General features: G+C 48.2%; 4 protein-coding genes across 9 annotated transcripts in view; 2 read left to right on the plus strand and 2 right to left on the minus strand.

The window, feature by feature from the left end:
- Positions 1 to 5,777: 5,777 nt before the first annotated feature.
- Positions 5,778 to 18,028, plus strand: LOC108942056 (tropomodulin-2-like). Of its 2 annotated transcripts, none has more exons than XM_018765109.2 (10): positions 5,778 to 5,940; positions 10,012 to 10,198; positions 10,474 to 10,630; positions 14,953 to 15,075; positions 15,987 to 16,061; positions 16,156 to 16,286; positions 16,377 to 16,484; positions 16,602 to 16,745; positions 16,902 to 17,046; positions 17,633 to 18,028. In XM_018765109.2, exons 2-10 carry the CDS (start codon positions 10,082 to 10,084, stop codon positions 17,662 to 17,664), a joined length of 1,032 nt encoding a protein of 343 aa, XP_018620625.1. In that variant the 5' UTR covers positions 5,778 to 5,940; positions 10,012 to 10,081; the 3' UTR covers positions 17,665 to 18,028. The 2 variants fall into 2 exon arrangements, with proteins under 2 accessions (XP_018620625.1, XP_018620626.1); XM_018765110.2 differs by having other exon boundaries at positions 10,033 to 10,198.
- A 12,468-nt stretch (positions 18,029 to 30,496) lies between these two features.
- On the minus strand, positions 30,497 to 41,223 carry LOC108941991 (secretogranin-3-like). Of its 2 annotated transcripts, none has more exons than XM_018764985.2 (12): positions 40,805 to 41,223; positions 40,042 to 40,100; positions 39,064 to 39,103; positions 38,743 to 38,970; positions 36,533 to 36,675; positions 36,048 to 36,215; positions 35,551 to 35,749; positions 35,202 to 35,318; positions 33,870 to 33,953; positions 33,613 to 33,723; positions 32,816 to 32,905; positions 30,497 to 30,714 (listed from the first exon to the last, which is right to left on the minus strand). In XM_018764985.2, exons 1-12 carry the CDS (start codon positions 40,914 to 40,916, stop codon positions 30,596 to 30,598), a joined length of 1,470 nt encoding a protein of 489 aa, XP_018620501.2. In that variant the 5' UTR covers positions 40,917 to 41,223; the 3' UTR covers positions 30,497 to 30,595. The 2 variants fall into 2 exon arrangements, with proteins under 2 accessions (XP_018620501.2, XP_018620500.2); XM_018764984.2 differs by having other exon boundaries at positions 36,024 to 36,215.
- A 2,793-nt stretch (positions 41,224 to 44,016) lies between these two features.
- ap4e1 (adaptor related protein complex 4 subunit epsilon 1) lies at positions 44,017 to 56,584 on the plus strand. Of its 4 annotated transcripts, none has more exons than XR_001966678.2 (22): positions 44,017 to 44,283; positions 44,512 to 44,583; positions 44,839 to 44,962; positions 45,105 to 45,178; positions 45,275 to 45,396; positions 46,694 to 46,853; positions 47,152 to 47,318; positions 47,536 to 47,609; positions 47,708 to 47,830; positions 47,932 to 48,041; positions 48,291 to 48,430; positions 48,823 to 48,935; positions 49,211 to 49,329; positions 49,604 to 49,906; positions 50,292 to 50,403; positions 50,711 to 50,849; positions 50,997 to 51,243; positions 51,950 to 52,486; positions 52,606 to 52,784; positions 53,127 to 53,290; positions 54,574 to 55,164; positions 55,244 to 56,584. XR_001966678.2 is itself a non-coding variant. In XM_018765130.2 (22 exons), the coding sequence occupies exons 1-21, from the start codon at positions 44,140 to 44,142 to the stop codon at positions 54,732 to 54,734; spliced, it is 3,384 nt and encodes a 1,127-aa protein (XP_018620646.1). In that variant the 5' UTR covers positions 44,017 to 44,139; the 3' UTR covers positions 54,735 to 54,749; positions 55,080 to 56,584. The 4 variants fall into 4 exon arrangements, 2 of the variants coding, with proteins under 2 accessions (XP_018620646.1, XP_018620645.1); XR_001966679.2 differs by having other exon boundaries at positions 56,363 to 56,584; XM_018765130.2 differs by having other exon boundaries at positions 54,574 to 54,749; positions 55,080 to 56,584.
- A 4,080-nt stretch (positions 56,585 to 60,664) lies between these two features.
- Positions 60,665 to 69,615, minus strand: part of LOC108942057 (tumor necrosis factor alpha-induced protein 8-like protein 3) — a 15,304-nt gene continuing 6,353 nt past the window's right edge. The window contains exon 2 of the mRNA XM_018765111.1: positions 60,665 to 61,929. Within this exon, the coding sequence (XP_018620627.1) occupies positions 61,367 to 61,929 (563 nt within the window). The 3' untranslated portion in view covers positions 60,665 to 61,366. The remainder of the gene's footprint in view (positions 61,930 to 69,615) is intronic.

A 69,615-nucleotide genomic window follows, 5' to 3' on the forward strand; every position in this document is an offset into this window, starting at 1 on the left:
GAAACTTTTACATTCACATTTAATCTTTGGGCAAATGCATTTTGTCCAGAGTGATATTTACATTTACTTATTTAGCAGATACTTTTCTCCAAAGCAACTTCCAATGAGCTCTATGTAGTGTTATCAGCCCACACACCTTATTCACCGCGGTGACTTACACTGCTAGATACACCACTTACAATGGGTCACTCATCCATGCATCAGTGGAACACACACTCTCTCTGTGTCACTCACACACTATGGGGGAACCTGACCAGCATGTCTTTGGAGTGTGGGCGGAAACCAGAGCACCCGGAGGAAACCCAAGCAGACACAAGGAGAACATGCAAACTCCACATAGCCTGAGAGGGGATCGAACCCATGTCCTCTCGCACCACAACTCCCTGTGCCACCGTGCCAAGAACCTTGATATACAGGTTGTGCTAATACACACACACACACACACACACACACACACACACACACACACACACACACACACACACACTGTCGGAACCGCTTGTCCCATATGGGGTTGCAGGGAACCGGAGCCTACCCAGCAACACAGGGCATAAGGCCAGAGGGGGAGGGGACACACCCAGGACGGGACGCCAGTTCATCATAAGGCACCCCAAGCGGGACTCGAACCCCAGACCCACCGGAGAGCAGGACCTGGTTCAACCCACTGCGCCATCGCACCCCCCCTACTTGTGATAATACAGATACAGTAAATGGATCAGAGTGGAATAACAGACATCATAAATCCAAAAGGCTGCATCTACATTTACTCATTTAGCTGACACTTCCTCTAAAGCAACTTACAATGTTGAGCTACTTACTTACAAATATTTTACATATATACAGCTGGGCAATTTTTACTAGGGGGCGCGGTGATGCAGCTGGCTTGGCAGGGTCCTGCTCTCTGGTGGGTCTGGGGTTTGAGTCTCACTTGGGGTGCCTTCTGATGGACTGGTGTCCCGTCCTGGGTGTGACCCCTCCCCCTCCAGCCCTCTGCCCTGGGTTCCCAGGTTAGGCTTCGGCTCACTGCAACCTTGCTTGGGACAAGCAGTTTCAGCCAGTGTGTGTGTGTGTGTGTGTGTGTGTGTGTGTGTGTGTGTGTGTGTGTGTGTATAAGTAATTTTTACTGGAGCAGTTTAGGGTCAGAACCTTGGGCAAGGGTACTACAGCTGGAGGAGTAAATGCAAATGTTAAAATTCAAACCTGGGAACTTTGGGTCCAAAGGCAGCAGCTCTAATTTCAGTCTTAAAATGGTACAAGCGCACAATTTTTAGATCCCTGGAACAGACCACATTTCTGCTCTGTGAGGGAACAGAAAATAACCCGGCATGTGAAACGTTTATGAAGAACATCATACATGAGTGTTGTGGGACGGTAACACTCGTTACTCTGGTGAGGTCAGCATCGTAAAGCAGTCTTCTGGGACAGGACACATATCTCACTCCGTTGGTTCATCGGTCTCCAAACTCAGATTTCACAATGTCTGGAACATGAGTCATTCCAGACTAAACTGGATGACAAACTGCGGTTCAACATGCTTTGGCATCAATGCGACAAGGAAGAGCATCTTTTTGATCGTTATTTAACGTCCAGTGTTTGCAAGGTTGTATTGATTAAGAGTTTTGAACTATGCTGAAGTTTGATCTAAATATCCTTCTGAACCTCTTAGAAGATGCAAAATTGCAAAGGCAGAGACAACCACAAGGTGGAGGTACGCAACTGCCATGTACACTGTGGAGGGACAGAAAATGCTGTTTACACTCTTAGTTACAGTATAGGTGTGCGCAGAGTGGTAACACACTTATAATGTCCTGTTAACAGCATTCGTTCTCACTAGAGCTCTTTGCTCCGTGCTCCAGTCAGGTGCCATCTGGGATATTACATTTATTCACTTAGCAGACGCTTTTCTCCAAAGTAACTTCCAATGAACTCTATGTAGTGTTATCAGCCCACACACCTTATTCACCGTGGTGACTTACACTGCTAGATACACTACTTACACTGGGTCACTCATCCATGCATCAATGGAACACACACACTCTCTCTCTGTCACTCACACACTATAGGGGAACCTGAACAGCATGTCTTTAGACTGTGGGAGGAAACCAGAGCACCCAAAGACTTACACTGCTAGATACACTACTTACACTGGGTCACTCATCCATGCATCAATGGAACACACACACTCTCTCTCTGTCACTCACACACTATAGGGGAACCTGAACAGCATGTCTTTAGACTGTGGGAGGAAACCAGAGCACCCAGAGGAAACCCAGAGAACATGCAAACTCCACACAGACTCAGCGGGGATAGAGCCCACGTCCTCTCACACCACCAGCGCTACTCACTGTGCCACCCTCTGTCCCATGTTATGTAGAAGTCTTTCTTTACTTTATTTATGTAAGCAAACATTTGTTTACTTATGTGGCAGCTGATAGTGTAGTAGTTCAAGCTGCTGCCTTTGGGTTAGAAGGCTGCTGGTTCAAAGTTCAACTACTGCTGTATTACTCTTGAGCAAGGAACTTACTCTAAATGGCTCTACTAAAAAAAAAAAAAAACATCACCAAGGTGTGTAAGCAGCATTAACATTGTAAGTTGCTTTGGAGAGTTGTCAGCTGTACTACAGCATACACACACTGACTGAAACTGCTTGCCCCAGTGAGCTGGAGCCTAACCTGGCAACACAGGGTGCAAGGCTGGAGGGGGAGGGGACACACCCAGAATGGGACACCAGTCCATCGCAAGGCACCCCAAGCAGGATTTGAACCCCAGACCCACCAGAGAGCAGTACCCAGTCCAACCCACTGCACCACTGTGCCACCACACCCCTCTTCCCTTATTTAGCTGATGCTTTTCTCCAAAGTGACTCACCCATTGGCACAGCTGGGTAGGTTTTACCGGTGCAATTTAGGGCAAGTACCTCGCTCTAAGGTATTACTGCAGGTGACAGGATTGAAACCCAGATCTTTCTGGAGTGCAACGAAGCAGTTCTAACCACTACGCCACCTGCCGTCCCTTCAAAGCTGTGCTGCCAGTTAAAATAGCCATTAGACATGATTTCTTGTAGATGCTGAAAGACACTGACACAGAGAGACACCGTGTCTCTGAGTGCCGTATATGTGGGTGTTATAACCATAGCAACCGGCTCAGATGCACTGAGGAAAATATATCTGAGGAACATGGTAAACCAGGACAGTGTTTCTAGATGGTGAAGCTGTGCGCTTTCAACTGATTTCACCTGGCCGAGGGAACGCGCACACGCACGCATCCTCTGCGATCTGCCGAGGGGCATCGCTTGTTTTTCTGTGGTCTCACCGCACCTTCAACTAATGATGCCGAACTGGCCTGGTAACATGTAATTGAGAAACACTCCACTCACTTTTTCACACACAGCCCACACACACAGCCCACACACACACTCCTGCCAGGGAGCTCATACTTGCCCTGATGAAAAGCGGTCTGGACCCAATCATTTCAGCCATTGGTTTACTGCTTTATTTCATAACATCTGTATAATATTTTGATTCCATTTACATTTACATTTATCCATTTAGCTGACGCTTTTCTCCAAAGCGGCTTACAATGTAAAGAATATTATAACCAATGGCTTTAAATATATACGGGGCAGCAATTGTTTCTTTTTTAAACCATTTTTTGACAATTTTGTTGGGATGATTGTTTTTCCCTGTGGGGGACTGAGATTTATTTTCTCACGAGTTAGTTTTTTTACACCTTTTCAGTCATTTCGAGCCCTAAATAACTTCACCCCAGGCTCTGTTGCTGATCACCACATACCAAGACAATCTCTGGGGAAACTGGGTGAGACGTGGGATTTTATGAGGCTCTCGGCAATCTGTACCATGGCCGTGGCCAGCAGTGTCGGGCACCAGCGCTCGCCTTCCGCTTGAACATGCAGCGCCTTGTAATGAGGAATTTCGTGTTCAGTGCTGGAAAGTTCATTTGATTATTTCTCCCAAAAAAGCATCTGGTTATTTACAGAGCAGCAGAATGAATATTTACGTGAATGTACAACCTGAACGGTGCTGGTTCGGCTGCCAAAAGGGACCATATCATTTTTCCTCTGAAAAAAATTTGGTAGAATTGAAAAGTGTCATTTAAATTATTAAAAATCCAGGTTATGATGTTTTGCTTCCTACGCATGTGCACGTGGTAGTATAATATAGATTATTATTGGGCACGTTCATCGGTAGAACACCCAGAATCAGTTTCTTGATTGTCCCATCATTCGAGTGTTACAGGTCTAGTCCCCCTTAACATCTGGTCATCATGATGTGCTGTTAAAGAATCAGCTTGCATTGTAACGCCTTGCACCCCTGCACTCCTACATCTATTTGATCCTGAGACACAGCGACACACAGCAGGTTCCTTACACTGCTGAACGATGATGACTGTGGCTCGACAGCTCAGAAGCACAGTGAGCCACTCGTGACCCATCAGAGATCAGAGGCACCGCTCCAACACAACAGTCCCATTTAGAGCATCACTCACTTTGGATGAAGAGCCCATCCAAGGGCCTCTCGTTCACCCCCAGAAGAGTTCAGCTGTCCAGACCTGTTGTGTCACTCTGAAAAATACTGAGGAATATTAAAGAGATGCTGGGCATTCTGGGAAAATGTATTACTGTACTTTGAATTTGATGGAAATGTGTGCAAATACTGTAGTCCAGATGCTCAGGTTGTTGATCCAGATCTCCAGGTGTTCCCCGAGCTTGGCACTCAGACTACAAACGTTTCATCGAAGGTCGAGGTGACATCATCAGTGCTGAGCAGACTGCAAACGTTTCATCACCAGTCGAGGTGACTGGTGATGAAACGTTTGCGGTCTGAATGCCAAGCTCGGCGAACACCTGGAGATCTGGATCAACAACCTGAGCGCTAACACCATCAATCTTCTCTACCATTTCTAAACACTGTAGTTTCACTTGGTGTAGAAACTGAAAGGGGAAGCAATTTATGAAAAAATGAAATTTGATACAGCTGTATCATGAAATTATGGGGGCTGAAATATCTGTGTAATTGGCATTTTGTGCAAATATTGAAATGAGCGGGTTTTCAACGAGGGCGGTACGATGGCAGCATTTGGGCCGCTCGGGCGTAAATTCTACTCTGGTGAAGTCTATGTGGAATTTTCATATACTCTCATGTCTGCATGAGTTTCCTCAGGGTGCTCTGGTTTCCTTCCACATTCCAAGGACACATGCAGTTGACGTGAGTTTACGACGCTAAATTGCTTATGATGTGTGAGTGAATTTTTGCGTGCATGATGTGTGTGGCTAACACCTCAGACCTTGCCTAGCGCTCACTAATTCCAGGATAGGCTCCGGACAGCAGCAACCCAGGCTGATCGGGAAGCTGTTGCAAACTTAAGACTGAGAGAGATCACGTCTAATCATGTTTTATACATAAATATATTGAAGGTTACACGAAGACTTTAAATTGTCGCTAATTTATTCCTGTACAATATACATTTCCATAGTAATTACCACTGAAAAAAAATCTATTTTACACTATACATCGCGGTTACGCCGTACCTTGAACACTGTGTAATAACATTCAACAGGTACTACAGTACTACAAGTCCCAGAAACCTCTCCTCGGTCAGCCCCCCCCCCCCCCCCCCCCCCCCCCCCCCCCCCCCCCCCCCCCCGCATGCTGTGCTACGCTCGCATTGGTGCTAAGACCGGAAGAGGCGGACACCTTGCGGTCTATTTGCTGACGGACATGCTAAATAGTTTTGACGTGTGTTCGCAGCCCCGCCCACTTCGTGCCTTCCTGTGTCACGACCCAGCGCTGGCGGACGGAGGGGAGAGGAGCTGAGTTAAGCGACTGGGATGGTGCCGCACTGAGACACGGCGAAGAAGGGAAGAGTCGTGCATTAAGGGCAGCAGATAGTCACTTATTGGCGGGGACGACGATTATATTGGTAAGCGCGAAGGCTCATGTGGACTTTCCTGGCTTGCGCTGCGCGTGCAGCCGCAGTTGTGTGGAGAAGGTTGAGTACAGCTGCGTTGCAGGAGCGCGCGCGCGTGCGTGGGCGGGGCGTGCGGTGAAGACGGACCGGTCCAGTGTGTCCGTGGGTGCGGGAACATCTTTTAATGTTTATACCTTGATCCTTTAAAAGGAATCAGATTGCTTCACTTATGATTGCGCAGTGCAGTTTCTCTCCTGCCTTTCTGCAGGTTCTCTCCTGAGCAGGGTGAATCGGGGTAAATCAGTGTAAATCTACTGTCTCGTTTGTAAGGTGAGCCATAGATTCGTGTTCCAGGGGTAACTTATGGATGCATGAAACCCTTAACTTAAGCCCGGTGTGGGCTCACCCCCTTTTGTTCCTAACCCTAGGGTAGTGGAGGAATTCCTGGTTCACCATGGTACCGGATCCTCTGCTGAAATATGACTGTTGTCATTGGTGGGGGGGTTGATGTTGTCCGTTGAGCTACTTGCACATGCAGTTTCAGGATTTGGCAAAGAGCTCCTTTCATCCCCAAGAGAAGGTAAGATGAGGAAAGGACTTGCAGGAATGGGCGCTCATCCCATGTCCTCCACAGCAAATGAGATCCCAAAGGGCTCCGGATGTGTGCCGTGAGATTCCTCGACGACGAGAGACACGGTCCATCGGGGTGAAGGTACCTCAGAGGAGGAGATGGCGGGCTCTGCGTGAGGCAGTCCTTCCTTTATCATCGTCTCCTTGTGGCTGCGAGTTCTCGGATCTGCCATTAAATGCTAAGTCTCAAAAAAAGGGGGAAATCACCGTTTTCCGAGCACATGCCGTTAGAGCGAACACGTTCACACGGGCACTCCTCGAATTCCACGGTGATGACACGAAGCGAGGGAAGCCGGTGCTCCGCAGTGCGACCGGACGCTTTTATTGCAGCGCTCTGGTCTTCTCGGGTTTCTGGACTGGCGAAATGAAAGGTAAAAAAACGCACAGATTCAGAGACACTCGATTTAAATCATCAGATTGCGCAATTGAACAGAGGGTGGAATGCGCTCGTGTGATTTGAGATGGATCCCTGCGTCATCTGCTGGTGGGGGTTCGGACGTCGAAATGCTTCAGCGGCGGAAGATGGGCTTCGTAATGTTCTCGGGAACCCTGCTTTGCATTCTGGGTGAAATGCTGGGTACCGTATAACAGTACACTCTGCACTTGATGTCATCTTTCGCAGGCAGAGGCTCTCGAACCTCACACTGTCACACATGTTGTGGATCTGCCTCCACTTGCCTTCCTCTGTCCTCCGATTCCAAAGTCCCCCACCCATTTCCTATTTACTACACCGTGTGTGTGCTGGAAGGTATGGTAAAAAGGGGGGGGGGCCTTGCTGAGTGGTTCTCAACTGACCGACTTGGTGAAATGAACCGGGCCGTTTTCCATCCTTTTGCCATCAGTCCACGGTGTTCCAGTTGTGCGTTTAAGGCTGATGTGTGAACCCCTGCGAGATGGTGTGTTGGTGTTCTGAAGTGCGTAAGGGTGTGCAGGTGGTGTGGTGGGTGCAGATGTCACCTGCCACTTGAGTGATCTGGGTTCAGATCCCACCTCCAGTGATGCCCGGATACTGTGCCCTTTCTTCTAATGCTGCCCTACCTGCTCCATGTATTTCCCAGAATCGCTCAATAAGAGCGGCAGGGGGCGTAGTGGTTAAAGCGGTTGCCTTGCAGCCTGATTGTCCTGGGTTCAAATCCCAGCTCCTGCTGTGTAGTACTCTCGATCAGGGGATTTACTCTAAAGTGAAATGGCGATTTACCCGTTTATACACCGGTGTAAGTAGCTTAGTGTAGAAATCTAACGTTATAATCCAATGGGGGGGTGCGGTGGCGCAGTGGGTTGGACCAGGTCCTGCTCTCTGGTCGGTCTGACGTTCGAGTCCCGCTTGGGGTGCCTTGCGATGGACTGGCGTCCCCCCCTGGGTGTTTCCCCTCCCCCTCCAGCCTTACGCCCTGAGTTGCCGGGTTAGGCTCCGGCTCCCGCGACCCCGTATGGAACAAGCGGTTCAGGAAGTGTGTGCGTGTAATCCAATGGCTGAGAAGAATATATAACTTTACGTGGAAATCCGAATGAGGAAGGCTGCGCGGGGCTTGACGGCAACAGGTTAGTGACCTGCGCTCACCCACCTGTCGTCACAGTTCTGTTTTTGCCTACTCGAACCCGTGTCTCCCTCACAGGGGGTGTGGCGCACTACTGATTTTCCCCACATCCCGTCAGATATGCGTGAGGAACCACATGTAAGTGGTGCATATATGGTGTTTTGAAAGCGTTTTGGTTATATTTTTGTTATTGTTGTTGAAACTACGCCGCGTAAACGTTGGCACAGACAAGGCACAAGAGTATTATGTGGGTTTAAAGAGATTAGGCTGATTAATTTGCAGCGATCTGGCTTGGCCCAAGTAGTCCTGCAGCGCGTCGGCCCAGATCCCGCCGCTGGACGGACGCTCTGGGAGCGTCGGCTCGCCGCAAAGAGGCCCCTTGGCCAGGGGTTTTAGAATGGGGGCAAAAAACCCAGTGGAAGTGGAAAATGCATCAGGTTGAGCCGTGAAGTCGGAGGCTATTTTTGGGTCTGTCGGCCCCATCCGGGCTGTCTCCTGGCTTTCGCTGGGGCAGAAAAGCAACTCCTGCTTAAATGTATATAAGCGTGAAGTGGACCGCTTGTTAAAGTGGTGCTAAAGCAAATCATTGATGTTATAAATAAAATACCTGCCCCCTTTCAGTTTTGGGTTTCTTATTTTGCTGCTCCTCTATAGAGTTGAACGTAACTGGAAACGTTGGATTTTAGCGTGACTGTTGGTCCGTCTACCGGCAAGTCCGTCGATTCGTGATCCGGTCGTCGCTCTGCGGTCGCGTTGAGACCAGAGAGAAGAGATCACGCGTCTTCTAGTGTCGCGCTTTCCCCTCTGTAATCGCGTAAAACTGCACTTTTACTCCATGATGCCCTGTTTACCCGACTGCATTGACGTCTCCTAAATGAGAGCCTTGAACTCTGGGGATGGTGAGCCACGCGATCACGGTTTAGACGGGTGACACCTTTGGTAGCGACTTGTGTGTTTCGTCCATTGAATTTCTTCATTTGCAGCTAATTTTTTTTTTTTTTTTTTTTTTTTTTTTTTTTTCTCCCCTGAAAAAAAACATCTCTTGAAGTTTATGAATGTTATTCGACATCCTTCCAGTTCCATCTCCGTGCGTTTTTCCTCCAGCTTGCATGTGGTTCATGGTTAGTTTTCACGCTGCGCGTTAGATCGTGGGTTGCAGTTTGGGTCGGTGCCTCTTGGCGACGTCGACCGCAAAGCTGAGAGGAGCGCGACAGATGCCGGAAAAGCTTGGAACGCTCGAGTGTCCTCTGCAGTCCAGCTTTGTGCGCTTCAGCTGTCAGGAAGCACTCTTCACAGCGGAAAACTGGCCTCGAAGCAGAAACTCTTGACAACCGGCCGAACTGGGTGCGGATCAGAAGTCGCAAAGAGTTTTTCTTTTCTCCCCAAGGAGGCCTTTTGAAAGGTAACTCCCGAAGGCCTATCGCAGCCGTGCGGTACGGAAATTGCCGGCTTGGGGATCTCTCGGTTTTCCGTTTCTTTTGGCCTTGGGCTCGTCCCTTGGAAGGATAAGCACCCCGTCCAGGGCTTGACTCCAGACTCGGCCCCGAGTCGGTCGGCCTCGTGCCTCTGGCTTCCCCGGACGCCACGGAGGCTCCGAAGGACGACGGCACGGCGCCTTTGATGGCGAATGCTCTTTAACTAGAGAGTGCCACTACGTTCGCGGTGGATGCGCCTCTTGTTTCTGTTGGAAACTCCAGCTCGTGTTTGTGTTCGTTCCCACCCCGCCGGAAAGCTCGGAGCGAACGCTTTTGTTTTTGTACCGTTTTGTATTTTGACCTCCGAAGTACAGACGGCAGAGTTTTTTGCCCCAGGTGGTTTATGGGTGTATTTCAGGCAGGTAGGGGGAGGGCTGTTGGGGGTGTTTGGTGTTCCTTAGCAGCTCCTCCGCTAACGTACGACTCTCCTCGGCTCACGGCGACTCCGCCGTGGTCTGCAGCGCCGGTCCCTACCGAGGAACACGTTCGAGACCCCTGGAGTCCGTTGCCATGGCGCTGCCGCTCAAGGACAAGCGTGAGGACGTCGTTGACCTCGAGATCCTCGGCAACCTGTCTGAGAAGGAGCTCAAGGACCTAGAGTGTGTCCTGGAGGAACTGGATCCAGAGGTGGGACGGGGTCGAGGGGTTGGGTCCACCAGAGAGGGCAGGAGGGTAGAGGTGTTGTTTCCCTCGAGCAAGGAACTTTCTGTAAAACGGAATAAAAAAAGATGGATAAATGAAGCTGTATCAGTGGCTAAATTTATTGCAAATAACATTGTGAGTCACTTTGGAGGAAGTGGCAGGTAAATAAATAGATAAATGTAACCGCATATATAGTCAGGCGGCGACAAACGAGTTACTCGGCCTGCGCACAATGGGTGTTCTTTTCTCTTATTTCCCAGAATGCACTGCTGCCTGCAGGAATGCGCCAGAAGGACCAGACAGCCAAAGCTCCCACTGGCCTCTTCGACAGAGAGCGCTTGTTGAACTTCCTGGAGAAGGAGGCGATGGAGTATCAGGACCGGGAAGACGTTGTGCCCTTCACTGGGGAAAAGAAAGGTTTGTGTGTGTGTGTGTCTATATGTTCTCTCTCTCTCTCTCTCTCTCTCTCTCTCTCTCTCTCTCTCTCTCTCTCTCTCTCTCTCTCTCTCTCTCTCTGTGTGTCCACTGTAAGCATGGTGTTTGGCGTGCAGTTGGGAGATGGATGTTGTGTTCATCCCCCCATGCGGAGGTGTCTGGGGCGTTATCTCATGTTTAGGGAGCGCAGAAGTGTGACATCGCTGTTTGTGGTCGGCTATGCAAAGTGCGACGATGAGCCTCCCTGCCGTGCCCACCGGTGACAGGCTCCGGGTACGAGATGCTCTTTGTTCACCGGCACCTTCACGATGTGTTGGGGACTTCATCCCAGGTCACACAGGTTGCAGTGGTAGTGTCAGAGCTGCCCTTCAGTCTCGTGTGTGTGTGTGTGTGTGTGTCCTCCTTCAGATGCACTTTCAGGTGGATGACGGTTACAGTACGTCTTCTGGACCTGGTTTATACGGTCGATAAGCTCAGTGTTTTACTAGGCGCCCAGAAGCACAGTACATCTTATAATAATAATAATAATTAGTACGTGTTTTCTTTGAATATTATTGTTTATTCACACCGCTGGGCCTCTTTACATTCATGAAGTGCTCCTTCTGATCATCCATTAACTGTACGCTTTGGTTATTTTAATTTAGGGGTTTGTGGGAGGTGGGGGGCGCAGTGGGTTAGACCAGGTCCTGCTCTCCAGTGGGTCTGGGGTTCGAGTCCCGCTTGGGGCGCCTTGCGACGGACTGGTGTCCCGTCCTGGGTGTGTCCCCTCCCCCTCCAGCCTTATGCCCTGTGTTGCCGGGTTAGGCTCCGGCTCCCGTGACCCCACTTGGGACAAGCGGTTTCAGATGGTTTGTGTAGGTTTGTGGGAGGTGGGAAATTTCCTGTTCTTATTATTAGCTGAATAATTCATATTTGTTATGTTGGTTTCACTCTGGTTTTTAGGGGCTGCATTAGGAAAAAGAGCATCAGTGAGGTGCAGAAGAAAGAATGGTGGTGAGCGAGGGCTGAGGAATGGTGTGAAAATGCTGAAACAAAGTCCTTGAGGAAACTGAGCTCTCAGTGCTGTGTCCAGATGGGGCGCTCTGGTTTCTACCCCACTGTTCAGGTCCTCAGTGCTCTTTTAGGTGAACGTGGAAGTGGAGGATGAGGGTGGCAGGGGGTCTAGTGGTTAGAGCTGCTGTCTTAGAACTTCCAAGGGGTTGGGTTCACATCGAATCCTGAGTAGTATTACCTCTGAGCATGGTACTTAGCCTGAATTACTCTGGTAAAAGTTACCCAGTTGTGTACATGAGTAAATAATTGTAAGTACCTTGGTGTGTAAACCAGTGCCTTGGAGAAAGTGCTAAAGCAACAAATGTGAGTGTGAGGAAAGTTACCGGAATGTGTGATTACAGCATTTTAACATTTAGTGAGACTGCTGCCATCGCTGGTTGTGTAGCATGGCGGGGCTCTCCGCTTTGCCTCCTGGGAGTGCAGCGAGCGCCGCGGAGCCCCTGCTGAGCAAGTCTTTGTGTTGGCCGAGCGCTCCGGGTGGAAGCGGGGGAGGCGTACGGGTCAGCAGGTCACGAGATGCTGGCTCGATGTGATGGAACCCAGCCATGTCCCTTGGCAGCTCATCGCACTGCCCTCTCCGTGGTCCTCTCCTCTTTGGCCGGTTCCCCCGGTCTGCTGGACCGAGCGGCTTCTTATCCGCTCTCTGCGGATCTTAACTATAGTTCTCATCACGCGGTCAGCAGATGCCCTGCTCTGCTTCGAGCTCTGATATCCTCAACTTAAATTCAGTTGGGACCAGGAATGTGTTCGTAACTCGTTTTGTTTGTAACTCCAAACTCTCCTTTACCACCGAGATGTCGCCCGATGTGTAAGTCCCTCGGTTTATTTACCCGTCGCGTTCTGTAAAATTCTTGCCTGTAAATGCTTAGGAGGAGAGGAGGATGTGCCCACTCCGCACAGCGGTGGCATCGCTACCCGCTGCGCCACCGTGCCCACCTGTCGTAGTTTTCGTATTGCTTTATTGACTGAACCAAGCATGCAACCTTTAGGAGGCCATTCGGCGATGGAGTCTAAGAGGTTTGTTCAAGGTCATCAATGCGTAATTCCGTGCAACTGATTAAGTATGCCAAGCGCCACCGTGGAATCGTAAACGTTTTATTTTTCAAACCGCTCCTCCAGGTCGGTCGATTAAGGCCGATCGGCTGAGTTTACTGGAAGCTGAGATTCGGGTGTGTTTCCGCTCCTGGGAAAACACTCCTCTGAGATGAACGCGGCCTCGCCGCGATTGCCGTCCAGCCGGGAAGTGTGGCGCTTGGCCATAATTTATTTGTGAGTCTCAAGTCACATTTTGACACTGGAATAACACTTACTCATTTAGCTCATTTAACTCATTCTCCAGAACAAGTCACGCTGTTGCAATTGCGTACCCATTTATACAGCTGGCAATGTTACTGGAGCAATTCTGGGTAAGTACCTTCCTCGAGGGTACTACAGCCGAAGGTGGGATTGGACCTGCGACCTTTGGGTCCAAAGGCACCAGCTGTCCACACGCTGCCGACGCTGACGGTTGAAAGGCAAAGCGACTCTTTACCGCGTCTTTGGCTCCAGTGCCGTGACGGTAAATCCCCGTTGTTCGGAACGGCTCGGCTCATCACGGGATCTCCCATGAGGAACTCGATTATATATAATTAATGGAATGACGGCATGGAGAAGCCAGGTACTTTTATTCTTCCGTTTTCACGGCGCGATTTGGATTTGAACCAGAGTCAGTCTGACGGCCCACGTTCCTGCTCGTTGTTCATCGCTTCACCGGGGGGGGGGGTGGAGCGATACCGCTTTGGAACCGTTACCCAGCTGGCGTCTCAGAATGGCAAGGTTTAAGCTCGCGGAGGAGACGGGCGTCCCGGAGTTGCGATTCCGGGTGCGCGATCCCCCGAACCCGCCGGCGACGTGTCGGCTCCAGAGGATCCTTGTTGTGGGGTCTGGCTCGACTCGCCGCCGTACGCGCGTGCTTTCTGCTCCCAGAACGTTCGGCGGAAACGCTCGTCGTTCCCACGCCGGCTGCAGCTTATGGGTCGTGTGCGGGACGCCGGCGGGGAAGCGAGCGTTGCCGTCAGACTCGACAATGCTGGAACCCTGGGGCAGGGGTGCGATCGGAGGGACGTGCCCTGGATAACCGCCTTGTGGAAAATGCAGCGGGGGAGGGTGGGTGTTTGCGCAACACTAATTGAATAACAGGATGTGGGTGGGTGGGTGGGATCTTTTCCGTGCGCTTGTTTTCAGCGTGCTGTAAAGCCATAGTTATTATACCACGGTTAATGTCATAACTTGGGTCTGCCCACATGGTATTATAATTACACTAACAGGAAGCTCTCATTTTAGTTTGGGGTAAACATTTTTTTTTTTTTTACAGTGAAGCACTGTAGTACAGGGGGTGCAGTGGTGCAGTGAGTTTGCCCAGTTCCTGCTCTCTGGTGGGTCTAGGGTTCAAGTCCTGCTTGAGGTGCCTTGCAATGGACTGGCGTCCCGTCCTGGGTGTTTCCCCTCCCCCTCCAGCCTTATGCCCTGCGTTGCCAAGTTAGGCTCCGGCTCGCTGGGGCAAGCGGTTTCAGTCAGTGTGTGTGTGTGTGTGTGTGTGTGTGTGTGTGTGTGTGTGTGCGCGTGCGTGCGTGCTGTAGTACAGCTGGTTATATTATTATTTGTTGCACTTTCCATCTTCTTCCCACCATGGTTTGTCCAGAGCTCGGCCCTCTCTCTACTGCTGCTCACCTGGTCCTATAGACCTGCGCCACGCTCCAACTGCAGTAAATTCAGAGTAAAGTGCTTCGTGCGGGAAGGAGCTCAGTGTCAAGTTTGCGTTCGGAGCCTGAGGGGTCCCAGCTGTGACAGGGAGGGGTTGGCGGGACACGGTCCGCAGCGCTGGCCGTCTCTGGGGATCGAGCCGTTTTGTTGGCAGGGAGCCCTGCTGTGGTCCCCAGACCCACACACACACGCACATTCTGGCAGAGACACAAGGCACACTTGTGTTTGTGTTTAACGTAATACCCTAGTAAATTGCATCTTAATGTGATTTGAGCAATTGCCTTTTAAAATCCGTTGATCCCGACCGCGCCAACGCACTACGGGTGCGTAGGGTTCCAAACTAGAGGCGTTTTTCCGGCAGTCCTTCGTGCCCAGTCTTGCCCGAATGTGACATCATTCATACGACATAATGTTTTATTAAAGCGGGTTCTTCTGTTCCAGATGCGATGTGGGTTAGGCGCCCGATCCGCTCCTTCGGCTCTGTGTTCAATGTTCCTTCTCCCTCATAGGAAAGGTGTGGGTGCCGAAGCAAAAGCCGGCGGAAACACGGCAGGAACAAGTGACCACCCTTGACCCTGAGCTGGAGGAAGCTCTCTCCAGTGCCACGGACACGGAGCTCAGTGACCTGGCAGGTAACGGGAATCCGGTGCTGGGGGGGGGTAGGGGACACTGCACCCAGGCAGTCCAGAGGTTGCTGGTGCTGGCGCTCACGTGCGGAGATGCAGCTGCCCCTAGTTAACGTGGAGCGGTGGATCTCGGCGATGTCCCGTAACGTTGCCCCACCGGCCCCATGCGTCCCTTTCCCAGAATCATCGCAGCTGAATAATACCAGCAGGTGGCGTAGTGGCGAAAGTCGTCACCTTGCCCTCTGAAGGTCCTGGGTTCGAATCCCTGTTCCTGCTCTCGTTCCCTCGCTCACGGCATCTACCTTGAGTTGATGCAGTAAGAATACCCTGCTGTTCCATGTAAACCCACTCACTTAAAATGGTGTGAAGTGAAGAAAACTACACTACCAGCTGCTCTCCGCTATATTGCAGTAATAATACGGGTAGCAATTCTAAATGTGTCCATCTGTTGCGAAATACTTTTGTTTCCTCTGAGATGTAGGTCTCTTTGGGGGGCCGTCTGCTATATAAATAAATGTCAGTGTAATATGATGATCGTCTTTCTCTGGAGTTACAGCAATGCTGCGATGCTTCTCGGAACACAGCCTCCTCTTACAATATATTCTTATGCACTCGTCTACAATGTTATTAGCTGTAAATTGACTTAAGTCTTGACGATGTGCCGGAGAGCGAAATTAACCAACCGTCCTCTTTCTTTGTGTTATGCTTTGTTCGGCGCTCCAAAAATAAATCGAATTATGTTTGGCTGTTTCTCTAACTGGACAGTAGGTGGCGTGCTGCTAAAATGCCGAGCTGTAAATTGCTGGAGTCGTTGTTCCGGTTGTTTCCTCCTGTCTCCCCTCCCCCGATGACTTTAGCTGTGACAATGACCAGCTTGTGTACCGAGAGGGACGGAACGTCTTTATTTGTGTGTCCAGCTATTCTGGGTGTTCACACGCTGGTGTCAAACCCGCTGAGCTGCCATGGAACCGCTGGTAAAGACGGCTATAGCAGTAAGTACGGGTCATTTGGCGCAACTCTCTACGTTTCTTCTCCTCCGGTTTGGTTCCGAAAGCAGCGGTGCAGCACTTTGCTGTGACTTTGCAGATGTTGTGAAGGGCGAGAGGGTGAAGCCCGTTTTCAACGAGCCGCCCAACCCCACCAACGCGGAAGAGACCCTCCGGAGGGTGAAGTCCAACGAGCCGACTCTGACCGAGGTCAACTTGAACAATATCAAGGTGCTCTTTCCCGCTTCCGTTTGCGGGCGACGCGGCTTCGTTTCGCGTCACGGGGCGCGGGCTCATGCTTTCCTGTTGCTCGTCCTTCAGAACATTCCCATCCCCACGCTGAAGGAGTTTGCAAAGGCCATGGAGAAGAACACGCGCGTGAAGAAGTTCAGCTTGGCTGCGACTCGCAGCAACGACCCCATCGCTGTGGTGAGCAACCAGAGCACGTTTCAGGAGATGGTGTCAGCGTTGTTATACTTCATCTCGTTTGGACAGCTGTGGTCCGCTGCGCATATGCTGTGATGGAGCTCTGGACTTTCTCTGCAGGCTTTTGCAGACATGCTGAAGGTGAACAAAAGCTTGAAGAGTCTGAACCTAGAGTCCAACTTCATCACCAGTGCAGGGATCCAAGCCCTGCTGGAGGCCCTGATGGACAACGACACGTTGTCGGAGCTCAAGATAGACAATCAGGTAGGTTTTCTTCAACCTGACCTCCATCGGAGCCCGTGAACGTCGTGCAGTTTGCTCCGCTGCGATCCTCGTTGCCAACCAAGCTTGTCATCGTGGACCGCCGTTGATTTTCCTGTACTTCCGGACTCTCGCTGTTCGCTCGGGGGTGCGTGACAGAGGCAGCAGCTTGGAACCAAGGTGGAGATGGAGATCGCCAAGATGCTGGAGCAGAACCACAGCATCATCAAGTTTGGATACCACTTCACTCAGCAGGGACCAAGAACCAGGGCAGCTGCTGCCATCACCAAGAACAACGACCTGGGTAAAGTGCCCCTTGTTGTGGAGCTTGTGGTTGTTCTTCTTCTCTGCTGCTTTTTCCATCTTCTCCTGCACGAACAACCTGCTATGAGCTCCGCGGTGCAGCGTTTACCGTAAGGGGTTCGCGACATGACCCCGTCGCTGTTGTGAGCAGGAGCTCCCTGGTGATGCTGTCGGTGTCACGACCACGTCCGGAGTTCCTGCCGGTATTATGAGGGTCACCACTGTATTACTCCAACTGCGGTGTAAAGTCGAAGGACCCAACTCATCATCACGAGTCCCTGTTGAGGAGATCTGTGATCTGCTCCCTTGTAATTATGTATCCAAACCTAGTGGTGATGTGACAAGCGCTCTTGTCAAAGGACTTAATAGTCCACACACATACACACTAATGTTTGGTGTCCTCCTGGTCTCCACTCTGCAGGAATGCAGTCTAAAAATGCATCTGTTGTGATGTCCAGATGTCACTTATGAGTAAGACATGAGTGATGAGCTCACGCACCTCACTTCGTTCCACTGCTAAGAGCGGAGGACGATGGTGGGGTGTGTGTGTGTGTGTGTGTGTCGTACTGACTCGGCTTTCTATGCAGTCCGCAGGAGGCGAGTGGAGGGCGATGCTTAGAGACGTGTCGAGCTCCTCCGTGCGCAGATGCCTCCCCGCTTCGCTCCACCGCTGTCTCGTGCCAGACTCCGGGGTCAGATCTTCTCACAAAGCACCTCGAGGGGAGAAGGGGACTCACTGGAACTGCCCCCCCCCCTCCCCCCCACCATTCCACTGAATTGCTGAATGTGTCATATGTGTCATTGTCCACATTTTACACCACTAATTTGCCCCCCCCCCCCCTTTCTAACATGTAAATGTTGCATCAGTCCTTTGTGTTGGGCTTTGGATGAGGTGGGAAACACATATTCCAACATCATTCTCATGCTCACCCGCAGTAGGGTGGTTGTTGTTATTATTATTATTATTATTATTATTATTATTTTTTATTTTAAAAACTCTTCTGAAAGTGCTTTTTTTTTTTTTTTAAAAAATTTTATTTAAAAACTGCAAAAGACGAGCCAAGAACTTGGAATTCCGCACAGGCCCTGTGTGCGTTTCCGGTATGTGTGAGGAAACCGATATCATTCCATGTCTTATTGTTCACTCCATTTGTGAAGGTGCTTGTTTGCTTGAAAAGGATGCATTCTTTTTTTTTTTTAGTTTTATAAAACTACTTGCTAATTATTTCTTCCTGTGTTTGAGAGTGTATCCCGGTATTGCAGTATTTTTTTCTCCAGTTCTGAGGGGTGGGATGTAGGTCTGAAGGTTTGATCCACAAGAAGGAACTGTCCTCTGTTCCAGTTACCCTGCTTCCCCCCAGTCCAGGTGGGAGCCCTCACTGATTTGTGTGTGTGTGAGAGTGAATAACCTTGATTGCAAGGGGTTCCTTTCCAAGGGTCCCACTATAGTTGGAATGGTGCATTGTGGTGACGTTCAGGTGCACGTGGTTTCCCACAGTCAGTGGTCGTCTTAACCCTTTAATGGAATGTAAACCGAGCTCAGCCTGCCCTTGTTTGTCTCGTCCGCCTCTACGCCGCACGCCATCATTCCAAGGGCAACTCTTCCCCTCTTCATAGTACTGTACCTCTCATGTGAAGCAGAAGCCTTGTGACCTTTTATTATAAGCTCTCGTTTGTTTTAAAGTCCTTGGAGGCACAGGCCCGGAGCCCCCGGTCCGGTCGGACAATTTCCTCTCCAAGATCCTGTCACTTGTTTAGAGCAACACCTTTAACTGGCAGCAAAACGCAGTAAACGCTGATGTGTTCTACTTTACTGGAGCTCTGCTTTGGAGCAGCAGGATCAGCTGGAATACACATGTGGGTGGCTGCGTGCCTCCAGTGTTTGTTGTTGTGTTTTTTTTTTTTTTTTTTTTTTTTTTTTTTAATGGCTTTTAAGTTTTTTGTAATAAAGATAATTGTTCTTTCATGTCTGACTTATTCCTTTATCTATACATGTATTTATTTAGCAGACAGTTTTCTCCAAAGTGGCTTCCAATGAGCTCTATGTAATGTTATGAACCCACACACCTTATTCACCGTGGTGACTTACACTGCTAGATACACTCCGTACACTGGGTCACTCATCCATATATCAGTGGAAAACACACACACTCTGTCACTCACACACTATGGGTGGACCTGCACAGCATGTCTTTGGAGTGTGGGAGGAAACCAGAGCACCCAGAGAAAACCACACGTACGAGGGGAGAACATGCAAACTCCACACAGACTGAGTGGGGATCGAACCCATATTCTCTCACACCGCCCAGGCATGTGAGACAGCAGCACTACTCATTGTGCCACTGTACCGCCATTAGTTGTGCTCCTGCGCATCAATTTACAGATTCTCTGGATTGTCAGCCTGTCTGAATAGCACAAATAGCCGATCATCTCAGATTGTGCGACTTTATATACAACAGACAAGCTTGGAGACATTGAACAATGTGACCGTTGCTCAGAAATAATTCAAGTGCATCCTTTTTTTTCTCCCTGAACAGCAGCTTTTATGTTGGTTTGCAGCAGATGAATACTACGGTATTGATGCAGTATTACAGCATGGCATACTAATGGCAACGGCAGAGCCAACTTGAGGGAGACTGGGGGGCGTTTAGATTCCCTGCTGCACCTCTTGTAAAGATGAGTCCGTCGTGGGCTGAAGACGCGGGAGTAAGGTCTCAGCGGTGGAACGGAGCTGTACGGCTCTGCAGAAGGGCCGCCCTCGGCAGCATGCACGTGCCTACTGGGTGACGAGATGGGGATGGTGTTTCTGAGGATCCGGTGCCCAGAGCTGGAGCGCGGTGTTGTGTTTTGTTGCCGAAGGCTTTGGGACGTCTCCATCGCCGCAGCTCTCGTTGAACAGCGGCGGGGAACACACTGCTTTGTTTTACCTTCCAAAGAGAAATCACTGCCTTTTCACTCTTTGGTAGGTGTGAGCTGCTGTGCTCCGCCAGTAATCCACACAGCACACGATGTGCGTTCAACCCCCAGCGGTTTAGAGAGGGGGAGCTGAACACAAATGTCACTCTTGAGGTTTGAAGCTCTTGTGCTTGAAACACCATTGGTCCATTAGGTGGTGACATCCACCCATCCATCCATCCATCTACCTGTTGTCAATGAGCACTTGTCAAATGCAGGGTTGCGGTGGGCTGGTGCCTATTCTGGAAATGGGGTAAGGCAGGGTGGGTACACCAAGGATGAGAGGCCAGTCCATTCCAGGGTAATTGGTGCATGGTGCACACACACACACACACAAAACTAAGGGCAAAATGATCAGATCATAGTATTATGGCTTTAAAAATAATGGTTGGGTTCTTCTGTCGTTTACTTTTTTAGTGAAAAAGGTTTGGTGCTGCCGGGGAGGTTGACGCTCAGGTTTGCGGTCACACTCGCGGTTCTTCCCAGCTGGCGGCTTTTATCGGGTCACGTTGGCAAAAGCAGCCGGAGGCTCTGCGTCGTATGAACGCACCGAGTTAAAGGGCCTTTAGTCTCCAGAATTCAAACGCTGGATTCAGGAGGCAGTTCTTGAGCAACCGCTGCTTTGGCTTTTTGAGGCGGTGTCTCCGTGACTTGAACCGACCACCAAGAGTGGAGCCTCACAGAACCAGCAGACACCCATGCAGCCCAAGGTTTGAATCCCACTCCTGTGGCTGTAACCTTGATCAATTAATTTACCATGATTTGGTGTAGTAGGAAGGTGGCGTGTTGGGTGTAGTGAGCAGCGCCACCGCCTCACAGCATCTGGGTAGTGTGAGAAAATGTGACTTCAACTCCCTGCTCAGGCTGTGGAGACTGCAGGTTCCCCCTTATTTGCAAGGGTTTCCTCTGGGTGCTCTGGTTTCCTCCCACACTCCAAAGACATGGTGTTCAGGTGAATTGGCAGCTCCAAATTGCCCTCACTGTTTGCAAGGCTCGACTGTAATGGCCTGGTGCCCCTTCCAGGCTGTAACCCCCCCCCCAATCCTATGCTTCCAGGATAGGCTCTGGATCACCATGACCCTCATCAGGTCCACTCCTTGAAGCTGGTTGGATGGAGCAGGAAGGAAACCATACTGTATAAATGGGTGAAGGAGGGCTAAGTTGTTGCTTAATATACTGATTTACTTGCTGCATGATTTTTTTTTTTTTTTTTTTTTTTTACTGGAGCACCTTAAGGTACTAAGTACTATGATAACAGCAGGTGAGGTTCAAACTGGCAACCTTCAGATCTAGAAGCAGCAGCTCAAACCACTACACTACCAGTTGCCTCTCCTTATAAGTTGTCTTGTATGAAGATGTCAGCGGAGGACAGAAGTGGAAAACCACATGATGTCACACACTGTGTGTTTTGTTCCCATCCAGGCGCTGTCACTGATGGCGATGGGAAAGAGAGTCGCGTCACCCATGTGCGGCCCGGTCTGAGCGATCTGTCTGATCCGGAACCTGCCGACAGGGCGCTCACCGCCCACGGAGCTCTGTGCGCACACTCTCCTCTGCAAGGGAGGGGGTTTCCTGCCAGTGTCACGTGAGGGTCACAGGAGTGTGTGATCATCAGTCACACGGGCTTTATGGCCGTACACCAGTGCGCATTCCAGACTAGTTTGTGGGGTAGGGGTGAGTCGTCACTGCTCATGTTGACATGATCATGACATGATGTATCTGCTGCCGAAGCCATGGCTGGACCTGCCAAAGATGAATCAATGACGCCCCCCAAACACAGTTAAGGGTTTGTCTTCTGTATGCAGGACACCCAGAAGGACCTTGTTGTTCGGGTCTCACTTTCAGTGTCTCATTTCCCTTGAGGGCTGTGCTGTCTTCTGTCCTGCTGGTACATTTCCATGCAGTGCACATGCAGTATATATAATACAGTATATCAGTAATTAAATTATATATATGTTATATTAACTATATTATACTATATTAGTATGTGCTGTAGCATTGTGTCCTGCAGTGGTGTCACTCTTTCGGCTCAAAAGCGCCATCTAGTGTCGCAAGAGAGAAATACATTAAAAGGTGGTTGTGCTGAAATTCACCACTAGATGGCGCAACAGTGCAGCGTTTACCTCCAGCAGCGCCTTTCCTATTCACGTCTCTGTTTAAATGTAGACGTTCGAACCTGCGGATGAAGGCTTGCAATACAGGAACAATCCCGTATTTAAGAGCGCCTGCACCTATGGACGGCTGCAGAAAGATTAGAAAAAATTTCCTGAAATGGTAATAAAACAAAAAAAATTTAATCATTATTTTACTTTTACCATTTTTGCTGAAGTTAATATTTTATATTTCTTTCAGTCGAGGCGTTACTCTAAAGCTACTTACAACGAAAAGTTCTCTTCAATTATTTACCCATTGGAGGACTTGGTGGCGCAGTGGGTTGGACCAGGTCCTGCTTTCCGGTGGGTCTGGGGTTCGAATTCCGCTTGGGGTGCCTTGCGATGGACTGGCATCCCGTCCTAGGTGTGTCCCCTCCCCCTCCGGCCTTATGCCCTGTGTTGCCGGGTTAGGCTCTGGTTCCCTGTGACCCCGTATAGATACAACATATTTGGAGTGTGGGAGGAAACCAGAGCACCTGGAGAAAAGCCATGCAGACCCAATTTTAGGGTATCTTGCTCAAGGGTACTGCAGCTGCAGAGAGGTTTTGAACCTGCAAGCTATGGATCCAAAGATAGCAGCGCTAACAACACTTATTATGAGCTTATTTATTTTTATGTGGTCTTTATGACACACAATGTCATTTTTGTACAGCGACAAAGTACTTACTAGTATGTACCCGTTTATACAGTCATACATTTTTTTTCCTGGAGTAATTTGGGAAATGTACATGGGTCAAAGGTACACTGCTGGGCTTTTCATATTGTAAGGTGACGTCTCTCACCACTACGCCACCTGGTGCTCTTAACAAATAGTGCGACTGAAAGAAATAAAGAAAAGGACATTATATATTTAGGACGCAGAGCGCACCTTACATGTTCTATCGTTTTTCAGTGCTTGCTGGTGTTTAGAACACGGTCGCAGGTTCGAATCCCACCCTAGTAGCCTTGAGCAAAGTACTTACCCTAAAATTACTCCGGTAAAATTACCCAGCTGTATAAATGGGTAAATAATTGGAAGTAGTTTAACGCTGTCATTTGCTTTGGAGAAAAGCAACAGATAAATGAGTGAGTGTATAAGAGGGTTGTGCGCAACTTCAGTCTGGTGCCGTTAGTGTGCGTCACACGAGCAGTGATCCTGTGGCGCGTTGCGCAGACAGGCACCGCGGGGCGCTGGGAAGAGGATGCTTTCATGTCCTGCCACCTTTCCATCACGGCCAGGGTCCACAGGGCCCTCATACCTTCTGATCTCTCCACCGCAGCGGGGATTTCCTGGTCTACGCACCAAGACGTGCAGAAAACAGCCTCTGAGGTCAATGGTGCGAAGCGGCAGTTTGGGTCATCCGCTGTAGGGTATTGCCTACTGCTTGACAAGGTGAGTGGGATCGGCGGGATTTTGTTTCCGACAACTGGGGCAGCTGAGCGGCTTCGCCTCCCAGATATGGGGGATGAACGGAGGTAACGGAGGACGACACAAAGCCCCAATCGCCATGACGGTGCAGTCAATGTGTTAGTCTCCTTCAGACCTCATTTAATGGTCCAGCCAGAGCGAACGGACCTGGAGTGAGATTGTGAAAATAACTCAGTACAACGTTACATCGGTTACCATGTTTCCTTGGTGGGTCACTGCAACCAAACACCAGACACCCCAAGCTGTGGTCTTCCCAGGGAAAGTACCATTTACATTTATTTTTTTATTTAGCGGACACTTTTCTCCAAAGCAACTTCCCATGAACTCTATGTCACTCGTGTTTATCAGCCCACACACCTTATTCACCGTGGTGACTTACACTGCTAGATACACTACTTACAATGGGTCACACATCCATTCATCAGCAGAACACAGCCTCTCTGTGTCACTCACACACTATGGGGGAACCTGAACAGCAGGTACAACATATTTGGAGTGTGGGAGGAAACCAGAGCACCTGGAGAAAACCGATGCAGACACAGGAAGAACATGCAAACTCCACACAGACTGAGCAGGGATCAAACCCACATTCTCTCGCACCACCCAGGTGCTGTGCCACCGTGCCACCCGAAGGACGACTACATCATCGCGAGTGTTACATATATTCCTTTTGATAACCCATGTTAATACAAGATTCAGACCTGTGAGAATGTGCGTGTACCGCCCTCTTACACTGCCCATGCAGCGTAAAACACAGTGACGCTGACGGACTGGATCTGGTCAGCATCAGTGGCACCAAGCTCACAGGTTATGACCTCATCGACCATCGGTGGATGGGTACCTTCTCCACGGCAGCCTGCTCTTCTCCTTCATGAGCACAGAAGCTCACCGTCATGCACTGAACAGCTTAGGGATGAGAAAGAGCAGCGCACCTGTTCAGTTTCTCCAAAAAGCTATAATCCAGCTTTTATTGTCCTCTGCTAGATGCATTTGTGCTAATTGTCTATGGAAATATCCCTCAGAACACTATTATATAATGCACAAATATCACTATGTTACAGAAGGGTTTCAAAATGTTTTTTAATTATAAAATTCAGTTTCCCTGTTAGGGGGGTGTGGTGGCGCAGTGGGTCGGACCGGGTTGGACCGCGTCCTGCTCTCCAGCGGGCATGGAGTTTGAGTCCCATTTGCGGTGCCCTGTGATACACTGGCGTCCCATCCTGGGTGTGCCCCCCCCCCCCCCAGTCTTATGCCCTGTGTTGCTGGGTTAGGCTCCGGCTCCCCCGCGACCCCATATGGGACAAGCAGTTTCAGACTGTGTGTGTGTGTGTGTGTGTTTTTCCGTTACATTACCTGTGAGCAGGACTGTGGTCAGCCCCACGTTGAGCATGAGGGTTGTGGTCGGCCCTCTGACATTTTCAGTTTCAGACCCCTGGCTCAAAGGCTGGAGGCAGAATTGACCTCAGGTGACACTCTGCTACTGAATGCGTCCCTCTGGTGTGCAGACTGTGACATTTACCATCCATGTTGGACGGGACCTTGTTTAGAGTCCCTTCCGGTGCCAGAGAGTCCGGCCCAAGTCCCAGAACCAATCCACCGTCCCGGTCGGTTCATTCGGTCCGATCGCATCCTTTTTTGAAATGCCATTGTCTAACATACGGCTACATAGAAAACAGACTGGTAGAACATCAGCAAGTGATCTGGATGTTCCAAAGGACCCGACAGTGACGTCAGCTCTGCTCTTTTGTGAACAGAGGCCCACTGTTGCAAGTCCACTCATGTCTGTCATCCAAATGCACCTCGGGGTACTTGTCTGTCCCCACTACCTTTCCCTCCTCCCCATCAATGGTTACTGGACTCAAAGGATCCTTGGACCTCCTGAAGCTTGCCATCTCCTTCTTTGTCTTTCCATTCTTGAGCTTTTCCCCTGCCACATTGCCTTCAGCTCTTTCCTCACCAATCTAGGGTGAGTAGATGGTGGTGGTGGTGGGGGGGGGGGGTTTCCTGAGGAAGGCCCACTTCTTTAAACCAAACAATAAATGTCAACCTTTAATCAAGCCGGATAGGAGGTTTTTGACCCCACCTCTGTGCGTTCAGCAGGTAGCGACCGCAGCCTTCGGGGGCTCCTAGCAGGACCAGCCGCCAGGAGCCGGCGGAAGCGTGTGGCTTTTGAACAGGGACGCACTCGCTCGATGTTCCACCCAGGGCAGCTGCTCGACACGCACACCCCCGCAGGTGACCTCGCCCTGAGGCCGTTTCGAAGCGGAGCTGCATTTATGGAAGCAATCTGAGTGATCGGCAGAAGGTCAACCGCCGCTCTTCCGGAGGCCACGGCACCTCCAATGAATATCATTCTCCCTGATTGCTCTGTGCTTCAGATATCACATGTTCCTCTATAATTCATCGGTCTTTTGTCTCCGTTTCCTTGGCTCTGTGCCCATTTATTAAAGCTCGTTTTTCCCTCGTAATCAATTGCATGTTCACAGAAACCCTGCCTGGGGTCTGAGACTAATTGCTATAATGGAACAAAAGCAAAAAACAGGCCTTAATTGCTTGCTTCTGTTGTTGCAATGGTGCTCAGAAGCTGAGTATGCATTTTACTACGGTAACGCACTGTGGTGTGGCGGTGAAGAGCCACCTTCATGATCTCGTGACTCCTTCGAAGCGTGGATTACTATGACGGGGACGTGGCGATTTGTCCACCACTTGTACACGGTATCGTTTCACTGAGACTGTCCCTCCATGGGGCGGTCGCCAGATTTGGGGTCGGACCCCACTCTCTGACCTCGGTGGCAGAGCTGGATGGTCATACCCTAGATGCGGGTTGGGCTCTTTGAACTGCCCCCACTCCAACTCCTTCGACGTGAAGGCGACACTGTTTCTAAATGAAGAATTACTTACGTCAACAACCGGTAATGAAGGACGGTCTCAGACTGGCATCGTCGGTCTAGTGAAGTTTCCTATTTCGGTCATGAATTACATTTCATCCCACTGTGGTGGGAACCATACAGACATAAGTCTGGCTGAAGAGGAGTGCAGATCAGATGCCTCCTCACTTACATTGACATTTATTCATTTAGAAGACGCTTTTCTCCAAAGCGACTTCCAACGAACTCTATGTAGTGTTAGCAGCCCATCTATTTATTAGATCATTGTTACTTTGTGTTCAGATTTTCTTATTATGGGACAGTGTAGCAGCTACAAATGATGACTTGTAACCTAAAGGTTGTCTGTTTGAACCCCAGTCCACTCACTGCTGTATCGCTTTACTCCGACCTTCTGTGGTATAAATAACCTTCGGTTTAAAATGAACACTTGTAATTCACTTTGGTTAAAGATGTCACCGAAATGACAAGTAATATAACAGCTTGGGGCAGCAGGAAGGGCGACGGATAGAGGCGCAAGGACACGAGCTTGTCTAACGTCACTCGTCGAACGAATCCTTCCCCAGTCCCGTTTCAGAGGAGAGCCGTCCTTCGACGTCGCCCGTCCGCCAGAGCAGCAGTTACACGGAAATTTGGTCGTGGTTTGTTTGAGCACCAGCACACAGATTCCCTCCAGCTGTAAGCCTCATAATTTAATTTTTACCCCAAATGAGTACCCGAACGGGTGTCACGCGGAACACAGGGAGCCGGGATGGCTGAACCCAAGAGCCGCGTTGTTCGTCTGAAGTTGAGGGAAGAGGCAAGTTCTCAAAACCAGGGACGGGCGAAGGGTCGGTCGATCGGCGAACGGGACAGGAACGAGGATCCATGGACGTGGTCGGAGAACGAAGCGAGGAGTCAAAAAACCGGAGATCGTGAACAGAGCAAGAATGTAGTAACACGAGGAAGGGCGGTTGTCTCAAGCGAGATTCCGCAACGGTACGGGAGCTGAACAGAGTCTTTATAGGGTGAGCGATTACTCATGAGCTAGTGCGGAGTCAGGTGTTGTCGTTTGTGTTGCGGGCGTGGACGTGACAACGGGGGTGCAGCGGGTTTGCCTGGATCCTGCTCTGGCGGGTCTGGGGTTCGAGTCTTACTTGGGGTGCCTTGCGATGGACTGGTGTCCCATCCTGGGTGCGTCCCCTCCCCCTCCAGCCTTACGCCCTATGTTGCCAGGTTAGGCTCTGGTTTGCCGTGACCCTTCTTGGGACAAGTGTCTTCAGCCAGTATGTGTTTGTGTGTGTGAGTACCTGAACTGTGCAACGTCTATAAAAAAAACCCCCCCGACTCTCCCGTAACATGGTCCGTGGGAGCAGTGCACACTGTAGCTCAGCAAGAGCGTAAAAACGTTCTTCTGTACAGAGATCGCAGGTAAACGTGAATAAGTCATTCATTTCTATCTGTGTGTCCCGACTTCTCCTAGTCCCTCCGAATGTAAACGTCCGCACTGGAGCAAGAAGCACACGACGCAACCCAGCTCATGCTGATCTGCCTTAACCGCACGTCTGTGTGGCCGCAGCTGTTGCCGGGCACCTGTCCCCAACGATTACCATGGCTTACTCACAGCCTTTAAGCTCGTCGGAAACGCAAAGAGCGACAGCTCCTCCGAAAACACGATAAAATCCCAGATTTACATTTGAAACATTTCCAGCCATGCTGAAGGTTCGAAATGCACAGCTCCTAAAACCAGAAATGGATTGTTCAAGGTGGGGATCGTGGTGCGAGGCAGCGACCGCAAGACAAGTGGAGGAACTGCTGGTTCCCGTGTTTGTTTGTCACCGGCGGGAGATGTAACTGTGGTTCTCGGAGTCCGAGGCCCCCCGCAGCCCTGAAAAGGAGTAAAGCTGGTTGTTGTGGTCTAGGGAAGGGTCAAATCAGGGACACGAGGGTACCGGGTCCAGGACGGCTAACCTGCAAGACGGGATGTGGCGGTTTCAGAACGTTTTCAATTTCCTCCATATGCATTAGAAATAACTATTTATGAGGATTATCATCAGAGTGTGAAATCACTCACTAGTACAAGCAGTCGTGCAGTTTTGTCCATTTATACTAACCCCTTTTCAAGTTTTGTAGCTTCTTTTTAATGAAAAGCTTGATTTAAAGCATTTTGGACAGTGTGTTTGGTTGGGGAAGTGAGCGAGGCTCCTGTCCTTCACAGCTCCGGGGAGAGGTGAGGCTCCCGGTCACGTTCCTCTGACGTCACTCGAGCGGGACGCCGAGTTCGGCGTCGGAAAGGTCAGCGCGGCCGTAAAATGTCAGCAAACGCAGCGATTCGAGAAATAAATGTGGTTTTGCATGCTGTCAGTGTCAGGCATGATTCGCCAAGACCCCTTGAGCGTACGGAGGTTTGTTAATTTGTGTATAATTTTGCTGCATGAATTAATACTTAAATGCAATTTAAAAATATCTTTTTTTATTGTGCTATTTTACTTACTGGGTTCTATCAAAGAAAAGTATATTTAAAACCGCCTGTGCGTTTTATGATAATGATAATGACAACTGGTAGCATAGTGGTTAGAGCTGCTGTCTATAGACCCAAAGGGTTGCAGGTCCGAGTCTCACCTCAAGCTGTGGTAGCCCTGAGCAAGGTACTTACCCTACATCGCTCCAGTAAAATTACCCGGTGGTATAAATTGATAAGTCATTATAAATAGATTAATACTGCATGTTGCTTTGGAGAAAAGTATCATATAATGAATAAAAGTAAATGTAATGAAGCTTCTATGTACAAGACTGATCATCTGGTACACTCCTCCACATCTGCCTGCTTGGTGGTCCCACCTACAAAAGGTAAAGCATGGAGGTTCTCGGTTCTGGCTCCGTTGTGGTGGAACGACCTCCCCCCTCTCACTCGGAACTGCTGAATCCCTGTCCGCATTTAAAACGGGTCTCAAAACTCACCTCTTCCGGACTCGCTTCGCCCACAATCTCTTAAGTTCATGTAAGGTATAAATGCTCGGATCAATCCTTTACAGAGCCACTCCTGCAACGTAACGTAAATGTTTATATGTATCTCAAAAAAGAAGGTGATTAGGAATCGGCAATATTCTGGTACAGTTTTATGCAGCTACTTGCGTGATGAACATTGGCGCATATGGTGAAGAAACAAACTACTGTGCTTAAGTCGCACATCTTCATCTAAGCATCTTTTTCTCCCAAGGTGATGCACACATTGCATTTTCTACGAAATGTACGTCGCTTTGGAGAAAAGCGTCTGCTGAATGAGTACATTTAAATATAAAATGTAAGCAGTGCTTTAAAGCGTCGTCTGTTGTCATGCGTATTTTGCTTCAAAATCTTAATTTCACCATCACAGGGGTCTCGTCGTATTACTGCGGTAATACTGTGGAGATGTGGCCTCTCACGCTGACAGTTTAATTCTTTACATGTCTTCGTTGGCCATAGATGGTCATCAAACACACTTGTCGAAAAAAGGCAAAGGTGACTTTTTACAGTTATTTTTATATCATGAAAAGAATCACAGATATTCACATTCAAAGCACTTCGTCTGTTTGGGCCCGTTGAACTGAAATCATTTAAAGGTGGAAAACAAAACAAAAGTCATGTTGAATGAAAACAACTTTTTTTCGTCCCCCCCCCCCCAGGATCAACTGCAGTACAATTAAAAGTAAAATAAGGACGACATGGTACGATCTAAAAGAAGAAAGGCTACAGGTGACAAATACTTCTCGTCGTACCTGCGCTTCGCGGCAAAAGTACGACAACGAGTTAAAGCGAAGGTCTGGGATCTATTCTCTAGTCGAGCGATTTGCAAACCGTTACACCTCTGGTTTTCACTGTCGGGTCTTTTGATTGCGGACAGACCAGTTCTTTTGTTAACAAGGGAGTGGAGTCGCTGCGTTTTGCCATTCCTTGTGTGTGTGTGTGTGTGTCTGAGCCCATGTCCTTGATCACAACTTATTGTGAAACCGGTTCAATTTCGGATGACGCTTTAAGAAGCATAACAGCGAATCGCCAGCGAGCGTACGATCAGATTGGTGTTTTTTTTTTTTTTTTTGTTTTTTTTTTTTCTTTTTGCCTAGGTTTATTTCCGACACGCATGTGATTACTTTCTCCGCTCCGTGACCGGCGACCGCGTCCTCACGGAGTCTAGAGGCTGCTGTAAATGCGCTTGATGACTTCGCCTTCGTCCTTCTGCAGGATGCCCTTGTTGATGTAGGAGTCCACCTGCTGGTCCATGAAATCCCTCAGCTTGGACAGGTCGTAATCTGAGCCCGTCAAAAGAAAAGCAAAGTGTTTCGTTACACTCTTGGAGCAGAGAGGCAGCATCCGCCGTCCTGCAGGGACGGTAATCCTTTGGCACCGGTTTGGACATACGTGGGAGAGGGAATTATAACCGCACAGCAGCGAAGGACACGGCCTGCATCCCGACTCAAGTTTCGGAAAGGTCTCGGCCGCAACTTATATCTCCCGAGGCTGGATATACAGCAGGTTGGATATATTTGTAGGAAACCCAAGCCTGCTTCCAAATATGTGGTTTCATGTAAAAACATAGAATGTCCTCTATAAGGTGCAGCACTACTCAGCATTGTCGCCTGTACATTTTGCGATAAATCTTATACATATACAACCTTACGGATTTGGAAGCTGATCTAACATTTATTTATTTGGCAGACGCTTTTCTCCAAAGCGACTTCCAACGAACTCTACGTAGTGTTACCAGCCCACATACCTTATTCACCGCGCTGACTTACGCTGCTAGATACACTACTTACACTGGGTCACTCATCCACACATCAGCAGAACACACACTGTCACTCACACACGATGGGTGAACCTGAACAGCGTGTCTTTGGACTGTGGGAGGAAACCAGAGCACCCGGAGGAAGCCCACATAGACACCGGGAGAACATGCAAATTCGCACCACCCAGCTTGCTGTGCCCCATCTTAAAGATACGTGACCTCTGGGGTGGACAAAAATAAATGGCTCGGTCTCAGGTGGACATCCGGGTTAATAAAAGAGTGTAAACCACAGGCTTTCGATGAAAGCAAAACGCTAATGAAAGAGAACTGGTGTTCGGCTGAGCCGAAGCGCTGCTTTGGCGCTGTGATAGACATGGCGGCATCCTTGTTTTTTTGGAGCGCTTGCTGCCGTCTCCTTAGTTCTCTGCTCTTGTTGTGGACGGAAGTAAGTAATGAGGGTGCGCGGAAAGCAGGCTTAAAGGCGGACCGTCCTCACACCCTCCGTCGTCTCCGCGTTACAGCGGGGACAAAAGCGGCGGCAGACAGGTGTTTGGGGACGAGAGCCCGGAGCCAATCGCAGGTGAGACGCGCAAGATCCGTAAACTTTAGCTGAATAAAGAGTGCAGCTGAACTGCAGGATTGCATCAGTGCAATTAGGCCAAACTCATCAAGGCGCTAATAAATATGCATGAGGCTTCTGGGCAGCCTGCTTGTTCCCACTCGTCCCCCCCACGCTTATTACCATTGCAAATTGTGGGCAGACAAAGAGGCTTTAATTGTGCCATTATTCAGCCGATCACCATGGAGTCCTATATGTGGGCCTTGTACGAGATCTGTGTAGACTTGGCAGGCGAGAGCTGCGCTCCCCGGGAATCAGATTTTCAGCGCGATTCGGGGGTGACACGAGACCGCTTGACACGAAACTCTGAAAAACGTACTTGGGGCTGAGGCGCACGATAATTATTCCTTCGGACTAGCGCTGTCGCTCGAGTGTTTCGGGCTCCAAGTGCTCATTTAACTGAAGGATAGATTCTCAGAAAGGAGGTACGGGGTGAGAAAAATGTGCCAGTTTGGTCTGGAAACGGTCTGAAACCTGAAATTGTGCTGTACTACTGCTATTATTATTATTATTATTATTATTATTAGCGAGTAGCACTGTCACCTCCCACTGCCTGGTTAGTGCGAGAGGATGTGGGGTCAATCCCCTCTCCGTCTAAGTGGTGTTTGCATGTTCTCGCTGTGTTTGTGTGGGTTTGCTTCCTCCGGGTGCCCTGGTTTCCTCCCACAGTTTGGGTGAATTGGTGATGCTAAATTTCCGTAAGTGTGTGCGCGACTACCCTGTGATGGACTGGCACCCTAACCCAGGGTGTACTCTCCTCAGCCTTGTGCCCAGTGATTCCAGAATAGGCTCCGGGTCACCGCGACCCTACAAGCGGTTATTGAAATCGGATGGATTATTCTTGTTACTAGCAAACGCATGTCGAACCCATACAGTAACAGAGTTCTGGTCCAAAATGAGCCGTATACCTGATTTCACTGTGGGTTTCCTCTGGGTGCCCTGGTTTCCTCCCACAGTTTGATTTCTACTGGTTTGTCAAGATCCCCGAAGGCTCTTTATTTCTTACCTCCCTTATTTGCGTCTTTGTTATGCTTCTTAAGCCAAGCGATGTTCCTCCTGATGGCCTCCAGGTAGGTTTCGGACTTCCCGGCATTATCTGAGAGCAGGGAAAACATGCAGTCATCTCTCAGTCATCTCGTGGCTTTGCCTAGTCCAGAGGATTAAACCGCTAGTCTTAGATTAAGCTCAGCTCTGAAATAAATCACAGAAGATGTATCCCACTTCGGAGAAGTGGTCACAGCACGTCAAATGTAAACGAAGGCTCAGTTGGCTCACTTTTGGCTCAGTTAGTATTCAGTTGTATGGAAATTGTTACTTGTCTCCTCTTTTTAAAGCCCCCTAATGATGAAGATGATGATGATGATGATGATGATGGTCATTATGCAAGCATGGCTACTCTAGTGCCTCTCCTGTGCTTTCAGCAACTTTAATTTCCAACCGGGAGGCTGGAGGGAACCGTTATTTTGATTCACCGTCTTCTCCCAGAGTGCTTCATGTGTCTTGCTTTCTAATTGAAGGTAAAATCATGGCCCTGCAACAGGAGCCATATTCATCAGATATTCATCTGCATATTATTACTTATGCGAGATTGAAACACCTTAAGATAGGCTCTCATGAGTTCGATTTCTCGATCATTACTTTCTCAAGCTCCAGCCGCCGGATAAAGTGCAGCCAGTGCTTCCTTGGCCATGTGGAAACTGCTCATCTACTCCATCGTCGCAGACCTTCGCTTCAAAGGTGTTTCAATTCAGAAGGAACTTCACAGGGTCGTTGAGGAGAAGGTCACGCCGTCCCTGGACTGACCTGTTTCCGCCACAGCCTGATTGTCCTTGGTCGAGTCTTTGAGCGACTCATATTCCTTCTGCATCTTGGCCGCCTCTGCCTTCGTGTTGTCGGACTCATCGCTGGGCTTCTCTTGAAAGAAAGACAACGAAGCGGCGTCACGAAGGCAGGCCAGAACAAACAAAGACTAGGGGGACTTTCCTGGACTCATGTGCTCCCCAAGCCTCATCCAAATTACGCCCCTCTCCCAGTGCCACCTCCCGCCCGCTCTGATTTACCTGTGGGTGGCTGGACGTCAGGTGTCATCAGCGATTTTCCCAGTTTGTTCTTCGTCTGCACGGCAATCATGGTGTCCAGGTTCTCTGCATTGACCGTGACACAAAGCACACGTCCAGGAGGAAGCAACGCCGGGGCTCCAAGAACACAATCTGATCTCCCAGGCAAACACACCATTGTCTGAAATGTTTGCGTATTGTGGTGGAAATGAGCCGCAGCCCTATTCAGGCCCCCCCCCCCCTCACAATCACACTGAGGCTGAGGACCATCGTCCGTCTGGTGCAAACATCCCCCTCCTTGCACAAGAGCTTGCTGACGCACAACTCCAAATGCTTTGTTTGAATGCCATTTGCCCATATCTCTCCCATCTAATTATGTTCCGCCCGCATTGTTGTCCTGTCTCCTGTAGCTGGACAATCATCCCCATTAAACAGATTAAGGACAAGCAACAGGTGAGTCATCCATAGAACACACAGCCTCATAAAACAAAGGCAGCAAGCGATGAACTGTTTCCTGGCAACCAATTATTTCGTGCTCCGGTCGTCACCGTAGAACCCTACTCCGCCGATGCCGGTATTGCTGCTTAATCACATCTGACTTCTGCAGAATGATATTTCCGAATTATCTTTATTGAGTCTTTGCGTTTGACCTTGTGGGTTGAACTCTTCATTTTTGTCTATTCATGTTCACCTGGGCCAGCTTTGCGCTCATGGCGACAGGACATGTCATTATTAATAATTTACATTTACTCGTTTTGCAGACACTTTTCGCCCAAGCCATTTAAACCCAACTTATTGTGCTCAGAAGGAACATGCACCCAGGAGTTAACACCACAGCGATGCTCTCCAAGGGTTAGATCACCGCCAAAGGTTAGCTTCTTGACAGTATCATGTGGGCCGGCAACCCCTGCTCAAGACGGCGTTTTCTGAAAAAGACTTCTGCACCGGATGAAGCTGAAGAGCCACCGAGCTCATCGAGGCGAAATTGATGAAGGGCACCGATCTAGTGCACGAGAACTTCTAGAGTCAGAAGTCAAGACGGGATTCCAAATGCTGGAAATACAGGGTCGACCGCATGCGTCTGCACGATTCCATCCGCCTCCGTCTCCCTCACTGGGGGCATCGGAGGAGCTGCTTTTACGCTCTACTGCGATTTACAGCTCAGTCACTCATGACATCTAGCATCCTTATTGTAGATATTTTACCAAAACAGGATCGGAGGGGCAGATCATGTCATTGAGTCACACTACAGCCATGGATGAAGCCCATTCATTCTGCTCTGAGTGCTCTTAACTACCTCGTTACACAGGAAGGAGACCACATGTGGCGTCTTACCCAGATATGACACTCCCTCCTCGGGTGTGATCGTGCCATATTTCACCATCATCTTCACAAAATCGATCAGCGTCTTCATGATGGTGATGAGAGTTTCTCTCTCTTCTGCGTCTTCTTCTGTGAGAAAGAGACGGAGACACTGTTAAAAAAAATGTCACGGAACAAGAACACGGTGAAATGCTCTGATCTTTCAGATAGGTTCCAGATCACTGGCACCCTGACCGTATCAGTGGTTCTTGAGAAAGGATGGAAACACGGGTTCTGCACTGGTCCTTGACCCCTCGGCTATCCCACATAGCCCCAGGGCTTTGTGCCCAGCTTCTGTGGACAAGTGCTTCTCCATCCTTACCAGAGTCAAGGCTTTTCAGGAGGTTGTAGAAGTTCGGGAAGTACTGCAGGTCCTGCAGACCATCCTCGGACCCCCCGTCTTCCCTGTGGTCCACTTCATTGGCAGGGTTCCAGTTGTCATCCACCACGTCTTCGCCATCCTCGCTGTCCTCCGTCTCCACCTCATCATCGTACTTCCTGTCAGGAATCTCTAACACGTCCTGAAACGACACCCCCAAGTACCCCGAGTTGAGTTATCACCATGATAGCCTGGTCCTAATTCACCTACTTCAAAAAGCTCTATTGAATAACCACAAACAACAATTATTTTGCAATGAGAAAATGAAAAAAAAACGCAGGAAATTGATCGTGGCTTTAGTATATATTGCATCTAATAAGCATTGATTAACTTGTGTCCAAGGGACTCTTTCGGTTGCTATTATCTGGATTTGGTTTTATAGCTCAATGAAGACGCAAGGATCTCAGAAAGCACACCTGTCCCTCGTCCCATGTTCCTACCGAGTCCAGCTCAGGGTCTTCCCCTACGTCTTCGTCCTCGTCCACCCTGGACGCGGGGTAGTCCGAGTTGCGGGCCTCCACCTCGTTGTCCTTGGCGTTCTTGGCAATGAGCTCCTGCAGGACCTCGGCCACCTCGTACTCCAGCGTCTCCGCTTGGCTCTCCGAGATCTGGGTCGAGGGTTGTGGGAGACAGCGGAGGACTGTGCTGAAGGACTGCTGGGGTGAGTGGGCTGAAAAAGCCATTCCACAGCCTGTCCCACTAGCTGCTTTAGCTCTTTAAATTATGTCCTTTCAGTCCCACACTTTAAAATGACTTTACTTCATCTGCATTTGACTTCCATCCCTTGCTTGCTATAAAATATTCCCCCTGTACAAAGCAATATCAGTAATAGCCAGTGACGTTCTGGACTTTTCTTAATTTCTGACTGACACTGGGAAAAAAAAAAAACCCGCCATGAGATCAGTGACCAGAGACTTTCTCTTACTAGTCCAAGTTTTAAGAGTTTGGACACGATCCTGTCGAACACTCCTCGGTCGTCCTCCTCGTATATTTTGGTTGCGATCTTCCGGACGATGTCCTCCGCTGTCAATGGGGTGCCGTCAACTGTGTGAAAACTTTCTGTGTCATCTGGAAAGAAGCGTCGTATTATGAGAAAATCTCACTGACGAGAACACGCGTTTCTGGTCGGCGTTGTGAACGACCCTGCGGTGTCATATTCTCTGAATCAAATCCTAGAGTAAGACTCTGTTTCCCCTCCCCAAAGCAGTTGTGCTGAAGAATCAGATATCACACACACCCTCTGAAACCACTTGTCCCATATAGGGGTGTGGGGAGCCAGAGCCTAACTCAGCAACACAGGGCATAAGGCTGGAGGGGACACACCCAGGACAGGACGCCACTCCATCACAAGGCACCCCAAATGGGACTCGAACCCCAGACCTACTGGAGAGCAGGACCCAGTCCAATCCACTGCGCCACCACACCTCCTCAGATATAACTATTTGTATAAATATCTTTAATTTCCAGGGGTCACGCCAAGTCACAGGGTATTAACCGCTGCCTTTTCTGTATAGTTTTACACCAGAAATAAGCCCTTGTTTAATTTCGTACTTTATCTCTTTGTGGGTTATGGACATGGAAACTCTTCGGGATTCGGTAGGATGTAAGCATTCCCCCATCTGGTTCTGTGATCCTAGTGTGGAGCCCACGGCATATCCCCGGAATGTGCGGGAAGACGGAAACACTGAATGATCTTCTCGCAGAGCCTTGGGTTTTACCCTCACAGTGTACACCTGACAGACTAAGGAGCAGTAGATTCGGAATGGTTGCATTAAGTGTGAATAAAAAAAAAATTAGATCATAGATGTTCCAATGTCGGGGGCATGGTGGCGCAGCAGGTTTGGCCTCTGCCTGCTCTCCGGTGGGGCTGGGGTTCGAGTCCCGCTTGGGGTGGCTTGCGATGAACTGGCATCCTACCCTGGGTGTGTCCCCTCCAGCCTAGCGCCCTGTGCTGCCGGGTTAGGCTCCAGTTCACCGTGACCCCGCTTGGGATGAGTGGTTTCGGACTATGTGTGTTTCAAAGTCTTTCTGACAAAAAAAAAAAAAGGTCATATTATTTCTCCAGCCTCATTTCTTCCTTTCCACTCTCGGCAAGGCCAAATCATCATCATCAGTACTATGCCTTAACCACAAGGAGACCTGATTACACTGCAGACACGTTGCAGACACAGGTGAGCATCTCCTGAGGAAGAATGGGGTTCCCTCTGGATGATCAGGTGTTTTGTGCATCTCACACTGCTCCAGGAAAAAGCAGCTTTACAGCAGGCTGCATCAGACTAAGCAATTCCCAGTGACAGACGGTGGACAGATAATCTCCTCCTCGTTTTTTTTCCCCCTTTAAACAAAATGTGTTCTTGCGAAGCCAGAGCCAGGGGGGCAAACCCGCTCCAGCATGAAAGATCAAACAGACAGCTTGGCTTTTTCTCAACAGCTGGGTCTCGCCGCTTTTCACCGGGGGTGGGGGGCAGCGCTGAAGCTCTGAATGGGAAACACTGAATCTACTGGAAGACCTTCCGCGGAGCCAGAGTGTGGTCCAACCGCCAATGACCGGGCCGAGCGATCGAAAGCTCTCGGCTTCGGGCCACGCAAGTGAGCTTGCGGTGAAACCAAGAGGTCAAAGTTCTAAGACATCCACAGATAACCAGACAACTATAGATATACCTGGTAGGTATTTATACCTAGATGAGGAACTAGGGCTAAACTGTACTTTGAATAAACTTCAAATACCAATCTTAGCAAAAATGGATGTTGAAGATGACATGGTGACTTTGTTCAGAGTGTAAAGAACCCGTTTTCTGTTCACATTTCCGTTTTACGTTTATTTATTTCTTTAGCAGACACTTTTGTCCAAAGCGACTTCCGATGAACTCTATGTGGCGTTATCAGCCCACAAAGCTCACTCACCGTGGTGACTTACACTGCTAGATACAATACTTCCACTGGCTCACTCCTCCATACATCAGTGGAACACACACACACTCTCTCTCTGTCACTCACATACTATGGGTGAACCTGAACAGCATGTCTTTGGAGAGTGGGAGGAAACCAGAGCACCCAGAGGATTTTTGAATAGGCAGAACCGTTCATGTTTATTGCGCTGAGATGAGAACCAGTGTGAAGATAGAAACCTAGTACCTTGGTCCTTGTAGTCCATGCTGTTTTTGGTGGAGTCATAGTCTTCTGCCAGCCTTCTGTTCTTGGTCGAGTCTGAATCGTCAGTGAAGTAGCGGTCTTCCGGGTCCTCTGCGTCGGGAGTCTCGTTGTCTGGGTCCCTCGACCTCTCGGCCAAAGACTTGAGCAGACTGAAATCATCGTTGTCCGGATCCATCTGCGATGCCTTCGGGTTTGACAGCCGTTCGCTGTCTGATAGGGACGGAAGGAAGAACGAGGCCCGAGTCTCAGTACAGGCACCGCTGAGAGGCTACGAAGGTGAGGTGAGGAAAGCAAGGCACCTACCTGCAGGGTCAGCCTGGCTCACACTGTCTGCTTGTGCAATCTGTGACAGAAGAAGTCAGAAAAACATGATTTATTTGTCTGTTATTTAAAAAAAACTTTTTTTTCCATGCAGCTGAGTGCTTCCATTGTCAAGTGCTTTTGTCCTCATTCTTTCAGACTAAAGACTCCGTGAAGCAGAACCTTGTTCACTCGACTCGTCTACATATAAGATTATAAAAAGACGCGCCTTTTATCATTTTTTAGTTGTGCTCCTTTTAGAAATTTGTAAGCAGACAAGTTTATATTTGTCTCTACCGCTTTCACACACCACTTTGGCATCACGCAGTGATTTATTTAATATTTTTATAATACTTATTGTATTAAACTGTATTATCTATTTATGTACTCTATGATCTGTTTAAAGTGTTTCGTTTTCGGTTTTTATACTTAAGTGTTTGTGTTTTATATTGTTGTCTAAAGAGCTCAGGGAGAACCGCTATAATTTTGTTGTATTGCACAGCAGTACAACGACAATAAAGTCTTCTCTTCCACACACAAACACACACACACTGCTCATCCCAAGCAGGGTCACGGTGAGCTGGAGCCTAACCCGGCAACACAGGACATGAGGCTAGAGGAGGAGGGGACACACTCAGGGAGGGACGCCAGTCCATCACAAGGCACCCCAAGTGGGCCTCGAACCCCAAACCCGCCAGACAGCAGAACCCCACCAAGCCTGCTGCGCCACCACACCCCCCAAAAAGTCTTCAATTCTATTCAATTCCATTTATTTGGTTCATAGAAATAATCACACGCTCCTTCACATGTAAAGGCTGCATTTAGATTCCACTTAACCCACTCCTGCTGTGTATTGGTGGGCATGTAAGAGATACCTTATAATAAAAATTAGAACTTTTTTCTGAAAAAAAATCACATTTCTCTGAAGTGTCTGAGAGCAGTGTCGGTGATGTGGGCTCTTTGACGCTGTCGTGAATGTACCTGTTCTTGCAGGGGCCGCTCCTCGCTCAGTCCTCTGTCGTACAGCGTTCTGTCTGCCACTGGAGAGGAAGCAAAGAGACGGGGGGGATGGGAACAGAAAGAGAAGCGTCACCTTTGAGCAGCAGTCCAAGTACAAGGATCACTTCCGAGTAACCGAGTCACTTCTCCGACGGTTCGGCGGCGTCGCCCATGCGCGCTGACAGGTAGCGGAGACATAACGATAATCGGATTGAGCGTCCAGGGATTAGATGCGGCCGAAATAGAACGCAATCGACTTAGCGCGCGCGCTTGGAGTCAGAACATGTTAGTCTGGTTAGTCATCACGGCCATGCTGATTGGAGTCAGTCCTCTGCTCCCCTTAGTGCCACTCGCAGCATCATGCTACTTAGTCGTATTGTCACATTCATCACACGGGCCCACTTGGTCAGGTTACTCTTCTTTCTCATTCTTTACACAGCACTCATGTCACTTACATTTATCTGATACTTTTCTTCAAATCACAATGGGAATGTTACAATTGATTACCCATTTATACAGCTGGGTAATTTTGCTGGAGCAATTGAGGGTAAGTACCTTGCTCAAGGGTACTACAACCAGAGGTAAGGCTCGAACCTATAACCTTTGGATCTAAAAGCAATCGCTCTAGCCACTACGGCTACGCTACCAGCTGTAGCAGTGATTTCTTTTCAAGCCTTAGAGACTCGTCCCGGGACAAGAGGCAGTGGTGGGTAGCAAACCCCGGGCGCTCCGTCTGTGCGCTTACCGCCGCCAGGCACTGGAAGTGTGGGCATGGAGCCGCTCCGGGTGACGCTCAGGGCCACCATGTGGACCAGCAGCAGCAGCGATCGGACGGGTGTGAGGCTCCGCGGCGCCATCGATTCCCACGAACCCCTCTCGTCTCGGGCTCTCCGCGCACACTGACTGACTCGCTGCCGCCGGTGTCCTCCCGCTCCGGTCGAGGAGGCTGATGATGTCAGTGATGAGCGGCTGAGGATCACCGGGTGACTCTGACTCAGCCTCAGGGCTCGCGGGCCGGCCGGGCGCTGTTCGCTCCTCGCGGTGCTGAAATCGCGTCGCCGCGTGCCGGACGAACGGGTCGGCTCGCGCGCGCGCGCTCCTGTGCTGCCCCGCTGCCGCGCGACTCGACACAACAGGGTCCGCGAGAGAGGGGGCGGAGGACGGAGGAACCCGCCCATGTGCGTCACGTCTTACACGACGTGCGTCACCGCGTCCGCAACGGGCGGCGCACAGGAGCGCGACACAGCAACGGGGCGCAATGACAGAAGATCTCGAGCGGCAGCACACCAACTGAACGTGGAGCGCAACGCAACTGTGCACGGAAACACGCGCCGACGGGGGTCGGGGGGAAGGGAAACCCGGTGGGAGGGGATACCCCGACATGTCACACAGGGATCTGAGTGCAGTGTGTTGTGCGGATCGGGGCTTCCACACTCAGTCTGCAGCCCCAGCGCTCGTCGCGCACGTTTCTGCAGCGGGGACTCGTCCCTATAACACGAATATAAAGCCGATCCCTCTCATACGGACAGGAGCACGACAAAAAGGCCCATTCGAAGGGCCGAAAGCTTCTCTACATTGATTTTCCGGACGATCATTTCCACACACAAATTTTCGGAACCGCTTGGCCCATACGGGGGCGGGGGGAACCGGAGCCTACCCGGCAGCACAGGGCTGAAGGGACACACCCAGGATGGGACACCAGTCCATCGCAAGGCATCCCCAAGCAGGATTCGAACCTGAGACTTCCCAGAGAGCAGGACCTGGTCCAACCCACTGTGCCACCACACCACCACACTTCCTCCTACAATCATTTCCATTGTCTTTGTTTTTACAGCGCTGATCTCTCTCTCTCTCTCTCTCTCTCTCTCTCTCAGTCCCCCATCAGACTTGTCACGCTAATAGAGCGAAATCACGTTACTTGAGTCGTGATGGAAATTAAAATCTAATTATGTGGACGCCTTGCCATCGCCCCTTATATTAAATTGCCGCCTTTCGTCTTTCATGTTAAAAGGGAGGGACGGGGGCCTTTGGACGTCCACCCCGACACGTGCTGCTGTGATCTCGCCGCTCTCCTGCACGTTTCTGGTTCTCGGAAACCCCTTTGACAGAGATCATCCCTCACTGGCTCGTGCGCTCACTTGCCGTCCATCGGGAACTGCTTCTTACCGTGGATTGTTCACTTATCTAATTATTTCAATTAGACTGCGCAGAGCGGTAAACAGCACTATATTTCTTCAACTAGGGGGTGGTTTATTCCATGGAATAGAAAAGATGTCGATGACCAAACGTTTGCGTAGTTTCCTGCTGTAAATGAACGCTTTTTAAAACCGTGACATGCAGTACATTGGTGGTGGTGGGCACGGTGGTGCAGCAGGTTTGGCCTGTGACTGTTCTCTGGTGGGTCTGTGGGTCGAGTCCTGCTTGGGGTGCCCTGTGATGGACCAGCATCCCGCCCTGGGTGTATCCCCCGATCCCCGCACCCCTCGCCACCAGGCTAGGCACTGGCTTGCCAATGTGTGACGGGGGGGAAGCGCACCCACCACTGCTTAGACAAGCCTACAGTGTCCCCCATATTTGAATGCTATTGCCAACCCTATTCTGGAGCTCCCCAGCATCCAACAAGCCACTCACAGCATAAATACTGTGGGGCCCGGTGCTCTGGGTTTGGATGGGGCGAATAGAGACGCGCAAGCAGCGTTTGCAACGTTTTATTAGAACACGGGCACACAGGGAAATAATGCTCTCGGTCCGAGGACCCCGTTTCCTCAAGGACCTGCGCCTCAAGGAAGCCTTCCCAGCTTGCTTAGTGCCCCCAGGTTCTCTTTTACTTTTACTCCTAAGCACTGTCACCCCATCATTTTCCCCAGAAGTGGGGGGGAACACACACACACACACACACACACACACACACTGTCTGAAATTGCTTGTCCAATATGGGGTCATGAGGAGCCTAACCCGGCAGCACAAGGCAGGAGGGGGAGGGGACACACTCAGGAGGGGATGCCAGTCCATCGCAAGGCACCCCAAGTGGCACTCGAACCCCAGACTCACCAGAGAGGGTTCCCATAGATGCCTGGATCAAATTCAAGACCTTGGTTATTGTCTACAAATGCATCAATAGAACTGCTCCCAGCTATTTACAAGACTTGATCAACCACTACACCCCAGCCAGACCCCTTCGCTCATCTACTTCTGCCTGCTTGGTGGTCCCGCACACGAAAAGTAAAGTGTGGAGGTTCTCGGTTCTGGCTCCGTTGTGGCAGAACGACCTCCCCCTCTCCCTCAGAACTGCTGGAACTCTATCCACATTTAAGGAGGGTCTGAAAACTCACTTGTTCTGGACTCACTTCGCCCAAGATATAAATGTTTGTGGATCTTATAAAAAAATTGTAGGAAGGCAATCAGGGTTAGGGAGCGTGGTGGTGCAGTGGGTTGGACTGGATCCTGCTCTCTGGTGCGTCTGGGGTTCGAGCCCCGCTTGGGGTGCCTTTCGATGGACTGGTGTCCTGTCCTGGGTGTGTCCCCTCTAGCCTTATGCCCTGTGTTGCTGGGTTAGGCTCTGGTTCCCCGCGACCCCGTATGGGACAAGCGGATCAAATGGTGCGTGTGTGTGATCAGGGTTAGTCTATCCTGAGTTTTGCACACCTACTCAAACGATGAACATCAAGTGGAAAGAAACTAACCAGGTTTACTTAAGAACCACCTGTCTGCATGTTCTCCGAACGTAATGCACAAATTGTCTTTTCTCTAGGATGTACGTCGCTTTGGAGAGAAGCGTCTGCTAAATGCATAAATGTAAATATAATGTAACCTGCAATGCAATTTATGGAACATCAATACTGTACCGACTCTCTGTTGCCCCCTGGTGTGTCCACACGAGTATTACAACAAAAGATATTTGTCTATGAAACGCAACGAATAAAGTTTTGCGTTCAAAACAACAGGAAGTGACGTCAATGTCGGGTGGTACCCGGTGTTTACAGACAGACCCAGTGCCGGCTAGTGCTGCGGTTGTGTATGTCACGGAGAGCTGCTGTGCCGTTTTCTTTGGGCTCGATGTCTTGATGCGAGGGAGCTGCGATGAGTGATGTGGTTGAGAAGACTCTCACTGCTCTCCCGGGGCTCCTGCTGTCACTCGACTCGCAGCCCGGAGCTGCCAAACTCTGTGCGACTTCGCGCCTGGGAAGCCTGGTCAGGAGCATCACAGAGCTGACGTCCAAGAATGTGGGTGAAGAAATGGCAGAGCCGCCGGCCGGGCCTCGTTCTCCGGCTCTCTCACACACAATGGACTTTTCGCACATAAAAATAGTGTTTCACACGGAAAAGCCTTGTCACGTGAGGCCGCGAGCTTGTGAGAGACACGATAGAATAAGCAGGAGGAGGGTGGTGTGTGTGTCAGTGTGTGACAAATTGATGGTTTCCTCTCTTCATTGTCTTTCATTCTCTTTCAAGGAAGAAGAGAAGCTCATTAAGAAAGAACTAGCTGCCATAAAAGAGCAGGTGTCATCTCCAAACACTACACTGGTATGTTATGGTGAAGAAGAAGGGGGAAGTTCAGCCCTTGGCTCCATTTGTTTACACTTGAAATTCAATACAAGCTACAACTGAAGAACACTTCTGTAAGCATGCTGAGCCTTTCAGTGCAGTAAGAACCACTTCCTCCAGTACAAAGGGTTTCTTAACTAACTGCCTGAATGCTAACATTTATCTGTAAAAGAGCTGTTTCATGATCACATACACACCCCCCCCCCCACTTTTTTTCTGGATGTTTACTCCTAGAAACAAATGAAGGAAATCATGGTGAGGGCAATTTACTGCGAGATGCTCGGCTACGAAGCCTCCTTCAGCTACATACACGCCATCAAACTGGCCCAGCAGGGCAGTGTGTTGGAGAAGAGAGTCGGTATGAACCCGGTCACCTTTTTTACACACCCAAGAACGTCTCCGATTTGTTTCACCCACTTTGTGGTCATGTTTACATGTGATTCTTTTTTTTTTTTTTTTTAACCTGAAATGATGGATCATAGAACTGTCTTTGTTTCTAGGTTACCTTGCTGTGTCACTCTTCCTGCATGAAAGTCATGATCTGCTGCTCCTTCTTGTAAATACTGTCCTGAAGGTGTGTATGTGTGTATTTTAGAAATTCTCCATGTCTTTTCACTGCACTGCTTGCTGATGCTGAAGACAAAACTGATTCCCCCCCCTTTGATTGCAGGATCTGCAGAGTACAAACCTCATCGAGGTGTGCATGGCACTAACTGTGGTCAGCCAGATCTTTCCCAAAGACATGATCCCAGCTGTCTTGCCTCTGGTTGAGGACAAGCTCACACATTCCAAGTGGGTTTTAATCGTTTCCTGCTTTCTGTGCTAGAAATATTCTGATTCAGTGCAGTGCAGCTGACAGCAGTTTATAGCAGGAGTGTTCAGTCCTTGTCCTAGGAGCTACATTCAGCGGCGTCACTAGAGGGGTTGCGGACTGCACCGGGTGACACCATCAGAGGGAACGACACCTAAATGACTCTGTATAAAATTTTTGTGCAGTGTTTCAGCAGAAATGTATTTTTTTTTTTATAAAAATATCCCTGTAGTTAGTTATTAGAATAAAAACATTTTTTGGAAATCCAGTTTACATGTCTCAATACACCCACAAGGATAACACTCTATGCTAATTGACTTTTTGAACCTTCCAATACGCTCTGCTCAGACCTCTTATTATGACCCAATTACAATGATGTTCCGAATCGCGTGGTTTCATCCGCTACAAGCATGCGCTCTTGTTTTCGTCGCTGCTGCTGTTTTTATAGTCGCTGATTTTGTCCAGTTTTCTGGTGTTTTAGCTACAGTATTGTAGAAATTAGTATTTGTGCACCTGTATCAGTAACGTTAAAATAAACATAACTTTTCTGTAATTCTTAAATGTTTTTACTTCAAATTCCATTGTTTTCTAACCAAATTTTCACTTTAACCACATGAAACTATGTAAATGTGGACAGCCGGTAGAGTAGTCGTTAGAGCTGCTGCCTTTGGATCCAAAGGTTGCAGGTTTGATCCCCACCTCTGGCTGTAGTACCCTTGAGCAAGGTACTTACCCTAAATTGCGCCAGTAAAAAATTACCCAGCTTTATAAATGGGTAAATAATTATAAGCTTATAATAACTGTAACCTTAACATTGTAAGTTGCTTTGGAGAAAAGCGTCAGATAAATGAATAAATGTAAGTACATTTAGGCTCTATGTATCATGTTGTAATTTAAAGGTGTCATTTTAATTTTGCTAGTGGTTTATATCACTACTATGCCATTACATTCAATGATAGAGAGGAATTACGATATACGAGTAACATTAGTAGAAAAAAACATTACTAAGGATTCTGTGTGGTCTGGTATGGAGGAGGTCGATGGGGGGTGACACCAACCCTAGTGACGCCACTGGCTATATTCCCTAGAGGTGTTCATTAATATCCAGTTTAGACCTGAAACACCATGTTCTGTGGCTCACTGTCCAAATAATTGCTTCTGTTAAAGAAGGTAAGCTCCTTATACAAACAAAATCCAAGCCTTTACAGGGCTTCTAGAGGACAGTCTGGAGGTTTCCGGGCCACGGCTCTGTCACCAGCGCTGTTTCCTCGTTGTCAGGGAAATCATTCGAAGGAAGGCAGTCCTGGCGCTCTACAAGTTCTACCTAATAGCGCCCAACCAGGTTCAGCACATCCACGACAAGTTCCGGAAAGCACTCTGCGACAAGGACCCCGGAGTCATGACAGCTTCTCTGCACATCTACTTAAAATTGATAAAGGTTTGTTTGGCTAGCAAGCTGCATTGCAACTGTCATAGACCCTGATACAGAATGATAAGTAGTACAGATATTACAGCTCTTCGTATGCAAGGTATAGAAAAGGTATAAATGTAAAAAAGGTGACATCATTTTGCTTCGGATTAAGTATTCACTTTATGTGGTTATTACATCAAATGGTCATTTCGTGAAAAAGTTGTAGTGAATTTTGCTGTCATTTTCCTAGAGATGTGGCTGACAGCTTTATTTATGTGAAGTTTGTGATCACGCTGACAGACGGCCGTTCTGATGCTTTTTCCAGGAGAGCCCAGAGAGCTACAAAGACCTGACAGACAGCTTTGTGACCATCCTCAAGCAGGTGGTGGGGGGAAAGCTCCCCGTGGACTTTAATTACCACAGCGTCCCTGCACCTTGGCTACAGATGCAGCTTCTTCGCATACTGGCTCTCCTGGGGAAGGAAGACCAGAGGTATCCCACAATGCAGCTGGAGTTCTCCTGGAGACTCACATGGACTATTTTGCTGGAACAGAAACTTCCTGACCGTAATAATGCAGAATCACTTTCATCAGTAGGCTAAATTTCTGCTTCTCACACTTCGGTCTACTGTCTGTGACGGTATGTTTATGTAAAATCCAGCGTAATTTTGGATAAAGCTGCACTGGATTCATTTTCTTGTACTTTTCAGGACCAGTGAAATGATGTATGAAGTTTTAGATGAGTCTTTACGGAGAGCAGAAATAAATCACAACATCACATACGGTATGTAAAAGCAGCATTAACGTTTTCCTAAAAACAGTGAATTGAGACGGCGTTAGTACAAGCAATTGTGTTAATTTGTTTACCTTTTTATTCCTCAGCCATTCTATATGAGTGTCTGAAAACCATCTACACTATTCATCCAAAGTCAGAGCTGCTGGAGAAAGCGGCAAAATGCATTGGGAAATTTGTTTTGTCTCCTAAGATCAACCTGAAGTACCTTGGTAAGAGATGTGAATGTTTGAAGAGATGTGAACTTTACAGTCATTTAGCTGACAAAAAAATGTCGTGCTGTGTTTACCGTTCTCGCTGTGCGCCCTTTCAGGGTTAAAGGCTCTAACTTACGTTGTCCAGCAAGATCCAAACTTAGCCCTTCAGCACCAGATGACCATTATCGAGTGCCTGGATCACTCTGACCCCATTATCAAGAGAGAGGTGAAATTTTCTTATTATAAATTGTCTGTATGTCTGTCCCTTCAGCTCTTTCTTACAATAATACATTAATATGTAATTAATGTTTTCTCTTTTGTATTTCTTTTTCCATTGAAGCCCTGAACAGTGTTTTGACCTTTTGGCTTTAAATACTCTGTGGACCAGTTAGGTTAATTCCATTTGCTGCCTTTGGTTCCAGCTGATCCTTTTACTTCAGCTTGTAGTTAAGTGCTGCGGTGCCGTGTTCTACAGACCCTGGAGCTCCTGTATCGCATCACCAACGGTCAGAATGTCTCTGTCATTGTGGAGAAGATGCTGGATTTCCTCCGCCTGAGTAAAGATGAGTACACCACGATTGACCTGGTGGGAAAGGTGGCTGAGCTGGCTGAGAAATATCCTTTCCCTTGCTCTGTGTGTTGCTGAAAGTATTTATGAAAATGTGCATGGAAAGCGGGGAGTGGTGGCGTGGCGGGTTTGGCCTGTGCCTGCTCTCTGGCGGGTCTGGGGTTCGAGTCCTGCTTGGGGTGCCTTGTGGCAGACTCACTGTGGCACACTCCCATCCTGGGTGTGTCCCCTCCCCCTCCAGCCTTGTGCCCTGTGTTGCTGGGTTAGGCTCCAGTTCGCCACGACCCCGCTCAAGACAAGCAGTTTCAGACTGTGTGTGTGCGCGGAAAGTGGTGCACAGTTAGCATGAAAGTGTGTTGAAATTAGATGAAGCCTCTGTAGTCAGTGCTTTTGGTATGTTTTAATACACGCACAAGTTGTTTCCTATAAGCTGACATACATATTCCCCAGACAACAGCTGGTTCATCCAGACCATGAATGCCATCTTTTCCATCGGAGGTGACGTGATGCAACCTGATATCCCCAACAACTTCCTTCGACTTTTGGCAGAAGGTACCACGAAGGATAAATATTTTGCTAATGGATAAAATGCAAATCATGGTTGTGTGTTCATGTTGTCATGTGTACTCTCACTGAGACAGTCTGAGACGCTGTATATTTAAAAGTTATTTTAGAGCATAGTACTTGGTGACTGTGTCCACAATTCCTGGAGGAAAAGTCTTTATTTATTTGTCTTCTTTCCTTGCTGCTCATGTGGATTTGGGCTGTGTTTATTTTCACGTCATTACTGAATAGCCTTGTTTGGGATGAATCACATCTCTCCACAGGCTTTGACAGCGATGAAGAAGACCGCCAGCTGAGGCTGTTGGCCGTGGACTCGTACCTCTCCCTGCTGGAGTGCGACACCTCCGGTCTGCCCCAACGCTTCCTGCAGGTCATCAGCTGGGTGAGGAACCTCCTGACTGCTGAATGTAACTTATAGAAAATTCTCATTGTAAGAACAGCAGGACATGTGTCATTGTAAATAAATGCACATGATATGATCTTGAATATTCTCCTTTTCTGGTGTTTGATAACAAACCTTATATTATAATTTATTCCTTTCACACTGTACTATAGAATTATTAGAAAGAGCCTGTTTGTATGAAAATTCCTTTTCCACTGCAAATGTTTTTGTTTGGTTTCCATGACAAAGGGGTAAGACGAGGCCATGCTTGTAGGTTCTAGGGGAGTTCTCCTTCCTGAAAGAGGGTTTGGAGCCTGCTGATGTGGTGGAGCGGCTGGGAAAACTTCTGGATGATGATGCCATCACCACAGAGACACGCTGCTGGGTGCTGGCAGCTATGAGCAAGCTGTGTGGGAGCAGTGATGCCCTGTGCAAGGCTGAAAAGGTGGCACACAAGTATACCAGCTGCCTGGACACCGCCCTACGGCAGCAGGCTGTGGAGCTGGAGCTACTGGGTCGAGACGTGGACCTGAGGACCCGTGTCTTGCCGCAGCATGGTGCAAGGAACCAGCTGGAGGTACTTGGCAGATGTTTCATCACTGGCATTTCACATGGTTCGATGTGGAAAAGGTGCCAAATGCCACGAACAGGGAGTTGTTTCACTTTTCTCATGGTAATTGTATTTTATGGGTATGCTGCTGTGTAATAGCATTCTGGGATTCCAGTCTGAGTTCTCAGCTGAGTTCACAGTTTGACAGTAGTGCCACTGGAAATCTCAAAAATTGTTTCACATCTCCAAATTGCTACAGAGGACACACTGTGTTATTGATTCTGTACTTGGGAAAAAATAGACATTTTGGAAACAGTTTAGTGTTGATAAAGAAGTTACCAGTCGGCGCTGGGTCCTGGTGTGTGATGACTCTTGGTGCTTGGCAGTTATAGGATTTTGTGTGTGGTTGCAGGTGGACTCCTCCCTCTCCTTCCTGGATGGCTTTGTGTCCGACGCCCTGGCTCGTGGGGCAGCTCCCTACAAACCTCCTCATCAGAGACAGGAAGAGCTCTCACAGGAGAAAAGTGAGATTTACCGCGCTGCCTCCTACCGAAATGTGGATAGAACTCAAATCCTTTCCTTCGTCCTTCTCCCTTATTTGCTTTTTTAGATTTTGTCATTGTTGTTACATTTATCATTAGACATCCAACTCTTCATGGAGGATAGAATGAGCAAAGAATGCTAGTTTTCAGTTCTAAGCTTCATCTTAATGAGTTAATGCTGCTCACTTGAAGAACATATGTTTGTGCCAGCTTCTCGCATGCTTCGCTCAGTAAGTTAGATTTGTCTGTAGCTGATTAGTGCTCCTGTTCCGCTCCTTGTTCCCCACAGTATTGAACTTCGAGCCCTATGGCCTGTCGTTGCCCGTCAGCCTGTCCGCCTGCAGTCTCACTGACCGGCAGTCCCCCACAGCCCTGTCCCTGAGCTCCAGCCTGTCTGGTAACAGTGCAGACCCCCCCCTTAAGGCTGGGTACGTTCAAGAAGCCTCCTCCTCGCTGCGGCCAGCATCACTCAGGCTGTAGAGTTGTCTTAGCTGGGGTTTTAATTAATTAATTTTTTCACGTATAGGTATGATTAGATTACTCAAATGCACATGACAGCTCCTCCCTCTTTTCAGCTCCAACTTGCTGAAATTGGAGGGGGTGAAGAGAGTATGGGGGAAACAGGGATACCTTCCGGAGAAGCAGGCCACAGAGGAGGCGTTGGCTCAGGAACCATCTTCCATCTTCGCTCCCTCCCACCAGCAGGCGTGTTCTGAAAGCCAGCAGACAACTTTTTCCACCATTGTAGAGCAGGACCAGGAAAAGCGGCAGCTGGCTTCCTCTCTCTTTGTGGGCCTGGGATCCCAGAATGCCCCGTGTCTGGTGAGGACTGTGTGACCCGTGCTGGTTAAGACAGAATGTCCGAACCCATTTACCAGACTGAACACATATTTCACTTAATCATTTCTAATTCTAAAATGTGAATTTTTCATTTTTAGCAGTGTGTTCTTCACAGATCTGTTCTCTAAATTTTTAAAGTTTATTGCTGATCAAATGTAACTTGTGTTTATGTGGCCAGCTCGCAAATGTCAGTAAAACCCACTCAGAAAAGGAGTAAGACCACCTCAATTCACCTCACTTCTGCATTGTTTACAATTCATACCTGCTGCTTGTGAGTGTCGGTCATGTTACAAGATGATAAAAATTCCACTTTTTTTTTTTTTTTCGGGTGGCTCAGTGAACAGTCTGCACTGAATGAGAGTTTGTGGAGACAACACATTTTTATTTTCCATCATTTTAAATTGAGTTTAATTTTAATGTCATTCAGATTTAATAAAAGCAAACTACACATTCTTACAAAGTAGTTTTTATTCACTATAGCCACATCAAGCATTGTTACAGAAGTGAACCTGAGGGACGTCTGTATTATTGTGCTTACATAGATAAATTTATTTGTGAATTAGAAACACATTTGTCAGAATTTGGGGTATTTGGAAAAGTTAACTGAGGGCCGGTGCTTTATCTTTAAAAGTTGAGCTGCTGTCATTCATGGGATCTTCTCATTATTCCACTATTTCACACTCAACAGTTGGGGAAACCAGAGGCCTCATCATCACAGCGCTTCAGGAGGAAAGTCAGGCCTGAGGATCCATCAGATGTCAACAGGAGTCTGGCTGTTTCCTCGTCCTTCTCCCATTCCAGCAGTGCTTTGGATGTCCTTTTGGACAATGCCATTCCTGATCCCACCGCTGTATGTCTGCTGGTGGAGCCTGCCAGTGCCCAGAATCTCTCAGATAGCACGAGTGAGGCTGTGCCAGCAGTGGGCAATACTGAGGTTGTGGAGGCTTCTGAGGTCTCCTCACTGAGTGGAGGCAGTGGACCACTTGCTCAGCCCTCAAGCCAGGTGGAGCGAGGGCTGGAGTCTGATCTTCCCTCACGTTTGCCAGCAACACTCGTAGGGCTGCTGCGATCAGATGTAGAGGAGCTTTGCTCTGGCGAAAGCCTCTCTCTCTCTGCCTGTAAAGTGTTTGATGCTGATGCCCTGGTCCTCGCCATCTTCCTGTCTAATATCAGTGATTCATCCATCCAAGAAGTGTCCTGCCTCATATCTTCTGAACAACTGAAGGTACCGGAGATGTGTAGCACCTTTAGTGTTTTATCATTTTATTTGAATGGTTTGAATCCACAGCTGGAGCTCTGTAAATAGTGACGTTGTTGCCCTGTTGTCATTTTGCCCCTTTCCAGGTGCTGGACGAGTCCTGTTGCTCGTTCACAGAGCTGGAAGCCCATGGAGTGGTGGTCAGTCTTTACCGACTGGTAATGGAGGCACCCGGCACCCAGGCCATTGTGAGGGGAAGTGTGTCCTGTGCTTCGCAGGCCACACAGAGCTTCTCCTTGACCCTCTCCCTGGTTGACTTCATTAGGTATGAACCCAGGTTGATGTGCACACTACCTGAGAATTGTGTAGAATTGGCATCAGACTTTCTTCAGGCCTTTGGCCATGTCCACCTTTTTACCTGAAGCCGCATCCAGTTGTAGCCTTAATTCAGCATTATCCCAAAAGCTTCTACATCCCAGTGCTGAAGTGAATCAAGGAGAAAAGGTGCAGAGTTTGTACTTTTCAGCCTATTTGTGTGTTTCTCTCTGTGTCTGAATCACCTGTACAGTGAGGGTGTGGCTCAGTGTCAGGGATGGGAAGAGCACCTTAACCTGGGAGAGGCCTCATTGTATCACAGTGTGTCACCCCCTGCTTCCTGTTCCTGCAGGCCCCTGCCCCTGACCACAGAGGAGTATGGAAAGATGTGGTTGTCTTTCTCCCACGATGTGAAGCAGAACCTGATGCTCCTTAAGCATGAAGAGGAGGACCAGCTGGAAGCTGCCCTGACCGCCCTGAAGGAGAAGCTTTGTCTTCACATTGTGGATGTCATAGGTTAGTGTGGTAGGTTCAGTCACTAAAGGCACTAAACTAAACTGGAGGCACTTCTGCTACCGTCACCCCGTACTGCCATTGGGGATTTATAATTTATTTATAGATAACTGATGAGTGGGGGACAAAACAATATAGATACAAACATTTTTCTGTTTATTTTTAATTGTATTTTCTTTCTTTTGTCTGTTTTCAAAAAATAGTTTGTTGCGGCGTGAGCATGGTCTGCATTTCTTTACCAGTCCTGTAGTTGGTCGTCAAACAGTGGGACTGGATAAATTACACTCCCTTCCATGGTGTTCACAGCTTTCATGTTGTGTTTCTCGATATTGATGATCAATGACAAAAAGATGACTGCTGCTCGTGTAGATGGGACGAATTAGTCAATAGTCCGCGTTAAAAAAATTTATTCAGGCGATAAATTTTTGTTTGCAGTCGTTTTAAATTGGTTTTAGTTTTAATGTAGTTTGTGATGTAAATGTTACGTCTCACCCTTTGTTTTTGTTATATCGATACTATAGTGAGACAAAAACCCATCCAACGAATATACAGATGCTGCTCGAGTACTGACGGTTCAACTTACGATTTTTCAGCTTTACGATGGTGAGCTGGCGATAGACATTCAGTAGAAACTGTACTTCAAATTTTGAATTTAGATTTTTTTTCTTTTTCCTGAGCAAGAAATATGCGGTGCGATACTCTCCCGCGATGCTAGGCAGCGGCAGCGATCCGCATCTTCCAGTCTGCCACGCGGTTGTGTTTTGTGCATCCATCATTTCTACGAAACACCCATCTATGTCTCCTTATACTGGTGGGAAGAAAACGACGAGGGCAATTACTCTTGAGGAGAAACTCAAGATAATGGCCCAGCATGAATACAGCAAGCCCATAATAGCCATCCCACTCATGCTAGGCTATGAGTTTGGTAGGTTAGGTCTACTAAATACATTTTCGACTTACGATACTTTCGACTTACGATGGGTTTCACAGACCATAACCCATCGTAAGTCGGGGACCACCTGTATTGAGGTACGTCTCTATTAGTATGCTTTTTTGGTTGTGTAGGTTAAGCACACTGAAGCTGGCTATATGCTGATGAATATTTGCATACGTTTCACGATTTATGAACAAATCAAGTTACTAACAGATTTCAGGTGCCTTGTGTGTTTGTAAGTTCAGAACCCAGTGTGGAGGAGTAATACAAATACTGATTTTAGGTAATCGGCTAGTTGAAGAACCAATGGCAGGCCCTTGGCTAACCCTATTTCCTTGCCCCCAACCTACAGGCGCTGAGGGCATCATGGCCTGCCAGCTGGTCTCAGGACGACCCTGTCTACTGCACTGCCATACCCACGGTGGGATGCTGGCCATCTGGCTGCGCTCACCCATAGCTGACCTGCCCGACTGCCTGCTGTACCACTGCCAGAAGGCTATCCAAGAACGCTGAGAGGAACACTCGCAGGTACCATGGGCATGGTCTGTAAGCAGGGTGTGGGACGTACGTGTCAAAGAGGCAGGACCATGGCGGAAACCTGCCAGTGGACAGTGCTGCTGGAACTGTCAGGTGCGGGGGCAGAGCAGCTGAAAGCTCAAGTCAGTCCTGCAGAAAAGGCTGGAGGCTTGTTGCACGTGGTTCCTTTTTTAAGTGCACTGCTTACTCTTCAGTTGGTTACCTTTCTGATGTCATATCATGGGCTTCCGGTGCAGCTGTGTGATCTCACTGCAGATTTTTATTCTAGTATTTATTGTCTTTAATTCTATTTTCTGTTTTTGTTTTTCAACAAATTTAAAGTTCAAAAACGGCACTGGTTTCCAAAAAACACTGTCTCAGGCGGAAAGGTAGTGTCAACGCACCTCGCCTGCTCTTCATTGCCTTGGTAAGCAAAGTTCCCTACCTGTCGGTCTGCGAGAACATTTTTTTTTTTCTCCTCCTCTCTCATGAGCTGTTCTCTGCAGGTGTGCTTGGGATCACACTTTTCTGCGTTTTCTGCCCAAGGGTGGTGTTGGTGGCATTCTTTCCAGTCCGGTTCATCTAGAACATGCTCTCAATTCACTGGGTCACTGCACAGTCATGTGCAGACATAGTGGGCCCCTGTGCAGAAAAAAGCTCAGTGCACTGCTGCCGTGCTCTGCTGAGTGCTCCCTTGGTAACCACCCATCCCCAAGCCGAAGACCAGAAAGGCACCGATTCGCAGCTCTCAACTGTTCACAACAGCTGTTGTTAACCTCTAACCCCAGGCCCTCCACATCTTTGCCTGTCACCAGTCTGCTTCACTTTTTACTTGCACTATTCATAGGTCACTGTCGATGACCTCTGGAACCATAACCCTTCTACAAACTATATGATATGAATGACCTGGGATTTATGTGTGGCAAAGCTAGAAAGGACAAGGGGCCAAAGCCCTGAGGAACTAGTCTAAAAACTCAGTTTGATGAGTATGTGTTATTTAACCACCTAACACTCATCACTGGTCTTGGTCCCACCTGACTTTCCCATTATTGTGGGACCCACTGCTCTGCCGTCTGTGCAGCTCCTGGCCAAATGGTTACACAGTGAGCTCAGAGCCGAATGGAATTACACCTCGACTCTTCGCTCGGTCCCTGTCCTTCAACCATCGCAAGTGCTCTGCTGCAGTCCTGGTCTCTGTCACTGATCCGGTAGGGCAGCAGTACCTAAGCCCATCTCAGAACCTTAATCCTAGATATTCCTTGTGTTGCTCAGAGCAGATTTTGCAGAAGTAACCGTTTTACCAGTGTTGGGGTGTTCCCCCCCCCCCCATTGCCAGGATTGGGGCTCTTCATGACTGGGTCTGGGGACTCATGCTGTAAAGCCTTACTAACTGTTTTCCTTTAAAGCTGATTTGCGTTTCCTTTCTAATGCTCTTAAGTCTTACATAAGCGCATGGGTTGCTGTCTAAATAACCTGCAATAAATCACCACAGCCTGTACTATGACACTTGCTTTAAAGATCATTTTCTGTGCTTAGTAAAATAACTCATGACGTTGGCCTGTCAAACATTGTGTGCAGAACTTTCTGATCTGTGGCTGAAATGACAGTATTGCATGTTCTCGCAGACACAGCCATCCCACGAATATCTCAATCCCAGGTCTCTTGGGATCAGGGGCCCGGGGACAATCGCTCATCTTCCTGGAAAAAGTCACTCATACAAGCACTGTTGCCATTAAACTGTACACACTAATAGAGGTAGCCAAATGCCTTATTTTACTGTGTTCACATGGCATGTTTGTTTGTGCCTGTGGTACAGAAAGGTTGTTTTGTTAAGAATGCCTGTCATGTGGTCGTTGAAATGTTAAGATTAAAAATGCCGTTTACATGGCTCTAACTTGTTCACTTCTCTTTTGTGTCACTTTCTTGTATGATACTCTTTCTTTAGCCGTTCATTATAATCACGCACATATGCAAAGACATTTTCCGAATTTTCTTTACCGTGCATTTTTTCACCCACAGTTCAATATTCAGTTATTAGTGCTATGTGATTTGTTATCACTTCTGACCACTAGAGGGAATCTGTGACTTTTTTTTTGCACTGGTCAGAACATGGTATGTGTCCATCCTGCCCAGTGGCATCCTGGAACACCAGAAGAATGCCCGGTTTGACAGTGGATGTTTTGCAGGAAAGCGTTATGGTGCTGGCGGGTGGTGTTTCCCTTGTTTCCACCTGTCCAATGATGCGCCGCTCTCAGGTAACCCCTTCGCGTCTCTTCCACAGTTGTGGCTTGCTGCAGTCAGAGCCTTGCATCTTGTAGAAAATAGCTCCTTGGTTTTCATTGATCTAATTTAATTCGATGCACCGTGGGCTCTGCAGAGAAGCAGTGAAGCCCAGCGTGCTCCGCTGGGCCATTCTACCATGATCACAATTGTGGGTCAACGGCGGAGTTCGGGGCTCGTGTTAGATAATATGGTACCACTGGTGAAAGGAGAGCGAGTGTGAGTTGTCTGAAGATGTCAAAAAGATTCAAGAACAAAAGTTTAAATATTTTCTTCTGTCTCTTTGTGTTTTTACTTTTTCTTCTGAGAAATCGTATATCGTGTGTGTGAGGGAGAGGATAGGGTCATACCTGGACATATCAAAAAGGAATCTAATGAATATAACTACACCGTAGTGACTGGTTTTAGTGTCTGCCTTCTGTGTTTGTGTGTAAGGGATAAAAAGGTGTTTATGTGTCTTTGTGTGTCCGTGTGCATGTTAGAGAGTGTGTGTTATGTAATGAATGAGTAAGATATTATTTTATGGGTGTGTTGTGACAGGCTGGTTTCAGCATCTGGCTTCGTGAGTGCGTGATTTTGTGAGCCACACAAACAAGGTGGTGTGTGTGAGGAGCAGACTGGAGAACACAGCTGGCTTCAGTGTCTGGCATCCTAGGGAGGATGTTGCACAATGAATTGGAAGAGCTGCAAACTTGCTAAGTGGATGTGTTTTCACTCAGCGTGGCGCCGGATTACTCTCGCGTACCTGTGCTGTCTAACTCAGCCAGATGGGGGGCTGCCACCTCTGCGCCTTTGCACTCAGCTCATGTGAGACGACACCACGGTCCTGGCTGCAGTCTTCAGGAACACCTTGATTCCGCCTGGACCCATTTGATGAGCAGCTGTAACTTTCGGGAGGGCCATCGGCATCGCGTGCAGACAGATGGCCCTGGTTTGCGATAACACATCGTATCAGGAGAGCAGAGGCATGGGGCAGACACGTGGCGTGCAGCTCATGCATTCTCTCCCCGGCTCTCTGGGGATCTTGTGCAGCTGCAGAAAAATCTAAAAATAAAGTGTGACCCTGAGTGACTCTGAGTGACTCTGACTCCCATCTGGGGTGAGATCTCAAGGAGCAGCAGGTAGCATGGTGATGGAGTGGAACCTGTGACACGAATAGCAGATTCGGCCGCCAGGTGAGGCCCATCTGTTGTACCTTAGAGTGGAAGTATGCACCTGCATCACATCACTGCATCTACAGTGCAGCCCTATAGCTGCCATACGTGTCATATTTTGCTGTGCTGTGAGAGATAAGGTGCACTGGGTATGTTGGGTGGACAAGAGTACAGCAGCGTGTCCCTCACACTTTGTAGCACACACTGTACAGTGCTGCTCAAAAGTTTGAGTCCACCCTGACAACCTGGGAAATACATATAATGCTCCTTGAACCCTACAGCAATGGTCAATAGCTTTGCATAAAATATTCAAATAAATTTATAAGTACGTGATTTTGATTTGCACACCTGATTCTACATACCTACTTGATTTAACCAGTGCAGCTTGGTGTTCACTTATTTTTGCACCTGCGCTTCAGTTTTTCTTCTGCACACCATTTCTTCTAAAGCAACATATGGAACTTGTCATTACACACCTATTATGTCGCATGAGAAAGACTGCTTCTTATTAAATAACCGTTTCGTGGTAAAACTAAGGGGAGACGAGCTTCATATACTTCCAAGCAGCACTGTATGGAGGCTGAAGTGGACAGGAATGTGAAAGCAGAACATCCCACAAGTGTCCCACACCCCAGATAACCTCTGCAGAAAAGCTGGGAAGACACGTCTACTGATTCAGTGCTCAGCCTAAATACTTGTAGCATCAAGCAAGTATACGCAAACTGAATAACATTTAATCAAGAAAAAACTTAATTTTGACTTAACTCTGTGGTGCATCGAACATCAGCAAAAGAAAGATCAAAACAATTAGCCTCCCACAGCAAGCTGCGAGCAGAGCATTAGCCAACTACCGCGCCAACCAAATGTGTTGCGATTGCTTTTTCAGGCATCTGCTGTGTATTTTTGTGTTTGTCTCAGAATGTTTTACCGATTGCTGGAGGGGAACAGAGATGAGATGTTCTAAAGTGGTTTCTCAGCCTTGTGGCCATGTTCTTCCATGGAGTGACATTTTCTTACTTCTTCCTGCAAATACCATTGAGTCTTTTAACTGTATTCCACCTGTATGGAGTAATTCTTCTTAGACCCACCTTGCATAGGCACAGCCCGTTTAGAGGAAGGTTCTTTTACCCTGAGCTTGCAAAGACTCGTGTTTGCCTTAGACTCATCCTATCTTGGGCAAGCACCATCGAGTCCAAACTGACTCTTAGTGACCTGCCATGGATTCCAAGGCGAGGGTGGGTATGAAAGTGGTTTACCATGGAATACTTCCGCATGTCTTTGGGCGGCAAGAGGAAACCCACATGAACATGGGCAGAACATGCAAACTCCACTCAGAGGTCAAAGCCCAGATTGGAACATCGCTATGAGACACCATCGTGCCACTAGAATCATCCTAGCGATGGATTTAATGGCAATGTTAGTGATTTGTGGAAGGCAGATGGATGCAAGACATATTTTTAATCCATGTATAATCATTGCTCATGTGTCATATATTTTGCCTCTCTGACTGCGTGTTCCCCAAGTCAGCCTGCGTGGAGTTGTCTGCTGTCTCACAGCACCTGGGCTTGGTGGATGTGGGTTCGATCCCTGCTCAGTCTATCTGGAGTTTGCATATTCTCCCTGTGTCTGCGTGGGTTTCTTCCCACACTCAAAAGACTGTTTAGGTTTCCCCATTGTGTGTGAGAGACAGAGAGTAGAGTGTGTGTTCCACTGATGTATGGATGAGTGACCCAGTGTAAGAAGTGTATCTAGCAGTGTAAGTCACCATGGTGAATAAGGTGTGTGGGCTGGTAACACTACATAGAGTTCATTGGAAGTTGCTTTGGAGAAAAGCGTCTGCTAAATAAATACATGTAAAGGTAATGTAAATGTAAGCCTGGATTATTTAACCACAGTCCTGGAGTTTGAAGTCCTAGAGGAAGATGGATGGAGGGAGGTCTTTCTCTTCCAGCTAGGCAGGAAATCATCCAGTTAACCTTACAGCATTGACTGAATCCTGGACTGGACTGGATCTTCAACCCGCCTTGCCCTATGGGAATAGCTAGGGTTTTAAGAGGTCTAAAAATGAACTTTTTCAAGAGCACCCCACCTGCCCCCTGTGGAAGAAGGTCAGTGGCATCTCAGTTGCTGCAGATAAACCTCCAAGGTAGTGAGATTAAAGACTTTGGGCTGGGATTGTTCTATAAATCTCTGTCATGAAGAGGCGGAGATTAAACAGTTCATCTTCTTGGTACCACTCTTCTGTGATTGACTGGCAGTGGACTGGTGTCCCATCCATGGTGCACTCTATTTAGCTTTGCAACCCCTTTTTTCGGGATAGGCTCCGGACCCCCCGTGACTCTGACAAGCAGTTAAGCAAAGTGAGCAAGAGTACCACTGTTCAGCTCTTCTATTGCTTTGCTTAAAGTGCCTAATTGCAGATGTAACCAAACCGAAGAAGCGTATTGATTAAAAAAGACACCACAAACTAATTTCATAAGCAATCTTTAATAAGAACATTTCATTACATCCCCAGAAGAGGCAGGACTTACCATGTTCACACTCTTATGTGGTTTTGAAGAATATGGCATATTTACCCATTGGCACAGCCATCAGGAACAGGGAGGTTAGACACTGCTCTGGTGTGACTTGTAAAGTAGAAACTGATTTTGGAATTATGGATGGTTGCTTTGCACGATAATTTGAAAGTGGAACAGAAATAGTGTGTTTACATTTAAATGTAATGATCCAGTTTTTTTCTTTTTCTCTTCTTTTTTTAAAAAACTTGGTTTCTATGCAGGGAAAGTTATGCTTTCACATTCAGTCTCTAAATAACAGTCACCTTCTTACAAAAGCTGGGTAGCGAATGTGTGTCGAAAGTGGGTGTAGGTGTGATTTGTACAACACAAATAAATCTAGGACTGACGTGTGTGTCTTTCTGTGTGCATTGATTATACAAATGAACAACAGTATATAGTGGAGCCGGAACGGCAAATGGTGTATAAAAAGCAATCAAAAACAGGGAGGCTTTTCCCAAGGACACCTCTTTCCCAACATCTGTGAAGTATAAAACCAGGTCACGCACACGGAGCACAAGAGATATATGTAATATACATATGGATTCACGGAAACGTCTTCACCCGATAAAAACGTACAGTTCATCGCACACAAGGCTTGGGAAAGCAAACAAAGGCCAACGAAAGAGAAGAGTGGGAGTTAAAGAACACCTTCGTCCAGGAGTTTGTTAATCCCCTGGCAGATCTTCTTCAAGCAAGGTCTGTACTCCTCGGAAGCGCTGTAGAGCACACTCAGGAACTTCACGTCGGCGAAGTGGTCGAACACGTGGTCAATGCGACTGTGGGAGCGGGCCGTCAGGTGGTTCTCCACCAGCTCGTGCAGAAGGTCCCTGCACTCCTGCAGCACCTCGGAGAGGATGACCCTGTCAAAGGTGTAGTCCACCTCATGGAAGCTCACTACCGTCATGGCTGCCTGGTTCATCTTCTTCTTGAAGCGCTCCACAGTCTCCAGTTCCTCTGGGCTGAACTGCTGGTTGCGGTAGAGGATGCCGATCTTGAGGGCGATCTTGATGATGTCGTTGATGATCTTGTGTGCCTCCTTCTTGTTCCTGGTGTACTCACGGCTCACCTTGTACAGCTCGTCCAGGATCTCGCTGCTGGTGTCGTCCGTCAGCAGGTTGGCCACTGCCATGGTGGCCATCTTACTTAGGATCTTCTTCTGAGCCTGCAGCGCTAGGCTCTTGGAGTTGAAGGTCTCATGGCCTAAGATTGAAACAGGGAAGGGTTAAACGGAGAGAGAGAACAGTTAGCCTTCACACTAGAATGAGTTGGCTTCCGTTCCAGAGGTTTTTCATGCAGCTGGGCAGAGAGGGACCCGATTCCGCCAGCTTTCTTTATTACATTTATTGAACTCCCTCTCCGAGCTCTTGGTGGTGTGAGCGGTGCAGGGAAACCTGGCCGACTGTGACTAAGTAGGCCCTAGTCCGCATTGACACACAGCGCCGCGCTCATTTCCTACATTCATCTTGTTGTCACTCACACCGTAGGAGATCGTGCTTCTCCTGAGCTCCGACACTCTGCTGATTTGCTGGAATAATAAAATGTCAGTTTGCATATATGTCGAAATGCGATATGACGCGTCAATAGAGAATATTGCCCTCTTATTGTGCTGCAATGCTCCGTTTTCTCCTCTATTGTCTCACTGTCCAAATAAGCTCAGCCCTACCCCAGGTGTACAGTAAACCAGAGACACACCCAAAAGTATTACTTTCCTCCTGCTTAGTAATTCTCAGGTCCAAGCCTATTTTAATACGCCCAATTTACCTGACACTTTCATCTCTCTAATACACCACTGTTTCATATTCTGTCCTCTTTTAAATTCACTGCATGGCAATTCAGAGTCCATTCTCAACGTTCCTGCGAGCGGACTTGTCTTCAGATTTGCCTTTGAATTACTGACTTTGATGCGCACCTTGTTTTCCCATGTTTTGGATGTTGCCCTGGGTAAGGGCGACTGCTCGACGGCAGAGAAATGTGATGACAAACAGCTCGCCTGTCTGTGTTTATGTGTTTGTGCTCACACTCCCCCACCACCGCGCACACACACGCACACACACACCATGCCAGCTGAAAATTATACAGTGTAAAATGTAACGCTAATTGTGATTAGAGCTGCTGAATCTCACCGCAGGGACAGATCGAGCGGGAAAACTAGCTAGAATCGGTCCTGTGCTGAGATTTGAATCCGAATGGAATCGCAAACTGAAGAAAAGCAGAGCTTCTTGTCACCATTATGTCACCACATGCGCCACCGCCGCTTTATTGCTTTTGTATTTTCCCGCTGTGGCGCGTCAAAGTCTCGTGTTAAAAAGGATGGTTTAATGGGACATGATGCTTGCTGATTTTACCACTCTCTTGAAGGCACTTTGTCACCACAATGGACGTCTGCCTGCCCAGGGTTCTGGTACTGTAGTAAAAACCCCTGGGAATGCTATTTGTTTTATAGCAGTGGGAAGCCTTCTGTTCTCTTTTTACTGTGTGGTTACTGATCATAATGTTTCACGCTGATTTGTTATGTTGGTTCCTTTCCTGCTGCTCGCTTTGGGACAGCTATAGTATATTGTGTGGAGCATTATATACAAACATAAATTTCCTAGAGGGGGGTGAGGTGGCGCAGTGGGTTGGACCGGGTCCTGTTCTCCGGTGGGTCTGGGGTTCAAGTCCCGCTTGGGGTGCCTTGCGACGGACTGGCGTCCCGTCCTGGGTGTGTCCCCTCCTACTCCAGCCTTTTGCCCTGTGTTGCCAGGTTAGGCTCTGTCTCCCCGTGACCCCATATGGGACAAGCAGTTCAGACAATGTGTATAGATTTCCTCTCTGTGCCTCCAGCAGAGGAGAACAAACAGTGTCAGGCCTGGGAGTACCAACTACGCTCTGAGGGGTGGTACTCGAGGAAGCTTGTGATGCACGCAGTACCAGCCGTGCCAGTCTGACACTTCCATTTTATCTTGACAGAAACATCCTTCTGCCCCAGCGCACGCCGTTGCCCTCTGTTCCACACCAGGATCTGAATCAAATGCTCGTGTTTAGTCACCAGCTGCTGTGAACCCTGATCTTGGTCATGTCTAACCTTGAGCTCTGTGTCTCCTAGTCTCTCTGATGAGCAGCCAGACAAGCAGATGGGTTCTCTCTCTCTCACTGTTTCTCACCTGCTGCCAATCCTCTTTACACATGAACAGGACAAGCACGCAAACTGTTAACACGAAAAGGCACATTGTGCCAAGGTCATGTTCAAAACTACTTTCCCATAGTAGTGGTAAGTACTGTGGCATTCTGTATGACAGCATAAACCGCTAAGTTGTTGCTAACCACATACTGCCAGGTCCATCTCTTTTAAGTTATCCCCCCCTGAGGAATATCACTAGTAAACAGTTAACATATTGATACCGTTAATGTGTTGCTACGTGATGTTATGCGTTGCTGATTAGCAGCTAGTGCAGTCGAAGGGCTGTCGCTTTGCAGTCCAAGGACCCGGGTTTGAAAATAACTCCAAATAACTGTAAAGAGCACCACCCTTCTTTCCATTTCATTAAAGGACACAAAACTAATTGGTTTAATACGTCTCAGGAAGGTATTAAGTGTAGGCTGCTCCAGCTGTGTGGGAGGTAATAGCCTTGGGTGCTTTTATGGGAGTGACTGGATTTTTGGACATATGAAATGATAGCTGCTGACCGGCCTCTCAGCCAATCAGAGGGCAGAAGGGGCGGAGTCTGAGATGTACAGGCGCTGCCTCCCTACTGGCCGATTCCTCGGTGGTCCTGGATCCGTCGCGCTGACGTGCAGAGCAGCGGTGGTTTGTTTGCGTGAGTCCGATATACCGCTGTCCACAAGATGAACGGCTTGTGGACAGAGCCTTGGCCGGATTGTGAGAGGAGGACGCACTGATAACCAAACATGGACTCGGTGATGGCTTCATAAGACCTTGTGCTATTAGAAATATCCCGGCTTTATTTTTCATGGATGTCGTACACAAAAAACGAGCAAACCAAATGCTTTAAAAATGTGTTTTAGTGCGTTATTAGTAGAGATGTTGTGCTGGTAAAAGTGAATTAACTATACTTGACTGCAAACTCAAAAACCTGGAGTCTGTTTCCCAAAAGTACCATAGTAAGTTCATTGGCTTTTTAAAAAATATATTCATTCATACATTGTGCATGTTTTCCATGGTATGAAGAATATGAAGCGACGCAGAATTAGTTTCAAGATATTTGTGCCATTAGTTCTCTTACTGATTTGCCATGACCACTAAACTCTAAGGAATAATTCAGAGTTATTGTGCAAAGCTGCTCAGATTACGGGATTTATTGCTGGTCTCTATGGTCATAAGACTGCCAACCCCCCCATGTTCCACCGGTGCTGCATCTCACTAACTCTCTCTGCATGTCAGCAGCCAAGAGCAGCTTAGCCACGCAGACTGATCTTCCTGGTCTTTACACCCTAGCTGGACCACAGCGTAGAGATAGCTTCATTAGCGGGGTCTAAGGGTCACTTTGGGACAGTTTTGTCTCCCTCTGTCTCTCTCTCCTGTCATGGCCTGTAGACAACCCTGCTTAATTGGACAGATCGACTATTTTTATACACCCACTCTGCTCTGTCATTCCAGCAGTGATTTGGATCCCCAGGGTGCTCATGTCCCTCTGGCCTCAGTCTCCGAAACGCACAGCCCGCGCATGTTTTGCGTCATACATCTGCCTTTCACATATACCTCTGTGGTCTGTTAAGTAACAATCGAAAGCGAGAGACAGCATGTATCCCTGAAAGGTGGGCCGATTTAATTAAATGCTTTTTAATTTATTTGCCTGGTGGCCCTTTATTCCCTCATCCTTTACCGTTAGTTGCACAACTATTGCAGGAGAACAATCATGGACCGCGAGGAAGTTCTGACACAGGGGAGATGTAAAAGTTTGTCTCTGTTTCCCAGCCTGAGTTCTGTCTTCCTGTGTACCTCATGTATGCTGGTGTGAGGACCTGAACAGATCCACCTTGGAAACAAGGCGTGTCCAGCTGGAACGGCTCCATTGGACTCCATCCCCAATATTAGTCCACGTAGATTTCCGGTGTGGGGGTGTGAGGGCTGTAAACTGCCATGTCAGCATGATGGGGAGATGTTTGTGAATCCTATTGTTTGCTGTTAATTGAGTGTAGGTGGGTGGAAGGGAGAGGAGATGGACTTACAGATGTCTTAGAATGACATCCTCGCGTAGCCGGGCTTTGCCAAACTTATAGCTTGCAACAGTACAAACGTGTGAAAACAGTCTTTCCCCTATTTTAAGGGTTTTATAGACGTGGATTTAAAATGTTTGGAATTTACACATTTTAAAATGCTCCCTTCTCTGTACATTTCTGTCAAGAAGAGGGAAATTTCCACACAACAGAATGGTATATGGTACATATTTCTTATTGCATTTCGCATTGCAGACTCTGTTTTCTCCTTGGGTTCAATGTAATTTTTTAGAAATTTGTAAAGAAATATGTAATATCTGTATAGAATTTTTGGAACATGTCTATGTCTACACTGCACGCTGAGCTTCACCTGCCAGGAAAAAAAGAGTTGCCTCAGAAAGACTCCGCGCATACAGTGAGCGTATCAGTTAGCACGACGTTAGCGATGGTAAGTTGTTTAGTACGTATTGTTAAACAAATATTTCCTTCAAGCAACCTGGTTAATATTCTGTGTCATCCATCATCCTAACCCATGTAGTTTGCCCAGCCACAGGGAGCTGTAGAAGCACAGTTGGCTTGTCAGAAATTTCTAGAATGAGTCAAATGAGCATTAGCTCAATAGCTTTGCGGGATCTCAGTGGTGTGTGAAACAGGAGGTGGTTAAGGTTACGAGACACTTGTTTATCCAGATGAGGTGATGGAGAATTAAAGGCGAGGTCGCCTGTGTGCTCACGTTCACGCCATTAGCAACTAGCCTTTAGCTGTTAGCTACTTGTCAGCTCTCCTTCTTCAAAATATTATTACTGTCAACACCATGAAGGACAGCACACCACCTGTTTACGTCACACGCGGTGTTTTTCTCCTCACAAGCCCTTTAGTTATTGCTTTATTGAAAGGTACTTTCAAAGTCGCTCAACTTATTTCCATGTCTGTTACAAAGGGGATAAATGGTAAACAGCGCCTTTTTCCCCGCTGGTGAAAACTCCTTTCATTACCTCCGCTCCTCTTTTAATCTATTAGCTACTCAGGGAATGACTTTGGCAACTGAATACAGCTCTCGTGTCTCCTGTCACACTTGTTGATTGATTTCAATTTGGGGTTTCCTTGTGAACAAAATGCAACCAGTGTCAATACGTATCCTTGGTTTATTAGAGAAAACCAAAGGGGCGAAATGAATGGTGAGGGTCACTCTCCTCAGATCTCAACAGAAATTTGAAATTTAGAATTTATAAAATATGAAGAATGAGCTTTCCCCTCTACCTGCTACTTTCATCTTGTCTACTTTGTGACTCATAGTAACCTAATAATGTTATTAGAGTGCCCACCTTGATGTATGCCCACTACAAAATACTGTTCCTATGAATATTTCTTAGACATATCGGACAAACCTTTCCCACCCATAGGATGAACAGGGTAGTAAAGAGATCACCAAGCCTTGACTTCCTCGTAAGCATTTTTGAGAGTTATAGTCTTGGAGAACATTACAGAATACTTTTGGAGTGGTTTGTCGCAAAGATAATACTATTGTCTGTATTTGTGATTTGTATATTGCAGGTGATTTTTAGACCAAAAGGCGGCACGGTGGCACAGTGAATAGCGCTGCTGTCTCACAGCGCATGGGTGGTGAGAGAGGATATGGGTTTGATCCCTGAGCCAGTCTGTGTGGCGTTTGCACGTTCTCCCTGTGTCTGCGTGGGTTTCCTCCCACACTCCAAATACATGCTGTTCAGGTTCACCCATAGTGTGTGAGTGACAGAGAGAGACAATGTGTGTTCCACTGATGTCTGGATGAGTGACCCAGTGTAAGTAGTATATCTAGCAGTGTAAGTCACCGCAGTGAATAAGGTGTGTGGGCTGATAACACTATGTGGAGTTCATTGGAAGTTGCTTTGGAGCAAAGCGTCTGCCAAATAAATAAATGTAAACCAGCAGGTTGGTTCAGTCTGTCAGTCACTGATGTGTTTATTATCTGTTCCAGGTGACAGGTCATGTGGGGTGGGGTTCAACATACATTCTCATTTAGAATCAACATTAATCCACTTGGGTGAGTAACACATATGCTTTTCCTGCTGTCAAACCTGGAATTACTGGGAGACTGAAACATCCTGTTTCCCTCACAAACAGCTTGATCTCTGCGTGTGCGCACGATATTAATTGTGTGTGGGGAGAGGGGGTGTGCATTGTTTGTGCGGAATTAGCGGGGAGTCGGATTCAGTGCAATATCAAAGCACCTTGTGGGTTTTGAAACTCTCCGTTGCCCTGGAAGCGAGGTCACCGTGTCTCGGTAACGCACCCACCATAGAACTTGGACCGTTGCTTGTCATGGCTCACCTCTGTCTCATGCTGTTTACATAAAATACAAGATGCTTGACTCACAGTTCACTGTTTTGGGTTTTGTGTTTCAGAATCAATCAGCCAGTGTATGGGCATTGCCTTTGTGCTGTTGGTTAAATATTAACCAGCATGAAATTTAAAAATGTTCACTTTTGCAAAGACAGTCCTTTATAGCCTTTCAAATGTCAACATCAGGTGACTTTAAATTTAAGAACAGAGAGACAATTTTCATTTTGGTTGTAACTCCTACTGCAGCATGTCGAAACCCTAAAAATATCAAGCCCGCATTCTAGAAGTAGTGTTTTTCTCTCTTGCTCTGACAGTGTCATACATTTAGGATTTCACTGCTTAGGCAACAACTGAACCTGGACAATTTTGCCTTTTATCGAGACTCATTAAAGTACCTCTCGTCGGTAATTGAAAAGGGCTGTTTCTGGGAAATTGATGTCTTTAGGTCTGTTCGGTGTTCTGTTGCCATAAATGAACACTCTTCCACAATGATATGTACTACGACAGTTGTTCCCACCTCCAAAATTCCTGTTCTCAGGGCAAACAGTACAGAAAGACCAACCAACCAACCAACCAACGTCAACAACCGCTTGTCCTGAGCGGGGTCGCGACGAGCCGGATATTACCCGGAAACACAGGGTGCAAGGCTGAAGGGGGAGGGGAAACACTCTGGACAGGACGCCAGGCCATTGCAGGGCACCCCAAGCAGAACTCAAACCTCGGACCCGCCACACAGCGGGCACCGGCCAAATCTGCTGCACCACCACACCCCCCCACATCAGAAAGACATATTGAATAAATTAGCTCCTCAAATATGAAAGCTCCCATTATCCAACCATCCATTTTCATAAACCACTTGTCTTGCACAGGGTTGCGGTAGTCCGGAGCCTGTCCCAGAATCACTTGGTGTAAAGCGGGGGGGGGGGTTACACCCTGGACTGGACTGAACAGGACAGAAGATGAAAGCACCCAAAATTTTAGGTAAATCCAGGAACTTTTAATAAAGTGATGACCTGCAGACTCATGTTGTCATGTTCGGCCTTGTTTGGACTAGCAAAACAGTCTGTCTTCCCTTTGGCTGCATCATGAGCAACTCTGTTCCCCAGTAGGTTGTCTGGATGAGATTTAGTTGAAATCTATAGACTGTTGTATCATATCTCAATCACTTTCAACCCTCTCCTGCACTGATCCATCCCCAATAGAGCCTCTGTACACACTGTAAGTGCAGAGTCATTGAGCTGCCTGTGTCTGTATGGCACAGTGGTAAGCTCATTAAAAAGCTGGTGAATTAAAATCACTGCTGGTTTATTTCCTGGAATCAGCCAGGACAGTCATGTACCTGAACCGTTGTAAAAAAATAAAAACATTCAGCAGTGGTTTATGGTA

Source organism: Scleropages formosus, chromosome 7 (genome assembly GCF_900964775.1).
Source record: "Scleropages formosus chromosome 7, fSclFor1.1, whole genome shotgun sequence".
Lineage (NCBI taxonomy): Eukaryota > Metazoa > Chordata > Actinopteri > Osteoglossiformes > Osteoglossidae > Scleropages > Scleropages formosus.

What these genes read in the sequence shown, in the direction of transcription:
- LOC108942056 (XM_018765109.2), top strand. Translation starts at nt 10,082, where the DNA reads ATGGCGCTGCCGCTCAAGGACAAGCGTGAGGACGTCGTTGACCTCGAG. An exon ending in TCAACTTGAACAATATCAAG is followed by an intron (nt 16,287 to 16,376) that starts GTGCTCTTTCCC and finishes CTCGTCCTTCAG; the next exon opens with AACATTCCCATCCCCACGCT. An exon ending in AGCTCAAGATAGACAATCAG is followed by an intron (nt 16,746 to 16,901) that starts GTAGGTTTTCTT and finishes GGTGCGTGACAG; the next exon opens with AGGCAGCAGCTTGGAACCAA.
- LOC108941991 (XM_018764984.2), bottom strand. Translation starts at nt 40,916, where the DNA reads ATGGCGCCGCGGAGCCTCACACCCGTCCGATCGCTGCTGCTGCTGGTC. An exon ending in CATGGACTACAAGGACCAAG is followed by an intron (nt 36,676 to 38,742) that starts GTACTAGGTTTC and finishes GCTTCTTTCCAG; the next exon opens with ATGACACAGAAAGTTTTCAC. An exon ending in CAAAGACGCAAATAAGGGAG is followed by an intron (nt 30,715 to 32,815) that starts GTAAGAAATAAA and finishes TGACGGGCTCAG; the next exon opens with ATTACGACCTGTCCAAGCTG.
- ap4e1 (XM_018765129.2), top strand. Translation starts at nt 44,140, where the DNA reads ATGAGTGATGTGGTTGAGAAGACTCTCACTGCTCTCCCGGGGCTCCTG. An exon ending in CATCTCCAAACACTACACTG is followed by an intron (nt 44,584 to 44,838) that starts GTATGTTATGGT and finishes GTTTACTCCTAG; the next exon opens with AAACAAATGAAGGAAATCAT. An exon ending in ACCCCATTATCAAGAGAGAG is followed by an intron (nt 48,042 to 48,290) that starts GTGAAATTTTCT and finishes CGTGTTCTACAG; the next exon opens with ACCCTGGAGCTCCTGTATCG.